We start from the raw sequence: 60,948 nt of genomic DNA, 5'->3' as shown, positions 1-60,948 counted from the left end.
TCGGTTCCACCCACACCGATTTTACAAGTAAAACGACATAAATCCTCAAACCAGTAAAAATTTGTCGTTCGACTTCAAACTTCACTAGATTCAACCATACAAGTTCTTATTAAACTGGATCAAATCGGTTTTAGATCATAAACCGGTGTTTTGTGTATCTCTAACATGGGCAATAATAAGTTGTTGTTAATAAGACCCTTCATGCAAAACAATTAATTGTAACTAGGACCCAATTATTCTACCGAAACACGATATAGTAACTTGAAGGTATCATCTTAGACATAATACCTTTGATAGGTTCTACCTTAAAATTGCAAATATGCTTCCAAATAGTTAACCAAAAGTTTAATGACTCGGATGTTTGGCTCTCCTATATGTTATTCAAAAGCTTATCATTGAAGGAGAGGTATAAGGATGGAAGGGTTGATATTTCAGGGACTTCTTGATTGAGCTAGTGGATCCAAGACATGTTGGTCGCAAAGAGATGTTGGGGTCGATAGTAATCCGAGAGTGTCATGGGATTACGCTCTAATGTTGAAGTTAAACCTACATACTCGATATATATATATATATATATATATATATATATATATATATATATATATATATATATATATATATATATATATATATATATATATATATATATATATATATATATATATATATATATATATATATATATATAAAGAGAGAGAGAGAGAGAGAGAGAGAGAGATCTACGTTCAAATATTCTAACTAATTATTATGCGGATATCGTATGCTATGAGAATGATAAAGAAAATATGTTGTTTGATAATATAAATACGTTCAATCTTAAATAATTATTGTCATTAATACACATTCTTACTAATTAAATCGGCTATAAGGTTATTATACACTTATTATTATTATTATTTTCATTTCTGTCAAAATGTTTATTTGGGTCGTATTCTGTCAGAATGAAAATAAATGAAAAACGATATGTGAGAACAAAAAGATATAATAATTTGCGAGAATGCATGAAAATGACGATACTTTTATAAGGTTGAACGTATTCACATTGTTAAACAACTTATTCTCTTAGTAATTCTAATAACATATGATATCCGCATAATAATTAGTTATAATAGAATAACCTAAGTATATATATATATATATATATATATATATATATATATATATATATATATATATATATATATATATATATAATTGTGTAGTATGTCGTGTATTATTAAGGCTAAGTGGATGGAGGGGGCAAGCCACATGTGGGTTCCTATGTGGCACACTAACCCACTAGTGAACACCACCCCAAAGGTTGGTGGGTTGGTTGTGGAATGAGGTTGAGTGGCAGAGGAAATGAACGCAGACACACAAAATGATTGGTTGAAGCTTTTGAGTTTTTCTTTGATTGGAGTTGGACAAAATAAAAATAAAAAAATTACTTTTTCCAAATTAAAAAAATTAAAAGATAAATAAAGTAGAGTGGCCACCATTTCCAAATGTTAGTGATTTGATAGTGAGCTTGTAGTGGAGCTGAGTTGGCAGCACTTTTTGAGTGGGTTGAGTGTGACCACTTCTCATAGCCTAATACCTATCACATATGAGGCGTTTATAGTGTTGGCGAGAGACGACCTCTCTCGCCAACATAGTACAATCTATTATGGTTGTTCGTACATAGTACAATCTATTTTTCAAATATATGACTAGGATGGAGTTGTAGGAGCTGCACGATCTGCTAGATGAGTTGTGGGCATCATGTATATGGTGGGATGTTTTGACATCATTGTCGAGTTTTGGGATTAACTATGTTATGTAGTTGTTCGACCTGGGTTACAAGTAGATTGTCGATGTTGAGGTGAGAGCTTGTCAGGATGGTACACTACTAAGTCCCCATTCCAGTGCGGATAAAAAGTTATTTCATAGATGCAAGTACCAGACTCATTCTATCAAGGTAGCGATTATTACTTTTCTCTAACATATTGCTTTATGTCTTGTCATCGTTATGTCACCCGTTCCAAGAGAGTGTGTCATTTATCATAAAGGAGCTTATCGCTGCCTCTTAGAAATTATTAAGAAGAGATTTTCATATACTTTCCCTTTATAATTGTCTTTTTCCCCATGCTTTCTTATTTACCTTACAAATGTTTCATCTTCCTTTGTTTTTGTGTTTTTGACAGTTTAATCATGGCCAACTATAAATATAGTTCGAACGTTGCTTCCATGATCCATGTTAAGAAGCTCTGTGGAAATTTCCATTATTATGTTTTTTTTTTTTTTTTTTTTTTGAAGATGGTAGGGTTGAGCTACCTAGAATGTATGATGATATCACCATGGAACCATCTTGCAATGTGAGTGTGTATGTGAAAGCTCTAGAAGTGGGACTCTGATTGCCTTTATCATCATTTATATGAAGAAATGTTAGGTTTTACAACATTCACTTTTGTTGGTTGCAGCTAAATGCTATCTAGCGAATGGTGGCATATGAGTTTATATGCTGTTAGGCGGTGTCCTATAGGTGGAGTGTAGCACCTGAGTCACCAGGTACGAGGCTTCTAACTTAGACTATTTTTTATTCAAGTTAAGGTGGTGGATGGATGGTGAGTACGTTGGGCATACATTATGTAGGCATGGCGTACTCGCTGCATGTGCACCATCGGGGGATCCTCAGCGTACGATGGGCGTACCCATGTATACGCTGGACGTAACCAAGCCATGGGAAAACCCTAATTTTTAGGATTTGCACCATATTTAAGGACCTTAAGTCCCACAAGTCCTTTACCTTTTGAGCCTCCATTGCCCTTGTAGTGCAAATCTCGAACCCTAAGCCACCTTGAGTACATTTGTGAGCTTTCTTGAGTGATTGTGGTGTTCTTTTGTGAGTTTGAAGGAGAAAGAAGCTTGGGAAGAAGCAAGGATGTGGGAAGAGCTTATAGATCCAGAAGTTTGCCACTATTTCTTACCCATTGAAGGTATGAAGTTTACACATTGATCATTGCAAGCTTAATGGTATCTTTTGATCTCATAGTTTGGATTCTTGGAGTATGAGCAACTTCAGACCATATAAGTTGTCCTTTTGGACTCTTGGAAGTGTTTTGAATCATAAAAATCGGATCTTGATGGTTAAGCCTCAACCATGCAAGTTTTAGGAACCATCCAAGTGTGTATATGGACTTGATTTATGATTTGAGTCCCATCCTTGCAAGCAAAAGCATAAAGTTTGCAACTTTATGGATTAAGACATTATTAAGGGTCTGGATCTAAGTTTTGGCCATTAGGTCTTAATGAATTAAGACATGGAGGTGAGTTTGGGTTGGCAGACCAGTACACCATGCGTACTCCAGTGTACGTTACACATATTTGGTTAGCGCCCCGACTCCTAGTCAACACCAGTGTACGTTGGACGTACAAGCCAAGTACACCGCGCATATGCAATAAGTGGGCCTAGAATATTTTTGGGCTCGACTGGTGTTGGACTTTGGACTTGAGTAAGTTGGGCCTCAGACTCACCTGATGGTAGCAGGTCATTTTTGAGCCTTAGGCCAAGTTAGGTGTTCTTGGGCCATATTGGACCTTAGAGGCCGTATAGTGGGCTTGGATGCCTTTTTGGGTTTTTCTTTTATGGATTTGGGCCTTGCAAGGAAATGAGGCCTAATAAGGCAAAGGTAAACAAGCCTTTTTGCCATAACTCAAGAGTTAGGGTTTTGGACTTTCATGTTAGAATGTAACCTAATTTCTAATTAGAGTTTTTTGTATGTGCGATAGGGAGAAGAGTTAGTGAGTCATCCATTGAGTGCGATTTGATACCTACAGTCTGGGGTGAGTCTTCCTTCGTAGTATATGTGGGTCGAAAGTGCCAAGGCCGACCCACTAGTTTATGATTGTAGTGTGATGATTGTCTTTGTGACAATTGTCATTCATGCTTGTATTTGCCATATGACTCTGTGATTTCTATTATGATATTATGTGGTAGTTGTAGCAGGTGAAATAGACTCGGTATCCGGTTGAAATAGGCCGAAGGGGATTGCAAGAACCCAGATATTATTGATAGTATCTAGTTGAAATAGACCGAAGGGGTAGACAAGTATCCGATTGAAATAGATCGAAGGGGTAGACCAACACCCATACATGCTTGGTAATATGTTTGTTTAGTATGTGGTATTTTGGGGAACTCACTAAGCTTTGTGCTTACATTTTTCAGTTTATATTCTAGGTACTTCCAGTTCGAAGGGGAAGTATCCGGCTTGATCGTACCGCATCACTCTATGTTTTTCCACATTTAGTAATTTTGGGAATTTGTACTCTAATAACACGATACAATTAAACTATTTTGACTATTTTGATATCAGTTTATTATGAATTGAATGGATTTGAAAACAAAATTTTATATGTATTTTTGGGATGTTACTTGTGAGATTGTTTGGTTGAGATGACTTCTTGCAAATATGGGCGTTCACATCTCTTAGCCTACTCCTTTATATTGTGACAACGAGAGTGCGATAATGATTGCCAATAATTCAGTGTTTCATGAGCGCACAAATCACATTTAGATTGACTATCATTTCACACGTCATCATCTCCATAAGTTCACTATCTCCCTTCCTTATGTTCCTTCCTCTTTACAGATTGTTGATATTCTTACGAAGCCGTTGACTACTCATCAATTCCATTTTCTGTCTGAAAAACTCTCAATACTTATTGTTGTTGCATTATGAGTTTGAGGGGGGATGTTAGCCTAATAAGATTTTGGGCTTTATCTTATATTGTGTTTTATGATTTGGTCTTTTAGCTAGGAAACCCTAATTAGTTACTCTATATATTATGTCTTTCTCTTTCATTGTATTTGTACTTCTCCTTGATAATAATACAAAATGCTAGCCGTTATATGTCTTTCACTTGTTAGTTTTCATATTCAAATTTCAATTGATATTCATGTTAATGTTCACAACGACCCTTCTGTAGCAATTCATATAAGTTTAGTTTTTTTGTAAAACCTTTCTAATATTTAAGACAAATCTAAGAGAAAATCAATCATAATCATCAATTACTTGATATATCAATCTTTTCTATTTACATTTCCTTGTCTATTCTTCTTGCAACATTACAATCGTTTCTCTCCCACAACCAATAATATGGCCCACCTACCTGATGCTTTCTTTGTCGATTACTCTACTAATGCCGAGTAATCTACATGTTTCATAGACTCAAGTGTGGGATAATCCAGAAACTGAGAAAGTTTTAGTCCCAAGGGTATTGTGGGAAAAACTTTTCAATTTTAATTTTCCTCCTTTGTTTCGTTCCTCCTCTATTCATCTGTTAATCTTTTCCGCACAACTAAGTTCTATTTCATAAAGAAGTCAAGTGAATTGATTCCTATTAGAGTCCTGCTATGCTTTCCATGTTCTGGTTTGCTTTGTTTGTGTGGGATTCATAGAAGCAAGTGAATTGATTCCTGCACACATCTTATTCTATCAGAATAAAACACATCACATCAGCACATATGACTTCGTCTGCCTCTACTTTGGACTCGACCACTCCATATTCTGGAAATGAGAATGTCATGGTTGCTAATAGTAAATAGTAATCTTCTTCCTATTTCACATATTGATACTATCCATTTAAGCTAAAATATCCAATTATTGGATGCTTTAGTCGTATATCAAATTCCAAGAAATTTACTCTGTATCAGTAAATTGAAATCTAACTTTCCTATCGCTATTTCATTTTGTAAACCATATTTTGTAATTCAAAATCGTCAATCAAAGGATGTGGTTGCTTGGTAAAAGACTAAAAATAGTCTATATCTTTTGGAACAGTCACACTCAACCTTTCATGTTGCTTTAAGCTCCAAACGGCTAAAGGCTTCATATGAGTTATCACACTCATGGCTTGAAGGCTGAAGCATGTTTCCGCATATATTATTTCTTTATATATTAAATTAGGAAAACTATTAATTTCTTAATGGAAATTTTTTATAAACACTAGTAAGGAGCTAGGAAAACGGAACTACATGGAAGTAATAGAAAATCTTCGATTTTGCAGTTGGTGCAACCGGTGATTATTCTTTGTGATTTAGAACGTTGGATGTGGGCAACAAGGTATAAAACCAAGTTTTGTCATCTCATATGCTACATAAGCAAGTAGTGTTATAACACCAAATGAGAAAATGGGCAGCAAGATGCAACATCAACTTTTTGAAAATAAATATATTTTATTTTTGATTTTTTTTTCGAAATTGGTTTTTTTTTTTTTTTTTTTTTTACTTTTTTGTTTTGTTTTTTTTTTTACTTTTTTTTTTTTTCGTTTTTGCATTTTTTTTAACACTAACATGAATATATTTTTTTTATAAAACATAAAATTAAAAAAAAGACATAATATTTAAAATCTGAAATTACGTTTACAATTAAAAAAAACATAATTTTAAACCTAATATTATAACTAAAATATCATTCAAATTACTACTAAAACCACATAACAATTCTAATTAACCCACATATTTCTTCAAAAAATTTTCCTTCATCGCTTGTAGCACCGGTAGATCAGCAGGCGGCAACCCTCCTCGCTCGTTCGAAGAATTGACAACTGATGTGTCATTAGTTCTCTTTCTTTTTGCTCCCGATTCTCCCGTGCCTGCCTTTCCAGGAACTCCAAATGACGACGTTTCAACTCATTTTTTTCTTTTATTAATAAATTGTTCTCGTCAAATTTCGCTCTCATTTCCGCCTCTTTTGCTCTCGTCTCCACCTCCTCCGCATGTCTTGCAGCGCGCCTCACTTTATCGTATCCGGGCGGTCTTCGTGGTGAGGATGTCTCTTGATATCATCCGGGATCTCATCGTCGTCGACATTTAGGTCGATGTTAATCCGTGCGTCCGACATGTCGACCGAGCTAAAATTGCGAGACCTTTTAGATTGAACCCCCGACGATGTAGGCGTTTTATTCCACTTTGGATTCGCTCGCAACAATTCTCATGATTTTTCAAAGTCGAAAGCATGACCCATTTCAATCCGATATTATTCCTTAGCAGATTTGAACAAATCGAAGTCGTTGGTTCCGTTTTGTTGTTGCGCCTCAAGCCGGTTGTAAATACCGTTGAATTTGCTGCATCGCTTAGTTATTTGACCCCATTTGCTGCTCAACATGTCATTGTTGTGATACAAATTTTTCTTTAAAATAGCGTGAAACTTGTCGAGCACCGCCCCCAATAAACTCCTTTTTCATTCCATTTCCGTGAAGTTCGTCTTTTGAAGTAGCACACCAAGCCTCCGTCAAAGCGTATTCCTCTTCCGGTGTCCATCATTGTGGAAAGTCTGCATTTTCTGTTTCTACCGCTATCGATTTCCCTTTCGATTATCTTTTCCCTTTCCCTCTCCTACTACCTCCCGCTTCCACTTCAACTGATTGTTGTGTAGTAGGCGATGGTTGGTTGGTTGTTTGTTGCATCGAAGCAAAAGAAGGGAAAATATTTTGTTGTAAATTTGGGTTTTGACCAAATTGATTTTGTTGAAGGTAAGGTGAGTTGGGAAACTATAGTGGCGGTGAAGCGGGATTGAAAGTTGCGCCTTGGTATGAGATTTGTGGTGAGCTTTGAGACGATAAAATGTTGAAATAATTTTTATAACCTGTAAATCCGAGAGGCGAGGTTGTGTTTGGGTTTGATGATGGAGGGGGGGGGGGGGGGTGTTTGGGTTTCACTCCATTTTATAAAATTTTAAGAAAATATGTGTACAAGATATAGAGAGAATGAGAGAAAGGTTTAAAAAAAATTGTTAAAAAGTAGTATTTATAGGTAAAAAGGTATTTTTTTTTTGTTTGAATACTGATCGTTGCAAACGGTCATAAGCTAACAACATTAACTTTTTTCCTGTTTTAATTCGTTTCAATGGCCACAAGATTTGAATGACGAGATGCAACGAGTAGGGGGCGGTGTTCCCCCCTGTTAATACGGCGTTGCGCCTTGTCACATAAGTCTCGTCTCTTCTCATTGAGGCCCATATCGGGCACTCTTAGGAATCCATTAGAGGAGTCTCTTACTATTGGAATTCTATATTTTGTCCTTATTTACCTATGTATATTCCCCATATATAGTTCCTGATTTGTAGGGCCCTTTTACTTTTAATTATTAGCTTTCCTATTATATTGTTTTGTATAAAATTCCTTCCCAGTAATTTTGTAATTTGCGATCAAATATTTAATAAAGAATAAAATTCTTTATGGTATCACAACAGGTTCTACTGCTCAATTTATCAACCCTAACAAATCGATTCTTGGGCTCGGTTGGTGTTGGGCTTTAGACTTGAGTAAGTTGGGCCTCAGACTCACCTGATGGTAGCACATCATTTTAGGCCTTAGGCCAAGTTAGGTGTTCTTGGGCCATATTGGGCCTTAGAGTCCCTATAGTTGGCTTGGATGCCTTTTTGGGTTTTTCTTTTATGGATTTGGGCCTTGAAAGGAAATGAGGCCTAATAAGGCAAAGGTAAAGGAGTCTTTTTGCCATAAGTCAAGAGTTAGGGTTTTGGACTTTCATGTTAGAATGAAACCTAATTTCTAATTAGAGTTTTATGTATATGCGATAGGGAGAAGAGTTCGCGAGTCATCCATTGAGTGCGATTTGATACCTACAGTCTGGGGTGAGTCTTCCTTCGTAGTATTTGTGGGTCGAAGGCACCAAGGCCGACCAACTAGTTTATGATTGTAGTGTGATGATTGTCTTTGTGACAATTGTCATTCATGCTTGTATTTGCCTGATGACTCTATGATTTCTGTTATGATATTATTGTAGCGGGTGAAATAGACTCGATATCCGGTTGAAATAGACCGAAAGGTATTGCAAGCACCCAGATATGCTTGATAGTATCTAGTTGAAATAGACCGAAGGGGTAGGCAAGCTCCTAGATATGCTTAGCAGTATCCATGTGAAACAGACCGAAGGGGTAGGCCAACACCTAAATATGCTTGGCAGTATTTTGTTTAGTATGTAGTATTTTGGGGGAACTCACTAAGCTTTGTGCTTACATTTTCCATTTTATGGTTCAGGTACTTCTAGTTCGAAGGGGAAGTGTCTGACTTGATCGTACCGCATCACTTTATGTTTTTCCGCACTTAGTAATTTTTGGAATTTGTACTCTGATAACATTATACAATTATATTGTTTTGACTATTTTTATATCAGTTTCTTATGAATTGAATGGATTTAAAAAACAAGATTTAATCTGCATTTTTGGGATGTTACATGGAGTGTTTTTTTTCTACTTATATTCTTTTAGGTTTGTTTTGGTGATCTACCGATTACCATAATGCTTCAGTGAGATGTAGAACCTAATCTTGCTCTAGTGTTATCTCCATCTGAACAAGTGGTTGTAAACTAGATAGCTTATTATCAAGTCTTTATAGAGGACATACCAAATAACCTTCTTAATGTTGTTGGTATGAGATCCTTATAGAGGATTTGAGGTGATGTGCCATGATTTTTCATAAAGAAGGAGGTAATATCATGTTGCCTTTATGTTTTTCTTGTTTTGTTGTTTCATATTTGAGATTGTTTTTTTACTATGCATCAATGTTGCAGAAATCAGGATTAACCGTTTGACGTTCTTCAACCAACTAGGATTAGGGATGCTTAACGGAAGTTAGGGATTAATCGGTATTGGCGAGATTAATCAGTCAACAAAAGTAAAAAAAAATAAAAAAAAATGTCAAATAAAGGTCAAAAAATTCAAAAAATCAACTTTTTTTTACTCTAAAATTTTCAAATTTTCAAAATTTCAAATATTATACCAAAAATTTCATATTTTTGTATTTTCAAAATTTCAAATTTCAAATTTTCTTATTTTCTAATTTTGAAGTACTTGTTTTTCTTAAGGTATATTAATCTTTGATTAATTTCAATATTTTATTAATAATCTATGGTCACGAATTAATCTGATTAATCATCGCTAAGACGGATTAATCCCTTAACCCCAGTCGACCATCGAGCTACCGTCGAATGATTTTTACAACCTTGATACGTAAGTATTAAGAAGAACTCTATAGATGACAAATTGTGGAGCTTTCATCCTTATTTTCCTTGAAGCTTAACCATGCTCTAGTAGTATAACTTGTTAGATGTAATTATAGTATGGTGTCATCCAGATTGAACCCTACCTGGTGTCATTGACTTTTACCTCATCTATGCTTCACCTTTTTAGCATTTCGACTAAGAGTTCTTATATCAAATGTTCGAATGAAAGAGTGATAAGGTAGACAAAAATTTTAGTTTCGGTTAAAAGGATTTGTTGTATCATAAATATCTTAAATCCCTCTCTGAGATGCTTTCCTACATTTAAGTATTATTAACCAAAGAACTTTTAGTCCAACGGTATCAGACGTTGTTCTTATTCTTTGAGGTTGATGGTTCAAATCTGATTCTGAATCTAATAATATTACGCGTTAGTTTAGGATAAGATTAGATTTGGTGGTTCAAAAAATTAGGTCTTATTACATTCAAGGTTTCTTAGCTTTATAGATTCCCAAAACATGGTAGTCGGCCTACATAAGGTCCTCGAATGTTGTTAAATATTGTGCACCTATTTCTATTTATAGGTCCAACAATGCTAGTAACGCCTCTTACTGAGCCTCATTGGTTGATGCAAAAAAATAAAATTTGTCGCCATATGTATTTTTTGTTCTTTCCGGAGTTTTAAGGACGAGGCCAACCCATAATCCAATCTTTTTTGGATGCTCCATACATGTGCAAGGTTTATATATCTTTATTTTCGGCGCATTATTTTCTAAGGTTTTGTTATGGATGGGTTGTCATATGGTGCAATCCTCCTTTCTTCTCATGAGATTTTCTCTATGAAATTAGTTGGGTAAATGGTACAAAAAATATTATTTTTACACAGAAATTCGATTTTAAAATCGTTTTTTTTTTTTTTTTGTCAATTTTGACAACGTGTTTTCCAATTTCTTACAATTCTAACCACTTGACCGGTTAACCAGGTTACACGCTGACGTGACATGATGACTTGTCAGTTTGATGACGTGGCATGTTGACATTATATGATGACATGTCAAAACTGAATTTTTTTTCTCACAAAAAACACTAAGTTTTCATTTTTTTTTCGATTTTGACACTAAGTTTAATTTTTTCTTTCAACTTTGACACTATGTTTTTTTGTTCCAAATCGAACATCATTTTTTCCAATTTTATTCAATGTTGATAATTTTCTATTTGAAACCGTATAAATATTTTTTAATACATTTAAACCGTATAAATATGTTTTTTTTTTCATTTAAAAACCATAGTTTTGTATAAATACATTTTTTACACTCAAACCATATTTTTATATATAAATATGTATTAGTTATATAAAAATTGTATTTTATATTAAATGTACAACTTTAAAATGTGTTTAGAGGTTTGGATGTGTGTAGTCGATCAAAACTCAGATATCAAGTTTGCAACCCATCAAATTTTTACATCTTATTAGAAGCTTATGGTTAGTTTGATTCTCATGATATAACTAATGATTTGAATGTAAGAAAAAAACATTTTGTATTTAAATAAAAATATGGTTTTTAAACGAAGAAAATATGTTTATACGGTTTAAAATGTAATAAAAAAAATATATTTATATAGTTTCAAATGGAAAATAGACAAAATTGAATAAAATTTGATAAATGATGTTTGATTGGAACAAAAAAAACACAGTGTCAAAATTGAAATAAAAAATTAAACTTAGTGTCAAAATCGAAAAAAGTAAAAACTTAGTGTTTTTGTGTGAAAAAAAAATCAATTTTAACACGTCAGCATATCATGTCAGCATGCCACGTCATCATGTCACGTCAGCATGTAACCTGGTTAACCGGTCAAGTGGTCAGAATTGTAACAAATTAGAAAACACAGTATCAAAATTGATACAAAAAATAACACGGTGTCAAAATCGAATTTCTATGTAAAAAAAAGTGTTTTTTGTACCATATACCCAAATTGGTTAGGCTTATCATTTTAGACTATTCTTAGGTAAGTAATCATTTCATGTTCTCCCATCTTGATTACCCATTTTGACAGTCACCCAGATTTCTATGGTCTTAATAAAATTTCTTGATAGGTTTGTCTATGAGCACTTTGATGTGGTGAGCATGAAAGTATCGTCATAGCCTTCTAACATCATAAATTAGTGTCAGGGCTAACATTTTTAAGTAGGGATAATTAAGCTTTGCTTCTTGTAGGTATATACTAATGAAGTAGATTGGGAGTTATTTCTTTTGTCTTTCGAACACCATAACGATGATGATGGCTTCTATGGGTTTATTCCATATATAGAGAAAAGGTTTCTTTCAGATTTGTGCTCGCTAATTTTAGGATTTCTAATCATTCTTTTAATGCTACGAGAGAAGCTTCTACATTTTGTATCCACATAAAGTGTTCCTTTTCCATTCACTATTTAAACATCATGTAGATGTAGAGAGATTTCTCTATCGACTTGGATATATACCGTCTTTAGTCATGAATCATTCTAGAAATTTTCCTCCTTTGCGATTGATGTGCATTTGGTCGGGTTGAGCTTCTTCTGAATATTAGACAGGGTGGTGAATGTTTCTTCGACGCACTTGAGGAGGATTAAGTCTTCTTGACTCTTAATACTATATCATCAACATAAATGATGTTTCATCTAATTTGATCCTTGAATACTCTATCGTTAATTATTGGTAGTAGGGATGAGTGTTAGACGGAACCATTACCGTTCCTATAACGAATTTGATCGAAAGTCAATCCCGAGTACCGTACCAAATTAACGTTACTGGTAGCGGGAATGATATCAGTTTTTGGTACTAGTACCGGTAGCGACGATACCAAATCTCGAATTTTGTGATTTTAGAGTATCGAGTATCGTCCCATATTTTAAAAGTAGGTATGGTTTGGTACTGGTTCCGGTATAGGAGTGGGATTTTGTATAAACTATTCATCCCTTATTGGTTGGTTGCTTCGACACTTTTTAGACCGAATGATATACTTAGGTAAAATAATGTACCGTGGTTAATATCAATGCTATTTTTTCTTCATCTTACCTTTTTATTTGAATGTATGATATCTCTTATATTCATTTAGGAAACATTTCCATCAAAAGCTATGTTAGGAATCAAACTTTTGGTTAATTTATAGAACATGGTAGCAATCTTTAGGGTTTGATTCATTTAGGTTAGTGAATTCAATACATATTCGCAAAGATACATTAGGTTTTTTAATGAGTACAAAGTTTGAAATGCGTACTAGGAATGTTTTTTTGCACGTGATTCCCTCTTTAACGAGTGTGTTGACTTTTGATTTAATTACTTTGTTTTGGTCATGTTAGATGATTTTTGTGATATCCGTAACATGTGTGAAGGTTCCCAAGGATAGACATATTGATATCTTCATAACAACTTTCATAATATTATTTTGTTAATTTAGATATGGTGTTAAATTCAAAACATAAATTAAATATACTTAATTTATTCAATATTTTAAACCATCACTTATAATTAATAGAGTAAATTATACGAATGGTCCCTATGGTTTGGAGTAATTTATGTGTTTGGTCCCTAATTTATTTTTTTAACTCGAGAGATCCCTACTATTTGTTTTTGTTACGTGCTTGGTCCCTAATATTTGTTTTCGTTACACGTTTGGTCCCTGTCTTACCTAAAAAGATTATTATTTAAAAAGAGAAAAATGTTGAGGTAGGTAAGGTAAGGTAAGGTGAGGGGTGTGAGATTGAGGGTGTGTTTATTTAAATAAATTAAAATATTAAGGGCAAAATAGTCTTTTTAGGTAATACAAGGACCAAGTACGTAATAAAAACAAACAATAGGAACCTTCCGAGTTAAAAAAATAAATTATGGACCAAACGCGCAAATTACCGTAAACCATAGGAACCATTCGTGTAATACTCTAATTAATAGCCTAACACAGTTAATATATTAATTTAAATATGGGATTAGATCAAAATACCAAATAAACTTCAAAAAATGTTCAAAAACTATATTTTTTTTAAAAGTTTAAAAGTTCAAATATAATGTTAATTATAAAACTTAAATAAAAATACCACAATTAACAAAAGAAAGTGATCAATTTTTTTAATAATTTTTTTGAATGCGATAGTGTTTTAGTTATTTAATAATAATAAAAGTTAAAATATAATGTTACATATAAATTGTAAATGAAAATGCCAAATTTACATACAATCTACAGATAGATTTCATTGAAGGAATACTAACATGGAAAACGTATATATTAATTCATTAATCATTGATAGTTAAAAAATAACAATAAATCAAAAAATAAATTTATTTTTATTTCCATACTAAACACATAGGTAATGGTTATTGAGACGATATGACTTGAATCTATTTATTGTATATTTAAAATAATTAGAATAGCTTTAAACAAATTTACAATGATATAGTATTATTAATACCATATACTCATCAATAGTTTAGTTACGTTATTATATTATGTGCAACAAGTGACAATTCACTTGGTATATTTTAAAAGAGACCAAATATAACTGCATCGTATTCATTTGACACTTCCGTAATTTTTGTAATTTCTATCTAATATACTTGATTTTTTAATTTAAATATGTTGTTAAATATAAAAGATTATCTTATTAATGGTCGGCCTTTTAAATTATCAATATAATATACTATCAAGTGCAAAACTTAACTTAATATAGCAAAAAAGTTAAAATTGTTCAAGGACTGTTTTTAAATAGTTTAGAAAACGTTTAAATGTAATGTAATACTTTTAAATTAAAATCATAAATAAATTTGAAAATATAAATAACCTAATTCTTCGAATTGTTTTAAAAAAGGTTAAATGTAAATAAAAACATAAACTAAAATGTAAAAATTAACAAAAAAAAATTAAAACTATTTTTTTAATAAAAAAAAATCTAAATAAGTAGTTTCTTAGTTAATTAAGAATACAATAAATCAAAATATCAAGTACAATTAAAATGTGTTAGAAGATTATTTTTCAAAATAGTTAAAAAATGGTTTAAATGTATTAAATATAAAACATAAATCAAATATCAAGAAAATTAAAAATATTAAAAGTCTATTTTCTAAAATAGTTAGAAAATATTAATTATAAAAAACTTAAATCAAAATATTAAACCAAATAAAAAAAACTTTCAAAAAGAATTTTGTATAATAGTTGAAAGATTATAAATAAATGGTTTCTAAGTTAATCATAATGATCGAAATTTAAAAAATAATCAAATAAAACTTTCTTTTAAGCTATTTAATAAAAATATTGAACATAGAATGAAAAATATATTTAATTCTATTCACGAACAAATAATCGATAAAGCCATTAAGTGATATGGTTATAATAAATATTCATCTTATTATGTCATTCAAACTAATTATAATTTTATATATTAACTTAGTATAAAATTATAAATTTATTGTCAATATCAACAACATAATTATTTCAATAGCACATATATATATATATATATATATATATATATATATATATATATATAGAGAGAGAGAGAGAGAGAGAGAGAGATGTTGACTCTCAAATCCATCTTACTTCAATAATGTGGTACTCCCAACCACTAGGAACCATCACGACCGTGTTATCGCCACCTGTCTCCCCCTTCCTGCAAATCATAATAGAAATCGTTCGTTCTAATACATTTTTCAGTATTGACTATATACCAATAGCTAATCAAATGAGTAAGTATGTTTAAAAGTATTAATTATAAATAATAGCTTATTTTTAACTACTAGATGAATATATGTGTACTCAAACTTTTGATATTCATCTAGTAGTTAAAAATAAGCTATTATTTATAATTAATACTTTTAAACATACTTACTCATTTGATTAGCTATTGGTATTCGTCTAGTAGTTAAAAATACGCTATTATTTATAATTAATACTTTTAAACATACTTACTCATTTGATTAGCTATTGGTATATAGTCAATACTGAAAAATGTATTAGAACGAACGGTTTCTATTATGATTTGCAGGAAGGGGGAGACAGGTGGCGATAACACGGTCGTGATGGTTCCTAGTGGTTGGGAGTACCACATTATTGAAGTAAGATGGGTTTGAGAGTCGACATCTCTCTCTCTCTCTATATATATATATATTCTCTTCCATGCCATGCTTAGTTGCTTACTTGTAATTCATGTTGTAAAACTTATATCAAATTGTGTTTGTATGTTTTTAATTAGCATGTAAATTAGTTTTGTATGTTTTAATGTTTTTGTTAATTAATTTGTATGATTTTAGTTATTTTGTATTTATTTTAAAATTAAAAATTGAATGGGTTGAAAAAAATAATTGCATGTTTTATGGGTTGGAAAAGATAAAAAATAAAGGAAAGATAAGGTTTTTTTTTTTTTTTTTTTTTTTTTTTTTTTTTTTTTTGATGTGGAAGAGACGGAACAAATAAGTTGGAAGGATGGATATAATTCATCTTAACAAGAAAATAATCTGTGAGGTCAAGAAAGAATTCTAGCGTTTGAGAGTGATCTCTTCCTCTATCTTGAAGCTAGCATAAAGTTTAAAGGTTAATCCTTTTTTTTTTGAACTTATTAAATTATTGGAGGATCAGGTATATAAAATTGAAGGGTAGGTGACCCCTATTTCAATTCCAATCCTTGTTTCTCTTTGCACATTGCAACACATTAAAGAATTAAAATTGATAAATTCATAACCACTGTAATACGAAGGTCGAGAATTTTTTAGATTTTTGTTTGTACGTAAAAGGTGTTCTAAGGGAAAAAGAGAGGGCATTGTGATATGTTTAATACACACGCTACAAGTATATGATATTGTTTAAGATTTAAAAATTACCACTTTAATAAAACGACTTATCCAAAAGAAAGTGTAGGACATACATATATACTTTAATGTCACATCTAGATCATTAAATATCAGGTATCAAAACACTTTCAACTTAAGCTCAACAAGTGATACCCACTCAAATTGTTCCAAAAGGATTAAAAGAAAAAGAGAAGGTTCTTAAACACTTTTTAAACTATAAAACACCAAACATTATCTTGAATATCTTGTCAAAATCTTGCATTTTCACACAAGATGCCTAATCCTAGAGGCCCATCACACGAACCTGTATTAGGGTCAAGAAGCTCGATGATGGTTAAGACCATTATTACAGGCTTGCTTGCATTAATAGTCATGATTGGTGTAACCATTCTAATCATCTGGCTAACCATCAAACCAAGAACACCAGCTTATTTCATCAACAACGGCTCAATCCACGACTACAACTTATCCAAAGACTACCATCTGAATGCATCTTACAACTTTGTTCTTAAGACATTCAATCCAAGCAAAAGAATGTCTGTTTATTATGACAAAATGGAACTCACGCTTTTGTTCAAGAACGAAACTATTGGTAGTGGTGTTATGCCCTCATGGCACCAACACAAAAGGAATCGTACGACATCTGAATTGGATCTTGAGTCACATAATGTGAAATTATCAGAGGCAATGTCACGAGACATAGAGATGGTGAAGTCGACGAATCAAGTTGTGGTAGATTTGAAGATGAAGGGTAGAATCCGATCTAAGTTAGGAATATGGAAATCAAGGTATTATCACATGACAGTTTCATGTGTAAATGTTGTGGCAGAAATTTCTAAATCCTTGAATGGATCTCGAGGTACTATATGTGATGTTGATCTTTGATTTATGTCTTTTGTTGTGTTCCAGTTGTATTCAATCTAAGTTTTCCCGTGTCCGCTCCTTTCATTATAACATTTGTTTGTTAATTGTACCAAATATATTCCTATTTTTCTTCTATTTGCGAGAAATACTTGATCACTTTGTGTATATATATTCATGTTAATGTTCACCAACGACCCTTTTGTAGTAATTCATATTGGGTTAGCTTTTTGTAGAACATTTCTAATATTTCGTACAAATATTCAAGGAGAAAATAAAGCATAATCTTTAATTACCTAATATAGTAACATTTCTAATATTGTTCTCCTACTCCAATCCTCCGTAACAGAAGAAGCCGTTTCCGTGTTCTTAGGTTGAAACATTGTTGGATTTGAAAGAGTTTGAAGCTTTCTCTAATCACAAAAATAATCCAAGAATAGGAGATGAAAGGAGGAAACGAACATAGGAGTAAAAACAGAAGAAAGAACAATTACTTGGAGTCTAAGTATATTATGTAAACTTACTTGTGAAATTAATAAACAAAACAAACAACTACAACTATTTATACTAATTAAGATAGTATCCTGTTCAAACTCTAAATCTGAAAAATAAACTCAGTAAAATAGAAACCTAATCAAACTCTAAAACAAAACAAAACTTAAATAGGTAACTTACCTAAAATGCTCCTAGATATAAAAACTAGTTTAGAACTCCTTTGGCGATGAACCGATTAACCCAACAATCACCTCCTTAATCGGTTTATCATAACACTTACTCATAGCAGTGCTGAATCATCGTCTTCCCAAACCATCATGATTTTTCCCGAACACCCGACCTCCACCTTGGTCACGTCTAAACTCCTTCATACCCTTTTGATTGTTCAGAACACATGTAACATGTAACATGTTGGACATGTTCTTTACCATCTCGATCTTTCTCAGATCGATCAACGACCTTTTCCTTGGCCACATCCATAGTTGTTATCAAAAACATTACTAAAACAACAGTCAACAACATGTTATCAAAAACTTACCTTTCTCAAATTATTTAGGATAAATGATCTCGTCCAAGTAGATTTATTCCACAACAAGAATACTAAAACCTACTGTGAATTAATTTTCTAATACACCTTTTTTATTTGGATTTCTTCTTTTTATTTCAAAGGAAATGGCAATGGAGTGTTTTGTGAAGCATGTTGGTAGCAAGAAAACTGAGACAACAGCTTAGAGGAGGTTATATGTATACCTCTTTACCCTTATTGCTTTCAATTGTTAATTATCTATGCTTTTATTTTATAATGTTTGTCTGTTAAGCGGTAATTAATTGTTTTTTCACCTACACGTAGTAACTCAAACAAAAATGAAATTATACTCTAATGAGTCAACTGATAAAATTAATTTAATATATTAACTAAGAATTTGATGACCCTTTTAATTGGGAAATGTTAAGTATATGTTACCTTCAAACAATGATTTACTACACAAATGTTGGTATATTATATTCACCATTAAAGTTAAAGAATAAAAATAAACTATATTCTAGCCCTCGTTAAACGCGAGAAACGCATAAAAAAACATATAATCGTTTATAGATATTGTATAATGATTTTTAAAAAAAAATATGGTTATTGGTATTATTGAAATATGTAGAAAATACATTGAAAACGATAAATATACATAATCATTGAAAGATCTCTTTGTAGACATTATTTTTTGTTTTATTAGTTGAACGATTTTCCTCATCTTATATAGTTATGATATTTATGTATTTATAACCATTTTAATTAGACGTTCATTGCATAATAATGTTACCTAATTTAAACATATATTGACAATCAATATACCGTTTTGTCTATTGCATTAAATATTAACAACTATTTCATTTATTCAAATAAAGTTATGTAATATAATTTATAAAATGTTAAATGTTATATAGATTTAATTTTACTATATCATCAAAGGAGATTATTTTCTAAATCATGATTGGTTTATTTTAAATTGATAATAAATATAAATGCTAGCTTTTATGTTTGTTCTTATTTATTTAGTGTTCGCAAAAATTTTGCATTAGTTTTGACGCAACTTTGAATAATTTTAGTATATCAATTTAATTTGATATATCTGTCAATTATATGAAATATCAAATAATAACATTTCATTACTATTGTGATAATTTAGTTTATATATTGTATTTTCACTAATCTTAACGGTCTTATTTTTTCTAATAACCGTAACGCTTTTATTAAATGTACTTTTTACAAATCTCCTAATATCTTATAATTTCAATCTTACTTTATAATTTTTCATAACTATGTTATTTTCAAGATTGACCGCTTTAATAGTGTTTTTTTTTCAGTCTATTCAATTTTATATTTCATTGTACAACATTATCGTTTGTATGTATTCTAAAATTTCACTTTAAAAATGTTTAATATTTACACCTTGATATTAATTTTTTTAATAAACTCATGTAATAATTATGGAATATATATATCATTTTAATTAACATTCACTTCCTTGATTATATAAAATTCCTCATTAAACGGATATACTTTTGGAAAATAATAATTATAATAGGAAAGCATTATCTAAAACGTAAATGTTTGATATACTTTTGGAGAAAAAAATCAGGATCATTAAAAAAAATTTATATAAAGAAAATACAAATTTAAATTTGCTGAAATTATGGATGAAATTACTGACGAAAATTTATTTTGGAAAGAGTTGTATTTTCTAAGGTATAATAATATTACAAAATTTGAAATATCTATAATTGTTGTGTAAATTAATAAATTTTATTGTTACAATACGAAGATAAAAAAAGTAGGTTGATATGATATATAAAAACATAATAATTTCAATGATATTTTAAAATCATTCCAAAATTAACCGGATTCTTATGACATAAAAATTAACAAAAAAAATCATAATCATCTCTAATATATAAAAGTAACATTTTCGTAATTAATGTTAGTTCCCAGGATAGTTAATTTTTGTTTTGTTAAAGGTACCTAATACATTTTCATGTTTATTTGAAAAGTTTCAGAAAAGTAGTTAACTGATTTTATGTAATATTTGAAAAAGAAAATCGAAATATATGAATACATACATTTGATATAGGAATAAAAAATGATCGAAAAAAATATAAAACGCGAAAGAAGGTACTGACCTTCTAGCGCACAAGAGCGAATGTTGATAGCAGAGAATGATGATGGAAGCTATAAGCAATATTAACGATGCTGTAGAAGAAAAGAAACGATTGAAAATAAATGTGAGTTGCGGATTCAATGATGAATCGTATATGTATGTGATAATTTGAATATGATTTTTCGGTATTAATGATTTCCTAATTAAAAAATTATATATTACTGGTTTACTAATATAAACGAATTTATATTAATGGTTGATATTAAGGCCTTGATTGAAATGATTTGTTAGTAATATATTTTTAAAATTGATCATATTAAAATCTTCATAACTGAAAATTCAAGATGTAAAATGTGGAAAGCTTTTATTGGAATTAAATACATTCAATTTCAACGAATGTAAGTTATTAATTGATGATTGGAAATCATTTATTGGAACTAAATACATTCCATATGGGGAAGATGATGTCAGTAATTTGATCTAAGGGTGGAAAAAATTAGATTGAAATACAATCAATGGTCCAGATTATTTAAGATGATGTCATAAAGTTTCTCTTTTAGTAATATTTAAGATATATAGAAAATACATTGAAAACGATAAATATATATAATCATTGAAAAATCTCTTTGTAGACATCATTTTTTGTTTTATTAATTAAACGATTTTCCTCGTCTTATATAGTTATGATATTTATATATTTATAAGCATTTTAATTAGACGTTCATTGCATAATAATGTTACCTAATTTAAACATATATTGACAATCAATATACCGTTTTTTCTATTGCATTAAATATTAACAACTATTTCATTTATTCAAATAAAGTTATGTAATATAATTTATAAAATGTTAAATGTTATATAGATTTAATTTTACTATATCATTAATGGAGATTCTTTTCTAAATCCTGATTGGTTTATTTTAAATTGATAATAAATATAAATGCTAGCTTTTATGTTTGTTCTTATTTATTTAGTGTTCGCAAAAATTTTGCATTAGTTTTGGCGCAACTTTGAATAATTTTAGTATATCAATTTAATTTGATATATCTGTCAATTATATGAAATATCAAATAATGACATTTCATTACTATTGTGATAATTTAGTTTATATATTGTATTTTCACTAATCTTAACGGTCTTATTTTTTCTAATAATCGTAACGCTTTTATTGAATGTACTTTTTACAAATCTCCTAATATCTTATAATTTCAATCTTACTTTATAATTTTTCATAACTATGTTATTTTCAAGATTGACTGCTTTAATAGTGTTTTTTTTTCTTCAGTCTATTCAATTTTCTATTTCATTGTACAACATTATCGTTTGTATGTATTCTAAAATTTCACTTTAAAAATGTTTAATATTTACACCTTGATATTAATTTTTTTTAATAAACTCATGTAATAACTATGGAATATATATCTCATTTTAATTAACATTCACTTCCTTTATTATATAAAATTCCTCATTAAACGGATATACTTTTGGAAAATAATAATTATAATAGGAAAGCATTATCTAAAACGTAAATGTTTGATATACTTTTGGAGAAAAAAAATCAGAATCATTAAAAAAAATTTATATAAAGAAAATACAAATTTAAATTTGTTGAAATTATGGATGAAATTACTGATGAAAATTTATTTTGGAATATCTATATTTGTTGTGTAAATTAATAAATTTTATTGTTACAATACGAAGATAAAAAAAGTAGGTTGATATGATATATAAAAACATAATAATTTCAATGATATTTTAAAATCATACCAAAATTAACCGGATTCTTATGACATAAAAATTAAAAAAAATCATAATCATCTCTAATATATAAAAGTAACACTTTCGTAATTAATGTCAGTTCCCAGGATAGTTAATTTTTGTTTTGTTAAAGGTACCTAATACATTTTCATGTTTATTTGAAAAGTTTCAGAAAAGTAGTTAACTGATTTTATGTAATTTGTGACAAAGAAAATCGAAATATATGAATACATACATTTGATATAGGAACAAAAAATGATCGAAAAAAATATAAAAAGCGAAAGAAGGTACTGACCTTTGAGCGCACAAGAGCGAATGTTGATAGCAGAGAATGATGATGGAAGCTATAAGCAATATTAACGATGTTGTAGAAGAAAAGAAACGATTGAAAATAAATGTGAGTCACGGATTCAATGATGAATCGTATATGTATGTGATAATTTGAATATGATTTTTCGGTATTAATGATTTCCTAATAAAAAAAATTTATATTACTGGTTTACTAATATAAACGAATTTATATTAATGGTTGATATTAAGGCCTTGATTGAAATGATTTGTTAGTAATATATTTTTAAAATTGATCATATTAAAATCTTCATAACTAAAAATTCAAGATGTAAAATATGGAAAACTTTTATTGGAATTAAATACACTCCATTTCAACGAATGTATGTTATTGATTGATGATTGGAAAACATTTATTGGAATTAAATACATTCCATATGGGGAAGATGATGTCAGCAATTTGATCTAACGGTGGAAAAAATAAGATTGAAATACAATCAATGGTCCAGATTATTTAAGATGATGTCATAAAGTTTCTCTTTTAGTAATATTTAAGATATAAACTAAAATGGAAGTATTAAAAAAGTTGGAAACTATTATAAGATTTTTATTAGTAGTTTTAATATATGTAACCAAACACCACTTCATCCATTAATCCACACTTTAGAGCAGGTATTAACACACTATTACTAACCTTTTGTGGGTAAATTAGCTTTTAAGGACAATTTTTTATTATTTCGACTCGAACAATCAACTGCATCTGTTGATTAATTTTGGATTGTTTTAGGAGGATGCTAAAGACCAGGAGCATAAACAAACGATGAGATTGAGCTTCTTAAGAAGCATTTGAGAGTATCTGGTAAGAAATAAAGAACTTATTTTGTAATGATTAAGAAGGAATTTCACTAAAACCTATAATATAATCTAAATAAATTAAAAAAAAACTAACCATAAAGAATAAGAATGTACCTACTATAGATTTCAAAACTAATAATGTTCATGCATGCTAAAATTTTTAAGTAATTTGTCAATTATAATCACTGATTGAATCTTTAAAGGGTAAATAATAAAAAAAAACACTCAGTTTACACCAAAATTTAATTTGACACTGTGTTTTTTTTTGTCTCAAATTTGACACTGTGTTTTCCAATTTGTTATAATTCTGACCACTTGACCGGTCAACCAGGTTAAATACTGACGTGGCATTATGACGTGACATGCATATATGATATGCTGGTGTATCAAAATTGAATTTTTTTTCCCACAAAAAACACTAAGTTTTCACTTTTTTATTTTATTTTATTTTATTTTATTTTGACACTAAGTTTAATTTTTCTTTCAATTTTGACACTATGTTCTTTTGTTCCAAATCGAAGATCATTTATCAAATTTTGTTTAATTTTAATAATTTTCCATTTGAAACCGTATAAATATATTTTTTTATTACATTCTAAACTGTATAAATATAATTTTTCGTTTAAAAACCACATTTTTATTTAAATACAATGTATTTTTTTTTCATTCAAAGCATAATGTATAAATATGTATTAGTTGTATCATGAGAATCACACTAAGCATAAAAATTTCATGGGTTGCAAACTTGACATCCATGTTTTGATCGGTTACACGTCCCAAACCTCCAAACTTATTTTAAAGTTGCTTATTTAATATAAAATACGTTTTAATATAACTAATACATATTTATACATAAAATTATGGTTTGAATGTAAACAAAAAAAAGCTTGTGTTTATACAAAACTATGATTTATAATTGAAAAAAACATTTCTACGGTTTAAATGTATTTAAAAAATATTTATACGGTTTTCAAATAGAAAATTGTCAACATTAAATAAAATTGGAAAAAATGATGTTCGATTTGGAACAAAAAAAACATAGTGTCAAAATTGAAAGAAAAATTAAACTTAGTGTCAAAATAAAAAAAACGTGAAAACTTAGTGTTTTTTTGAAAAAAAAATTCAATTTTGACACGTCAGCATATCATGTCAGCATGCCACGTCATCAAAACTAACACATCATCAGGCCACGTCAGCATGTAACCTGGTTGATCAGTCAAGTAGTCAGAATTATAACAAATTCAAAAACACAATATCAAATTTGAGATAAAAAAATACAGTGTCAAATTAGAATTTTGGTGTAAACAGAGTGTTTTTTTTTTTTTTTTTGCTATGTACCCATGTTTAAATCATAAAGAAAGACAAAAAAGTTACTTGATGGTTCACAATTGCAGCAATTAATTGCGGGAAGGAAAAAGGCACAATTGTGTTGAGAGTCATCGTAACAAGAAAGGGCATTAGATAAACCAAATTCTTGCGATTTTGAAGGTAAGGACATTTTGGTCAATTTTTTTTCAAAAATTTCAATTTAATTGATTTTGCTTTAAAAAAAATGATTGTATAATGTTGAAAAAAACTTTAAAAAATCAGATTTGATATATGTGATATTTTAATTGATTAAAAATGATAAATTTCATATGTCATTATTAGATCGAATAAATTATATATTTTGATCTTTAGTAAGGGCATATATGGAAATCATGCTGATGCTGTTTGACTTTCAACAAGACGAACTGTATAAAATTGAAAGCTATAATTTCCATATAATCTGAAAATAAATTAATTAGTTAATTAAAAACACTTTTGAAAAAAACATAAACATCACAGACACACTTTTTTGTTGTTTTCTCTCCTGATATGGTTATGTGTTGAGTGCAATGAACTTTTATTGTTTTTTAATAACAATGTACTTTTATTGCTTTTGAATGAAAAGAGAAAACTGTTCAAGAGCATCTTTAATGAGCTAAAATTCTTGAAAAGGAGATTGCCAAACATGATAAAGAGGTGCATCTTCTTCTGTCTATTCTTGTATCCGACTAAACCTAGTTTTAAATTTTCTAATTTAACCTATATTTTTATTATTTTTTTAACTTTTTCTCAGATTTTCCAACATAAATCTCACAAAAAAAAAAAAAAAAAAAAAATAAGAGCATATTGTTCCCATTTTAAATGACAGACAATCAGGCAGCAAAATGGAACAATTTTCAGTTTCAGTTCGTATTTTATGATTTCTATGATTAAGAATCAATATGAAAATTTGAAATAAGGACCAAAATTAAAAAAATGTTTCAATTATGTACTAAAAAAGTTAAACATAGAAATCATGAAAACTATTTTAACTTATGTGGTATGAAATCACATTTAGTGAAAACTTTTCCATGGAGGACATTGGCAACCAAGTTGTGATTCTAAATTTATGAGACGAAGAACAAGTCCTACCTAGCATCGCATCATCGATTCCAATCGTACATTCATTCTCTTCCATCTTCCACCCAACAAATACCATTTTAACTGCATGTATCACTTTTCATTTAATTCTTGTATTTTGCTACTGCTTTTTTGGCATCGTGTTGGATTCTTCTATGCCTTGGAAATTAGACCTTCTGTAATGTCAAATATTTCCTTTTGATATGATTCCTTCTCTAGTTATATTTAAAATTGAAAACTTAAAAGGTAATCATTTTGAATTATTCTCTAGTTATATTTAAAATTGAAAACTTAAAAGGTAATCATTTTGAATTAAATGAGATACCTAATCTTCTATCTTATTAATAAGGTTATCAATATTGGATAGTTCACTTTTTTATAACAATATACTTTATGTTTTTTAGTTTTTATAGCAAAGTATTTTTTTATTTTTATCTCAATTTCGACCATTATGATTAACCAATATTAACCATTAACCATAACTATTAGCCAACCAAAATCGTTAAACAAAACTAATATTAACTAATATCCAATGCCCAATGGCTACCAAAATATATTAACCACTTATAATGGTTATAACCGGTTTTAACTAAAAACCGAATCAAACCGTCTCATAAACACCCCTACTATAAAGTTACAATTTTACAAAGGTTGTTCAGAATTATATCTTGAATTTATTTGTAACATGTTGTACAATGTTTAGTTGTTGACCCCATATAATTATTGGGATTGGAAGATTCATCAAAGATTGGTCCGTTTGTCATAAGTGAACTCTTACTTGAATATAAATGATTAAATGATTATTGCTGTGAAAAGCATATTAAAGTGAGCGTAATGAAAAAAGTTATATTAAAGGTCTCATTAAATGAGCTTGTTTAATACATTTAAGATGTAAAGCAAATATCAAACTCGTAATTTCAATCATTTTTTTTTTTTTTGAAACGGCAACATACTCCTAAATTATCCTTAAATCCACCTATATCCACGGCGGGATTTGAATCCTCAATCTCAAGGAGAAAGGGCAACACCAGACCTGTAACATCCCCCTCTGGCACGTATCACAATATTGTCCGCTTAGGGCCACTCGGCACGAGGACTTCCCAGGGGGTCACCCATCCTAGTCCTACTCCCGCCCGAGCACGCTTAACTGCAGAGTTCTTATGGGATCTGCTGCCCGCACGGCTTTAAAACGCGTTGTGATAGGGAAGGTATCCACACCCCTTATAAGGAATGCTTAGTTCCCCTTCCCAGCCGATGTGGGATCAGATCTAACCCACTTTCAAGTGGGTTAGATCTGATCCCACATTGGCTGGGAAGGGGAACTAAGCATTCCTTATAAGGGGTGTGGATACCTTCCCTATCACAATGCGTTTTAAAGCCGTGCGGGCAGCAGATCCCATAAGAACTCTGCAGTTAAGCGTGCTCGGGTGGGAGTAGTACCGGGATGGGTGACCCCCTGGGAAGTCCTCGTGCCGAGTGGCCCAAAGCGGACAATATTGTGATACGTGCCAGAGGGGGGTGTTACAAATGGTATCAGAGCTAGGGCACGGGTCGATGTGTTCGACGGGGACGTCGAACCCTATAATGGGGGGTGAAAGTGGGTTAGATCTGATCCCACATCGGCTGGGAAGGATAACTAAACATTCCTTATAAGGGGTGTGGATACCTTCCCTATCACAATGCGTTTTAAAGCCGTGAGGGCAGCAGATCCCATAAGAACTATGCAGTTAAGCGTGCTCGGGCGGGAGTAGTACCGGGATGGGTGACCCCCTGGGAAGTCCTCGTGCCGAGTGGCCCAAAGTGGACAATATTGTGATACGTGCCAGAGGGGGGTGTTACAAGACCAGTTGAGTTTTTGGAAGTTGATATATGAGTATGACTGAGTTTTCCTGTTGATTTCATCATTTCTCTAAAATCCTTCGACAAACCTAAACTAATTTATATGTTTGTTTTCGTATATTTGATATACTTCTCATCACATGTTTATATAAATGGAGAAATAACCAAATGCAAGAAAATTTTGGGATTCAAAGGACCTAAGACCTAAGTCAACTGAAACTCAATCCTTAAAGTAAACTTTGATTAATGCTTATCTATTATTTAAAATCGGTCGATCAACACTATTAAATAGTTTGCATAATAGATATGAATTTAATAAAAACAATATATAAATTTAATTTAAATGGTCCCAAAAATACATAACAAAATATACATACATACATATCTTTATATACAACTAGGCGAATGCCTGCATGTTGCGCAGTGGGATAATTATATAGCTTAATATGGTTATATATGGTTTAATGTATTGTGAATAAGCCATACATAAAACTTGTATGCGATTAAATAGCATGTATATTTTTTGATTTACAGATTTTTTATCATAATAAATAATGAATTTTTTTTACTATTAGTTTAAAAATTAAATGTAATTTTTATGTACACATTAGTATCTAATGTAATTAGTTGATGATTGATTAGATATGGATTCTCATTTGTGGTTGTCTATTTATGCTGAACCTCATAAAAATACATATTTAACGACTTTTGTTAGTTTTACTATTGAATAGAAAATGGTGCCGTATTTTAACTAAATATAAAAAATCTCATTCTCAATCTATTTTAAGATAGTGACATATTTTAAGTTAATATAAAAAATCATATTCTAGAACTAATGAAAAGAAAAAACAGAGCCAAATTTTTTTTTAACTATAATAAAGTTTATTCAAATTAAAAAGTGCTCAATCGAAGATAATATCATTCAATAAACATCATAAGATATTACGTTATGTTCAAATTACAGACATCATTTTTGTAAGAGTTATTCAAAATATATGAGACTATAGTGCCGAATACAACAATGTAATAATCAAATGACCCTAACATATTTTAAATGCAATATAATTATAATATATTTATCTATGCAACTAAATTTATGCACAACATGTGGGATTCGTCTACTATATGGTATTCTTCTAATATATTATATTATAGTATAAACATTACATTTCGAAAACCACTTTGAGTTTTATTGTAGTTTATAACATTAAATTTGTGATGGGGTGTATTTCATACACATTTGTGTATTTATATCTATATTATATATTTAAAACAAATCTTATATAAACATCCAACTTAAATATTCATCTTCAAGTTTTCTTTCTTCGCCACGTAAACAAACTTGTGTTATAAAGCCAAAAATGGAATAAAAGACACTTAATTGTATGATCATGATATATTGTATTTTGATGGGGGCTTGTACAAAACATGCATGGATATATATTATTAATTTATCTCTTGTTTTGGGTTATTCGAATAAGACAGCTTCAAATCCAACGTATCAAACGGATTACCCATTTACTAAAGTCTAAAACCCAAAAACTCAAACATGTTCTAATACCATACAAATGCATGAAGTTTTAGCAAATTATTATCTCATATGAATTACCATTGATTATGTGTGATTAATTATTAAGAAGGTGAAAAGGTTTGGGGGTTTCAAATGCATGAGGCTTTAGCAAATTATTGTAGAGGGTTTCAAATGCATAACAATCAAAGGAAAATGCAAGCTTTATAAGTATGTAAGATGCTCGAAAATACCTAACAGTAAGAAATGATTCTATCATTTGAGAGATTGTGGGTTCAAGTATCGTTTATTATTTAAAAAATCATAGGTTCAAGTCTCATTTAAGACATAAGTGATGATAATTAGGAGTAGATTAGTTTGCCCTTAAAAAAATAATATTTTAAAATAACATAACAATAAACATGTCTTGTGAAGTGTCAAGTTTGATAAACGTCACACGAACATATGTGATGTCCGTGAAATTTAAGTAATAAAACAACGAGTTATGTTGCGGTCCTTGCGGATTAATGAAGTATTCATTTGAGTCGCTTCAGTGGAAGTTAGTTAATGTCTTGTTTGGACATTTATTTGGGTGGTATCGTGATATTGAAGTTAATAGAATAAATACCTGATTAATTTACTATTTTATAAATTTTGGATAGTAAATAGATAAATCATGACATATTAATAGGAGAAATTGGAAGATACCTTTTTAGATTTCTTTAGTAAAGAGAGAAATGAGAGTTCTAGCTGACAAAGACTTGAGATATTAGGAGGGTGTTTAGCAAAGCTTATTTAAATTAGTTTTGAAAATTTTAACTTATAATTTATTAACTTATAGTGGTATCAAAACGGAGTTTTAAAAAAATTATTTTATTAAACGTATCCGGTATCAAAACCTGATAAGCTTATTAATTTATAACTTATGTTTTTGTATTGATGTAGGTTGAGGTTAATAGGTATATTTGTCAATTTTTTTGAGTGGTGAAATAAGGAGGTGGGAGCCATAGCCTTAAGAGGTAGTAAAAGTGAGTGGTATAATATAGAGATGTTATTCGGGACGAAACTAGACCGGACCGAATCAGAGAAGACTGGAATAAATCAAAATTGAATAAGACTAATTGGTGGAACCAAAAACTGGATCGATTAAACCAATACATGTTCGGTTTGATTCGGTTCAGGTTCCGATTCATGTATTATGTACAAACGTTCATCTCGGTGTAGTATATCATAATTATCAATCAACACTAATCTCTTTGATAACATAAAAACGTGTAACTGCAAGATCATGATGGAACTCTTTTATTCTTATAAAATTATCATGAGAATGTTGTATTGGAATTCAAAATGATCCATAAGCCACCTAAACACTTCAATTTCACGTTTATAAATTATCATTCTTGCATAACACATTCAATGATAGTAATACTCAAAAACTCCTTCATGTTCCTAAAGAGAATGTAAGACTTCTAGCTTGATCACACCCTCGTGTGAAATGCTAACATTCTTGTTTTTTCTATCTTTTTTAAGACTATTAGCATAGGGCCTTGACTCGCCATTATGATCACTCAACCCTTCATGCTTACATCTACAAGGTCTTGCCTTTTCGTCGCATTTTTTTTTCTTCTTGTCAAACCTTGCAAATGTTGCAAAGAATTTATAGCTTCCAAATGTGAAGTGTGCATAAGTTTCATGTTTTCCATCCATAACCTCTTGCTTTATAAATATCAAATTATTATATGTACTACACAAACAAGATGTTGTGAGCAAATTGAGAGCATTTTATTTTTGTAGGATGTTTTTATTCCCACCAGATCTTAGGTTAACAACAATTTTACGGTGCATAAAAATATCATTGATAAGATTTAAATTTTGACAACCTTGGTTTTAGTAATACTGATTTCCATGATTTAATTGATAAAGTTATAAAATTTAATCAAAAATGAAAATAAATCAATTGAGTGAAAATGGTCCTTCAGAATGTATCCAAGGAAAAAAGGATTTATTACTTTTTTTTATTACTAGTAATTATAAATAATAGATTATTATTTAAGAGTGTTGCTTTTAAATATGTCATAACAACCAAGTTTCAATATATTTTTAAAAAATTTGGTACTCGGATTGTGCGTGTGTGTGTTTTTTATCATATCAAGTCACTCAACTGATTAAGGCTATGCGGTATACTGTGGTATGCGGTAAAAACTGTACCGAAGGGCAAAGAAGACATACATTAAAGGTGGTGTGGTATGGATTTGCCACACAGGAAAAAAGATGCATTTTTTCACATCTTGTACATCATGCATAAAAATATATACTGTGATGGGTGTAATAAGGTATAGTATGATACCCACAAGTTTTATAGGGTGTGGTAAAAAATGACAGTGATATTTAAAAAGTGCGATGAGTGTTATATGACACTCACCAGCTTAAAACTCTAAGTTTATGTACAAAAATACTAGTTTAAGGGGCAAAAGTAACTTTTTTTTATTAACATGATGATTAATGCGACAACTAATTCAGAAAAAAAATCGAGAGGAGATCCGTTGGTATTGATATATATGATACGGTTTAATTACTTGATGACTTCTCCTATCATCTCATTGGGTCTGGCCATATTTTCTAGAAAGTTTTTTCGATTATGAATCCATTTAGATCAATAAGAAATCCATCCTTTTTATTTTCAATCTAGGTGTCAAATTCGAGCTAAATTTAAAGAATAGACATCTTTTATCTTTAAAATGTTACTTTCAATTCATATAAGTGGCATAATGAATGTGATGATGCAGATGGCAGTTGACGATGTCAATGATTATTAAAATGAGAATTTTGGTATATTAAAAAAAAAAAAAAGGTTTCGGTATGAATGTCTTTTGTGTTTGGCATCATCGATAGAGCGGAAGGAAGTTGTTAGGGAAAAGGAGATGGGAAGTTGTTGGTGAATGAGAGTGTTATACCCAAGTGCACTACTTTGAATAAAGAATATCATTTTTTAATTTTAATTATTTCTTTTATGCTTTTTTACATTTTTATTAAAAAATGTAGGAGGATCATTTTGACTTTCCCTTATGGTGATAGGGATGAACCAAAACTTACATCATTTAGCTTGTCAAAACCAAAGCCTGAGTATTCTCCTATCCCCATGGTGATAAGGATGAGCCAAAAGTGTTCTTGATTATCATGCATCGCTACTGAAAGCTATCATGAAACACCACCTCATGTGGCCCGAGTATTCTCCTATCCCCTTCTCTCATGGGTCAAATCATACCGTTAGTAGCGATCAACATTGTCTACGATGGGGTGTTGGTGTTACAACTGCATTTCAAAAATAAAATTTATATATTAAACTTTACATATTAATTTTTTTAAATGTAAGCATGCTTAACTATCTTGTACGCCCAATTCAAAACATTAAACCATGTTACTTGCTTTTTTCTTCTCAATAATAAAAGGGATTGTTGCTGAGAGTCTAGAGACGAGAGCGAGATCGGTAGTCCAACATCAATTCGATAATTTTTGTTAAAAAATAGAATTTCAAGAGGCTTCATGTTTTCTTCAAGATTTTGATGGTTCGAATGTTATTTTAAATTCCGATTATGTTTGTACCTCATATTTAATTTATGGCTCGGTCACTATCTACATTATATACATTTCATATGATTATACAAAACCTAGAGACTAATTTGAGTTTGATTTTTGAATAGCACCCTCTCTTCCCCACTTTGTTTAGTTTGCTCACTAAAAACCAAAGTTGAGTAGACATCATTTTTCCTCTTCTTATCACTAAAGCCTAACATGAAATACCACTATGAAATACCACTATCAGCTACCCTTGAGTTCTCTCCTATTAAATCATTATTCAAAAGTAACATGCATTTCACATCATCTCTCACACACATTGTGATCACTACCTTTTAACAAAAGTAGATTATGTTAGAAATAAGGGTTTCAATCAAGAATTTGTATATTTTTGATTGAACGTGTGTATTCATTTTCTTTCATTAATATTCCAACACTATAATGTTTTGGGAGTACACAAAATTTAATCTTAAGATAATCAAGAACACTTTTAATCTTAGTAGAGAAAGAAAATAGAGATACTGCAAGTATGATATTTGTTTAAAATTAACCTGCGACAAAAAAACAGAAGTAAAGCTTTTAATTATACCAAAAATACGGACAAGAAAAACCGACTTAAGAAGTTATTAAAGTCTATATGGAAGTTATAACCATTTTTCAAAGTAGTCTGGAAAATCAATAGAAAAAGAGAATCACATCTAAAAGACTACAATGGCCTCTTTAATTGAATCATCTACAATGTTTTTTATTGTTGTCTCCATAGAGATCTCGGCTGCAACCTCTACAACTTTGGTTGTTGCATCTATAGAGGTTTGGTTGTGACCTTTATAGTTTGTTTGCGTCCTTTATAGAGGTTTTGGCCACATCATCTATATGATGTTTCGGTTACGTTTTTTACAGTCTTTTGCTTCTTCATATATATATATATATATATATATATATATATATATATATATATATATATATATATATATATATATATATATATATATATATATATATATATATATATATATATATATATATATATATATATATATATATCCAAGATCAAAACCTTACCATATATATAAGTATGCATTCTTCACCTACTAACTTGATATTAGATCATAGTTAATCCCTATTGGAGCTCGTGTTTATTCCATTTACATGAGATAAACGGTGCCACTAAAATCAACAATAATCCTCACTTATTTAGTGTAACCCACAAATTTACACAAACGAAAATAAATAAAACAAAACCTATATATAAATGAAAACGATGAATCGGGAGTTAATATCTTACAAATTCCAAATGTTCTAGTATTAGAGTGTCTTAAGAATTGAACTATTTAACCCATTTAAATACTTATATATTAAATATATAAGTTTCTATACTCAACTAGTAAATAAAATTAAATACAATTCTGAACTGCTTTATACGGTGCGATTTGATGTTGACGGTTTGTATGTTTTTAGTATGCTTTAGTGAGTTGTTTAACTACATGTTATTTGTAATCATTCAAATTAAGAGTGTTCAATTTTATAGAAGATGCAATACACTGTAATTTTCCTTTGACGCTTAACTATATATATATATATATATATATATATATATATATATATATATATATATATATATATATATATATATATATATATATATAGCATCAAATGAGAACATCAAAAAGGTTGAGAACGCGAGAACAAAATATATTCATTTGTGGAGAAATAATAAATTTTTATGTCTTTAATTTCAATTGAAGAGAAAAAAAATATTCATGTTGATTGTGCGTACAAATTTATCATTTCTCCACAAATGAATACATGCAATCACAAATGAATATACTTGTTCTCGTGTTCTCAACATTTTAAGTGTTCTCATTTGATCTTTTCATATATATATATATATATATATATATATATATATATATATATATATATATATATATATATATATATATATATATATATATATATATATATATATATATATATATGGATGTCGTTTATTGTGCAGACATATTTGGATAGTCATACTCTATGAGAGCAACTTGGAGAATAGGTTGTTTGGTAATGTGAATACGTTCAACCTCACATAAATATCGTAATTATCATGCATTCTCATAAATTCTTATTCCTTTTTGTTCTCACGTATCGTTTTTGACTCATTTTCATTCTTACATAATACGATTATCAAGAACACATTCTGACAAAATGAGAATTATAAAAAAGTTCATAATACCCTTATAGACGATTAAAGTAGTGAAAATATATGATAATGATCATGATTATGTGAGGTTGAACGTATTCACATTATCAAACAACATATTGTCTTAGTCATTCTCATAGAATAGCACTACCCACACATCCACACAATACATATCCATCCATATATGAAACTAACTCTATCTTTATGTTTGTCTCCGTCTCTCTCTCTCTGTCTGTCTGTCTGTCTCTCTTTCTTTCTCTCTCTCTCTCTCTCTCTCTCTATATATATATATATATATATATATATATATATATATATATATATATATATATATATATATATATATATATATATATATATATATAGGGGTGGGTTCAACATAAAACTAAAATAACTTATAGTACCATGGAACCATATAAAAATTTACCTGAGCTCCCACTGGCATCAGCCTAGTACCATAGAACCACGTTGTCTTAAAGCGGGACGTCGCCTGGTATGTAGAGAGATGCCCGAGTTGCAAGAAGGTCAAGGCAGAGCACCAGAGGCTGCATGACAAGATGCAACCATTAGATTTCCCTGTGTGGAAGTGCGAGGACATTACCATGGATTTTATCACTAAGCTTCCCAGGACCGCACATGGGGTCGATTTGATATGGGAAATCGTGGATCGGTTAACCAAGAGCGCCTACTTCATACCGATCTGAGAGATCATCTCGGCCGAGAAATTGGCCGAGATCTACGTGCAAGAGGTGGTGGCACGGCATGGAGTGCCTGTCTCAATAATATCATACCGAGATGTCCGTTTTACTTCCAGATTTTGGAAGCGGTTTCACGATGAGATGGGTACTCGTCTCCATTTCAGCACCACTTTCCACCCTCAGACGGACGGACAGAGCGAGAGGATGATTTAGACTCTCGAGGACATGCTTCGAGCATTCGTATTATATTTTGGTGGCAGTTGGGATACGTATCTTCCGTTAGCGGAATTTTTGTATAACTACAACTACCACTCCAGTATAGACCGGCCTCCCTTCGAGATGCTTTAAGGGAGGAAGTGTAGGATCCCAATATATTGGGGCGAGGTCAATCAAAGGGTCATGGGGAGTATAGAGGTAGTACTCAAGACCACGGAGCGGATCCACCAGGTCCGGAGCAGGCTCCAGACTGCTCAGAGTTAGTAGAAGAGTTACGCCGACAGATGGCATTCAGAGTTGGAGTTTCAGGAGGGCGACATGATCCTACTGAAAGTGTCACCCTAGAAGGGTGTTATTCGTTTTTGAAGGCAGGGCAAGCTAGGCCCCAGGTACATCAGCCCCTTCAGGGTTATATCCCGGGTGGGCAAGGTGGCATACTGATTCGATCTTCTAGCCAAGCTCAGCCAAATCCACAACAATTTCCATGTTTCTCAGCTATGGAAGTGCCTAGTAGATGAGACAACGGTTGTACCCTCGGTGGGAGTGATGACTTGAGAGTTGTAGGGTATAGTGATGCTAGCTTCCAGACTGATAGGGATAACTTCCGTTCTCAGTCGGGCTGGGTCTTTACCCTAAATGGAGGAGCAATTTCTTGGAAGAGTTCCAAGCAAGAGACAGTGGCAGATTCTACTTGTGAATCAGAGTATATTGCAGCTAGCGAAGCGGCAAAGGAGGCGTTATGGCTGAGGAACTTCATTGGAGACCTTAGAGTTGTACCAGCTATTAAAGAGCCGATGGAAATTTTCTGTGATAGTGAAAGTGCTGTTGCCTTAGCCAAGGAACCAAGGGATCACGGGAGATCCAGACACATCGACAGAAAATACCATTTCATCAGACATCGGATCGAAGAAGGACTCCTCGTGGCAAAGAGGGTATCATCGGATGAGAACCCAGCAGATCCCCTCACGAAGGGACTGACTCGGGTTAAGCATCTCCAGCATGCTCGGAGCATAGGGCTGAAGGATGATATTAGATTTAGTAGTTAGATAATCTCGAAATTTGTAAAGTGTAATTGACATTTGATTATGAATAAAAGTGTTTTATTTATGAGTAAAGTGTTGCTATCTCTTGTCGATCGTTTACTATATTTCTTTTGCATGTTTTGACTTCCAGAATAATTTTGTTTGGTATAACATATTATTCAAACCTCCACAGTCGGTCATATGTCGGAAGTAGGTATGAATCAAGACTGTCATGTTTGATTGTAGAGGTCTGGGACAAGGCTACAACAATCATGAGTGCTCATAAGTTCTGAGCATTGGACTCAACCCACGCTCACTGGAATCACTTCATGGAATTCTATCTCGAGTGATCGTGAGACGGTAATATCATATAAGTCTTTAAACCTAGAGATATGATTTGTTACTTACGAGTTGGTTATGCATTAATTGTACGAAAAACGCATTGGTAACTCGATGTTATAAAATCGTGCTCTTATGTGTAATTCAATGAGTAGTAGAACAAACATATGAGTCGAAGTTTATCTGTTCCTTCTTGGATTAGAAGCTGATATCTGGGCCCCTCGATGATTTTGTTTTGACCTATGTACCGGGCCCGGTCAGAACTAGATTGATGTGTTCAATAAAGTTCTTTGTCAAACAAATCGGAAATCGGGAAACAAATGTTGGACAATAAGTAAGACATTGTTCCATGTATTTGTCCGACTGATATCTAGAACAGAGGATTATATGATCACTTATCTTAAATGGCGTACCATCATCTTCTCAAGTTTCGAGAAACCTTGTAAAGAGCTACGATTGCCGATCGGTTCCTGAAGTCATACTTGCAGTAATAGTTACTAGACTTATCCAAGTGGGAGACTGTTGGATAAGGTGTCTAAGTCCATAACTATTTCTGGTATGTACTTGACCCGACCCGGCATGGTCCATTTGGGTTGCATGGCACCATGCAATTGGATAAACTAAATGAGAGAAATAACGCTTGGAGATTATTAATATATTATAAGTTCTAATATATTAATAATACTATTTGATTAGTTTGATCAAGAATTAATTTAGAATTAATTAAGTGATCAAAAGATAACTAATTAAATATATGGGTTGATTAAGTAAATCATCCACATCTTGTATAGTGGGCTAAAAGGCTCCATGGATCATCAAGTTGGGTTCCACCCATAGGATGCTCCATGGGAGTTACAAACCCATGGGTCATGGAAATGAAGAGTCATGACACATTAGGGTTTAACCCTAGATGTGTCAACACTATATAAGGAATATGATCTCCTCCCAAATCGGTTATACACACAAAGAAAAAAAAGGGCTTGGCCGATTTGAAGAAGTGAGTATACTCTCATAAGTTCTTCCAAGAGCATTTGGTGTTGTGTGAAGCATTTGAGGCATCACCACTTGAGGTGCTAGGCTCACAAGGTTTCAAGGAACACAAGCAACAACAAGGTAAGTTATTCTATCTATACTTTATGTTTAAATTGTTCCCCATGTATGCTAGATAGGAATATAACCTTGGAAATCAACTTTGCATGACAAATTAGACAAACATAGATCCAAGGTTATTAGGGTTGCATGTACACTTAGGAAGTGTTAGAATGCTCAAAACCCATCAGTGGTATCAGAGCCTAGGCTTGTTTGTTCTTATTTGTTCTTAAAAGTTGAAAACAGAATCGGAAATTTGCTGTCTGCGATCGGACTCGCCGAGTCCATAGGGGGGACTCGCCGAGTCCATGTGTATCTTCAACCAACTCGGCGAGTCATGTTCATGCACTCGGCGAGTAGGGTCGAATGAGTGCAGAATTTCGATTCAGTTGCTGGAAAATGAATTAGAAACATTACCCTAAACTGTTTTAGTAAATATAAACTTGTTTTTGGTGGTGTAATGTTTTGCTAATTCATTTACAACAACTAGTTATCAAAATTACAAAGTTTTATGTAATTTTTGATTATGTTCATATTCATGTTCTTGTTCTTATGATGTTTTAGATGATCATAGGAATTATTTGTAACCTATTTGGTAGTTTAATTCTTGATCATAATGTGTTTTAATGGAGTCCATAACTTATCCTTAAGTTATGGAAAACCAAGAGTCACACTTGAGTTAAAAACCATTAAGAAAACACAAGAGTTATAAAAATGAAGAGTCTTCATTTTATGACTCTATTAAACTCATAAGTTACAAGAAATGAAAAGTTTTGAAAGTTACAAAACTTGCCCTCAAGTTTTGGAACAAGTAAAGTTAAGTTAAAACTTTAGTTCCAACCCCTAGAATTTTAAAAGTTAAAATTCAACCCTTATACTTATATTATGATAATTTAATAATTATATATATATGTATAAGAACAAGTCGTCTTACCGCTAGTACGCCTCATTCACGAAGCCGGTCTATAAGGTGGGTATAAGGTTGTTGCCTATAAAATGGTGACTTAATGGGTGTATATTCTCACCCACCGCTTGCTTGACTGGTGGAGGGTCGTTAGCCGAACGGGTAAGACAAGGACTTATAAATTCTCATTCAAAGTATGATGAATATATAAAGTAACTAAATGTTTATTAAATTCCCAATCTTAGTTACTTTAGGAAAAATGTGAATAAGGTGCTAATCCATGAAATTACACTTTACACTTTGTCTGAGTCGTTGGTGGAGCGTGTGTGGTTAACCGGCACACTAACTTGGACTTAACAAGGTAGGTAAAGGGTGACTTAAAGGTTTATTATAGTATCGGTGGAGCGTGTGTGGTTTACCGGCACATCGATTGAGTGATAAACTTTAAAGGTACCAAGTGATTTGCATGGTTACTTCACACCTTGTTTTGTGATCCTCGGCATCCCAGTCACAAAACCTGGAGGGCACTCCCGAGATCGAAACATGCCTTTGAAAAGTTCATTGGATCTCAAAGAATCTAGGAATTTCTAAAACCAATAAAAACTAAATATTTATTATTTCGGTTTTCGTGGTGGAAATTGGTGAATCGTCATTCACCTACCTTTCAAATATGGTATAGCTTAGATTACGGCATACCTCTTCTAAGTTATACTATATTGTGATTGGATCCTAGCCTTAATATTACATTTGGGTGTTTTATTAAGGACTCTCTTAAATCTAAACTAAACTTGTTCTTCTTCTTCAGATGTCTTCAACTAATGCTTCTGGCTCGAATCCTAATGGCACCTTTACTCTTATGAGTCTATGTGGGAAAGTCACCTTTGATGGATCCAACTTCAATAAGTGGATCAGAAACATCAGGATGATTACCCGCTACGAGGACAAAGAATATGTCCTTGACAAGGAGCTTAAGGAAATTGACGAGTCTACTGCAACTCCTCAGGAGATCGCTGACTTTCATACTCATGAAAGAGATGCAACCAAGGTGGCTTGCATCATGTTAGCCACCATGACAGCTGAACTCCAAAAGTCTTACGAAGACTTCTACCCTTATGAAATGCACCAAGATTTGATGGAAAGATACCATCAAAGTGCACGACAAGAGAGGTACGAAGTCATCTGCTCCATGATAACAACCATGATGAAGGACGGAGAGTCCGTCACGAGCCACATGCAGAAAATGCAAAGGTATGTGGATCGGTTGCTGAAGCTCAATGTGAACTTCCCTGAGGAGCTTGCAATAGATATCATTTTGCACTCCTTACCATCGTGCTATGATCAATTCCGCATGACATATCACATGAACAAGGAAGAGGTCACCCTCAGCAAACTTCAGGGACTTCTCAAGACCGCAGAAACAGGTCTTAAGGGGAAGTCGGTTGCTATCACTCCTACTCCAGAAACAAATCCGGTCTTGGCAATCAGGCAGAGTCGAGGGAGGAAAAGAAAGAGATCTTCAAAGGGTACCAAGGCTCGGACCCTTGATGGCTCTTCTTCAAGTGGAACCAAGAAAGGTTTCATTACTCCTTCTTCTGACCCAAAAGAGGCGGAATGCTTCTATTGCCACGAAAAAGCTCATTGGAAGCAAAACTGCCCAAAGTACCAGCAAGATGTAAAGGATGGGAAAGTCAAACCCAACCATGCAGGTATTTACGCTATCATTTCTAATAACTCACCCCATTCGAAATCTTGGGTCCTTGATACAGGTTGCGGAATTCATATTTGCTGTGACTTGCAGGGACTAGGAAGAAGTGAGAATGTGGAGCAAGGAAGAATAAACTTAATCATGGGGAATAGGAAAGTTACACCTGTCACCAAGATTGGAGTTTATACTTTATCGCTAAGTAGTGGGTTAAATTTAGATTTGAATAAGTGTTGTTATTCGCCAGAAATGGCAAGAAATATTATTTCCTTTCATGCATTGTACAAACAAGGTTTCACCTTTTCGTTTGATAATGAAGTTGGTTCGATTAATGCTTTCTTTAATAATGTACTTTATTTTAAAGCATTACCTTGTGATGGTGTGTATGAAGCTGTATCTATTGTAGATAACTTAGGAAATAATGTTTTGTGTATTGATTCTAATAATAATAACTTGGATAAAGCATCATTATGGCATTGTCGTCTTGGACATATAAGCAAGAAACGCATAGGCCAACTCCAAAAGGATGGAGTCTTGGAGTCGTTTGACCTAAAGTCAAATGATAGTTGCGAATCATGCTTACTTGGAAAAATGACAAAGTCACCCTTCACAGGCTCATGTGAAAGGGGTGAAGGTTTGTTGGACCTTATACACACGGATGTGTGTGGACCATTCAAACATGCCACTAGAGATGCTAATCGTTATTATTTGACTTTTACCGATGATTACAGTAGATATGGATATGTCTACTTAATCAAGCATAAGTCAGAGACTTTCGAGAAGTTTAAGGAATTTAAACAGGAAGTCGAGGATCAATTGGGCAGGAACATTAAGATGCTTCGATCCGATCGAGGTGGTGAGTATCTTAGTTCAGAGTTCCTCGACTATCTAAAGGAATGTGGGATTGTCTCACAATTGACACCTCCCAGGACACCGCAGTTGAATGGTGTGGCTGAGAGGCGTAATCGAACCTTGTTGGACATGGTTCGTTCCATGATGAGTCGAGCTTCGCTATCAATCTCATTTTGGGGGTATGCCTTAGAGACTGCCGCCCATATCCTTAATCTAGTCCCTACAAAGAAAGTTGCCAAAACTCCTCACGAGATGTGGACTGGTAAAGTACCTAAACTAGACCACATCAAGATTTGGGGCTGCGAGGCTTTCGTGAGACGCGAGACTCATGATAAGCTCGAACCCCGAAGCGAGAGGTGTATTTTCATCGGCTACCCACAGCAATCCTTTGGTTACCTCTTCTACAGACCTAGTGACAACGTGGTCTTCGTAGCAAGAAGAGGAGTCTTTCGAGAAAGAGAGTTTATAAGCCAAGGAGACAGTGGGAGGCAAGTTGATCTTGAAGAAATTCAAGAGTCAAGTGGTGAAGGAACTTCAAACTCTAGCCCTCAACTTGAGGAGGAAACTCCTGTTGAGCCAATTGACGAATCTGTACCTCTGAGGCGTTCCGCGAGAGTTAGGAGTGCACCTGAGCATTACTATGGATTCCATATTACTGCAGAAGGTGAGACACTTATTAGTGATGAGACACTAGTAAGTCAAGATGACCCTAACAGCTACGAGGAAGCCATGGCAGGCCCCGAGTCTGCTAAATGGAAAGAGGCTATGGATAGCGAGATACAATCCATGTATGACAATCAAGTTTGGAACTTGGTTGAGAATGTACCAGGTCGAAAGACTGTAGGGTGCAAATGGGTCTTCAAAAAGAAGACCGACATGGATGGTAAAGTACACACTTATAAGGCTAGACTGGTTGCAAAGGGCTTCTCTCAAATTCCTGGAGTGGACTATGATGAGACCTTTTCTCCGGTAGCCAAGATTAAGTCTATTCGGGTTCTGTTAGCCATAGCCGCATTTCATGACTATGAAATTTGGCAAATGGATGTCAAAACCGCTCTCCTTAATGGAAAGTTGGCTGAAGATGTTTACATGAGTCAGCCAGAAGGTTTTGTCAGTAACGAGTACCCTAATAGAGTGTGTAAGCTTGAGAAATCCATTTATGGATTAAAGCAAGCACCTCGCAGATGGAATCTTTGCTTTGATGAAAAGGTCAAGGAATTTGGCTTTTCTAGGAGTGAAGATGAATCTTGTGTATATGTCAAGGCTAGTGGGAGTATAGTTAGCTTTCTGGTATTGTATGTGGATGACATACTACTCATAGGAAACGACATTCCAACCTTGCAGGAAGTAAAGTCCTGGCTTGGAAAGTGTTTCGCTATGAAGGACCTTGGTGAAGCTGCCTATATTTTGGGGATAAGAATCTTGAGAGATCGGAGTAAAAGACTAATTGGACTTAGTCAAAGTACCTACTTGGAGAAGATTCTGAAGAGATTCAGAATGCAAAACTCCAAGAAAGGAGAGTTGCCCATCCAGAGTAGCGCCAAGCTGAGTAAGACACAAAGCCCTAGCACTGAGGCTGAGATAGCAGAAATGAGTCGATTACCTTATGCTTCGGCTGTAGGTTCGATCATGTATGCTATGACGTGTACTCGACCTGATGTAGCCTTTGCCTTGAGCATGGTTAGCAGGTTTCAGGGGAACCCTGGCAAGGCACACTGGATTGCGGTAAAGAATATTCTCAAGTACCTACGAAGGACTAAGGACTGGGTCCTTACCCTCGGTGGGAGTGATGACTTGAGAGTTGTAGGGTATAGTGATGCTAGCTTCCAGACTGATAGGGATAACTTCCGTTCTCAGTCGGGCTGGGTCTTTACCCTAAATGGAGGAGCAATTTCTTGGAAGAGTTCCAAGCAAGAGACAGTGGCAGATTCTACTTGTGAATCAGAGTATATTGCAGCTAGCGAAGCGGCAAAGGAGGCGTTATGGCTGAGGAACTTCATTGGAGACCTTGGAGTTGTACCAGCTATTAAAGAGCCGATGGAAATTTTCTGTGATAGTGAAAGTGCTGTTGCCTTAGCCAAGGAACCAAGGGATCACGGGAGATCCAGACACATCGACAGAAAATACCATTTCATCAGACATCGGATCGAAGAAGGACTCCTCGTGGCAAAGAGGGTATCATCGGATGAGAACCCAGCAGATCCCCTCACGAAGGGACTGACTCGGGTTAAGCATCTCCAGCATGCTCGGAGCATAGGGCTGAAGGATGATATTAGATTTAGTAGTTAGATAATCTCGAAATTTGTAAAGTGTAATTGACATTTGATTATGAATAAAAGTGTTTTATTTATGAGTAAAGTGTTGCTATCTCTTGTCGATCGTTTACTATATTTCTTTTGCATGTTTTGACTTCCAGAATAATTTTGTTTGGTATAACATATTATTCAAACCTCCACAGTCGGTCATATGTCGGAAGTAGGTATGAATCAAGACTGTCATGTTTGATTGTAGAGGTATGGGACAAGGCTACAACAATCATGAGTGCTCATAAGTTCTGAGCATTGGACTCAACCCACGCTCACTGGAATCACTTCATGGAATTCTATCTCGAGTGATCGTGAGACGGTAATATCATATAAGTCTTTAAACCTAGAGATATGATTTGTTACTTACGAGTTGGTTATGCATTAATTGTACGAAAAACGCATTGGTAACTCGATGTTATAAAATCGTGCTCTTATGTGTAATTCAATGAGTAGTAGAACAAACATATGAGTCGAAGTTTATCTGTTCCTTCTTGGATTAGAAGCTGATATCTGGGCCCCTCGATGATTTTGTTTTGACCTATGTACCGGGCCCGGTCAGAACTAGATTGATGTGTTCAATAAAGTTCTTTGTCAAACAAATCGGAAATCGGGAAACAAATGTTGGACAATAAGTAAGACATTGTTCCATGTATTTGTCCGACTGATATCTAGAACAGAGGATTATATGATCACTTATCTTAAATGGCGTACCATCATCTTCTCAAGTTTCGAGAAACCTTGTAAAGAGCTACGATTGCCGATCGGTTCCTGAAGTCATACTTGCAGTAATAGTTACTAGACTTATCCAAGTGGGAGACTGTTGGATAAGGTGTCTAAGTCCATAACTATTTCTGGTATGTACTTGACCCGACCCGGCATGGTCCATTTGGGTTGCATGGCACCATGCAATTGGATAAACTAAATGAGAGAAATAACGCTTGGAGATTATTAATATATTATAAGTTCTAATATATTAATAATACTATTTGATTAGTTTGATCAAGAATTAATTTAGAATTAATTAAGTGATCAAAAGATAACTAATTAAATATATGGGTTGATTAAGTAAATCATCCACATCTTGTATAGTGGGCTAAAAGGCTCCATGGATCATCAAGTTGGGTTCCACCCATAGGATGCTCCATGGATGCTCCATGGGAGTTACAAACCCATGGGTCATGGAAATGAAGAGTCATGACACATTAGGGTTTAACCCTAGATGTGTCAACACTATATAAGGAATATGATCTCCTCCCAAATCGGTTATACACACAAAGAAAAAAAAGGGCTTGGCCGATTTGAAGAAGTGAGTATACTCTCATAAGTTCTTCCAAGAGCATTTGGTGTTGTGTGAAGCATTTGAGGCATCACCACTTGAGGTGCTAGGCTCACAAGGTTTCAAGGAACACAAGCAACAACAAGGTAAGTTATTCTATCTATACTTTATGTTTAAATTGTTCCCCATGTATGCTAGATAGGAATATAACCTTGGAAATCAACTTTGCATGACAAATTAGACAAACATAGATCCAAGGTTATTAGGGTTGCATGTACACTTAGGAAGTGTTAGAATGCTCAAAACCCATCAGTGGTATCAGAGCCTAGGCTTGTTTGTTCTTATTTGTTCTTAAAAGTTGAAAACAGAATCGGAAATTTGCTGTCTGCGATCGGACTCGCCGAGTCCATAGGGGGGACTCGCCGAGTCCATGTGTATCTTCAACCAACTCGGCGAGTCATGTTCATGCACTCGGCGAGTAGGGTCGAATGAGTGCAGAATTTCGATTCAGTTGCTGGAAAATGAATTAGAAACATTACCCTAAACTGTTTTAGTAAATATAAACTTGTTTTTGGTGGTGTAATGTTTTGCTAATTCATTTACAACAACTAGTTATCAAAATTACAAAGTTTTATGTAATTTTTGATTATGTTCATATTCATGTTCTTGTTCTTATGATGTTTTAGATGATCATAGGAATTATTTGTAACCTATTTGGTAGTTTAATTCTTGATCATAATGTGTTTTAATGGAGTCCATAACTTATCCTTAAGTTATGGAAAACCAAGAGTCACACTTGAGTTAAAAACCATTAAGAAAACACAAGAGTTATAAAAATGAAGAGTCTTCATTTTATGACTCTATTAAACTCATAAGTTACAAGAAATGAAAAGTTTTGAAAGTTACAAAACTTGCCCTCAAGTTTTGGAACAAGTAAAGTTAAGTTAAAACTTTAGTTCCAACCCCTAGAATTTTAAAAGTTAAAATTCAACCCTTATACTTATATTATGATAATTTAATAATTATATATATATGTATAAGAACAAGTCGTCTTACCGCTAGTACGCCTCATTCACGAAGCCGGTCTATAAGGTGGGTATAAGGTTGTTGCCTATAAAATGGTGACTTAATGGGTGTATATTCTCACCCACCGCTTGCTTGACTGGTGGAGGGTCGTTAGCCGAACGGGTAAGACAAGGACTTATAAATTCTCATTCAAAGTATGATGAATATATAAAGTAACTAAATGTTTATTAAATTCCCAATCTTAGTTACTTTAGGAAAAATGTGAATAAGGTGCTAATCCATGAAATTACACTTTACACTTTGTCTGAGTCGTTGGTGGAGCGTGTGTGGTTAACCGGCACACTAACTTGGACTTAACAAGGTAGGTAAAGGGTGACTTAAAGGTTTATTATAGTATCGGTGGAGCGTGTGTGGTTTACCGGCACATCGATTGAGTGATAAACTTTAAAGGTACCAAGTGATTTGCATGGTTACTTCACACCTCGTTTTGTGATCCTCGGCATCCCAGTCACAAAACCTGGAGGGCACTCCCGAGATCGAAACATGCCTTTGAAAAGTTCATTGGATCTCAAAGAATCTAGGAATTTCTAAAACCAATAAAAACTAAATATTTATTATTTCGGTTTTCGTGGTGGAAATTGGTGAATCGTCATTCACCTACCTTTCAAATATGGTATAGCTTAGATTACGGCATACCTCTTCTAAGTTATACTATATTGTGATTGGATCCTAGCCTTAATATTACATTTGGGTGTTTTATTAAGGACTCTCTTAAATCTAAACTAAACTTGTTCTTCTTCTTCAGATGTCTTCAACTAATGCTTCTGGCTCGAATCCTAATGGCACCTTTACTCTTATGAGTCTATGTGGGAAAGTCACCTTTGATGGATCCAACTTCAATAAGTGGATCAGAAACATCAGGATGATTACCCGCTACGAGGACAAAGAATATGTCCTTGACAAGGAGCTTAAGGAAATTGACGAGTCTACTGCAACTCCTCAGGAGATCGCTGACTTTCATACTCATGAAAGAGATGCAACCAAGGTGGCTTGCATCATGTTAGCCACCATGACAGCTGAACTCCAAAAGTCTTACGAAGACTTCTACCCTTATGAAATGCACCAAGATTTGATGGAAAGATACCATCAAAGTGCACGACAAGAGAGGTACGAAGTCATCTGCTCCATGATAACAACCATGATGAAGGACGGAGAGTCCGTCACGAGCCACATGCAGAAAATAGTGGGACGTGTTGGACCTTCAGAAGTCAGTTAAGGGCCTAAGGACTAGTTGGGCTTGAAAGGAAATCCGAATTGAAGAGTCGGTCCCAATTTAGAAAATCATACCATTTAGGGACTTAATGAGTCTGAATGAGTTTAGAAGGACTAGAAAGGATTAGGCCTAGGTCATGGCCCAAATTAGATCAAAGGGGTCAAATAGTCATTTTACCCATAGAAGAATCCTCAGTTTTTGACTAAGTGTTTATTTTGTCATAATAGCCGGATGGTAGTTGGAGTACCAGACGGAGTTACTTTGCATGAGTTTTCAATAGCCAGATTGAGAGGTGAGTTTTGCTCTAGTAGGAACAGGTCTAAGGCACCAATGTTGGCCCGTTTATGTAGTTGTAGCATGTCGGGGTTAGCCCGATGCAGTTTACATGTTTCCGGATTTCAGACCGATTTCGGGGCAGTCCCGAGAAGTAGTTATGTATGCTTGATGTCTTTGTGATTCATGCATGTTTATGTTATGTGTTATTTGTTTCGGGTTTCGGTACAATGTCGGGCAAGCCTAATGCAGGATATGTGATTACATTATATGTTTATGATTATGTTCTGTTCAGTTTATTTATACCGGACTCTATTCCAATGTCGGGTGGGGCCCAATGCAGGGGAGGGGCCTAAGTTATGCCAAACCTCAGTCCGATGTTGGGCGGGGCCTGATGCCAGATTCGTCCGATGCCGGGCGGGGCCCAATATGTGTTATGTGTTGTTGTATGGTATGTGGTTGTTTGGGGGAACTCACTAAGTTTCGTGCTTACAGTTTTTAGTTTTGGTTTTAGGTACTTCCACTAGAAAAAGGAAGGGCTCGGAATGATCGTATGGCACACACCACAACTTTCAGCCTAGGATTGATTGAGACTGTGATATTTTTATCATATGTTTCTTACAGTATTTGATATGACATTTTGAGATTCATGACACTTGGTCTTCTTTATGATTATGGATGATTATGGTTTTTATATGAATTTTTAAAACGAAGTTTTTGGCTTGGCATGTTTCAGTTGGTATCAGAGCCTTGGTTTGAGGGATTCGGGCACACTTTTGGGGTGTCTGGACTCAAACTAAGGAAGTGGTATAAAATTTTCAAAAGATAATCATTTTTACAAAAAGGATTTTGAAAATAGAAAAGGAATTTGAAAAGAGAAAAAGGTTGTGGTGCAAGCGATCAGTCGAGCTCATGTAAGTACTCCCAAATTACCCACACAAGTTTATGTTATGATATGTTTCTAGCTTCATGAGAACAACATGCTTGATTAGGACTAAGGATCTAATAGGGATGCCTTATATGCATGTTATATGTGTATCAACTTTATGAATTGCATGCTAGTACATATTAGATAGTATAATAGCCAGAGTAGTATATGCTTGATTACGTGTACTCAATGCCCGAATGCTGCTTGCTTTGTGCTTTTAGGAGTTCTAGTTGTCTTTAACTAACTAGTAAACGAGTATGTTAAGTTACATCTTGCAAGGACTAAATAATTTTAGAAGGTTAGGTCTAGCTCTATATCGCAGTTCTCATTTGAGTCTAACCGTTGTAGGGTAGGATCTCTCATTCGAAGAATTATCTAGTCTAAGTAATATGTAATGGTATTCGCAAGCTAGTTAGGGGAAGAAAGCAGGGACTTCTTATGCAGCTGATGGCGGAGAGTGTGATGGTGATTACCCTAGGGCGAGCCTAGGAAGAGAGTAGAAGAGAGCAGTAGCAGTAGAAGGGACTGGGTGGAGTCAAGGCAGTTCTTGAGGAAAGTACAGATAGATGTGGAAGGTAGTATGGGCCCGTACTACTGAAAGCAGAGGATCCGTACTCGAATCAAGGAAGGTTGAGATAAGACTAGGGAACTTGTAGTGTAGGTGATCCGTCAAGTTATGATAGTATTCTGAAGTTTGTTAAGATGTGTTTTCAGAATGGTGGTTTCACGCCCTAGACCAGCGGATGCCAGTTCAGGTGCCGGTGAGGGATCGGGCTCAGGTTCTGGATTCGGGTAGTTAGATAAGCAGACCATGGAGGTCATCTCCTTGGAGATTATGCACAGCATACTTGAGCAGACTCCTATGATCTTCGGTATGGTCAAGGAGGGTATTCTGGAGCTTATGGAAGAGAGGTTTAGTGATTTCCATACTGAGATTGCGGCCATGATGGGGTCGCGCACACTCACTTTCCAGGAGTTCATGGCATGTGGAGCTCCCGACTATCATGGCGCTCGAGACCCCATTGCTAGTACTAGATGGTTAGCAGATGTTGCTAACGCTTTCCACACCAGTAGATGTCCCGAGAGGGACAAGGTTAGGCTTGCATCCTGTGTTTTGAAGGACAAGACATGTGATTGGTGGGAAGAGGTTGGGAGAGCCATTGGTGATGATATTGTGTTAGATGTGATGACCTGGAGCGAATTCACGACCAGGTTCAGGGATGAGTTCGCACCGGTTATTGAGGTGTAGCAGCTTGCTAGAGAGTTTTAGGACCTCCAGCAGACTACAGAGATAGTGGTGGAGATCACCGCCAAATGTAGGGAGAGAGCCCTTCTTGTTCCGCAGTATGTGGCGGACGAGGAGATGAAGAAGGCTCGGTATCATGAGATATTGAGGAGTGATATTAGACAGTTTGTGAACCGCTGGAGGACATGATAGCTAGGGCTCGTGAGAGAGAGAGAGAGAGATAGAGAGAGAGATTGATCTAGAGATGAAGAGAAAAAGGAAGCCAGAGGTGGCGTATGGCACAGAGGGTTCAAGCAAAAAACCCAGGGTGTCTGATCACAGGTCTAGGGGACAGTAGAGCCACAGTCGTTGTATACAGTAGGTTGCACGATGGGATGTGCAAGGCAGGGAGTTTCAGTTGTTTCAAGTGCGGTCGAATTGGACATATGAGCAGGGATTGCATAACTACTACCACCACCACTACAACATTTGGTCTGATTTGATTTCATTACAATCAGAGGGGAAACAAGAAATCCCAGTGTCCGAGTCTAGCATCGGCAGGACAAGTGGTGGCACCTGCTCCTACCACTTTGAGGATTACAGACGGCCGACAGGGTCGGGCTGAGGCTCCAGTGGCGAAGAGTAGAGCCTTCTAGTTGACAGCAGAGGAGGCACGAGCGGCTTCTGATGTGGTTACTGGTATGTATCTTCTCCATTATCTCTTTATTATTTTTTTTATTATTACTTATGTTTATGTATTTGTTTATCGGATCGTTCCTAGTGAAAGACATATCAGCTATGGTATTGTTTGATTTGGAGGCTACCCGATCTTTTGTGTCACTTGCACTTAGCAAGTGATTTAGTAGAGCTCCGGGGGAGCTGGATTGCCCACTCGACATAGAGATAGCCGATGACAGGACCTTCAGGGTCGTGAGGGGTCATAGACGATGTACGCTACGATTATTCGACGAGCAGTTCTCAGTGGATTTGATTCCTATTCCCCTGCGAGGGAATAAGGTTATAATTGGTATGGACTGGTTGAGCCCCAATGGGGAAGTGATCGACTGCCAGTAGCAGTTAGTGAGGGTTCGCACTCCTAGCGGGAGAGAGTTAGTGATCCAGGGAGAGAGGCCATAGAGAGGTCCAGTATTCTGTTTAGCAGCTAGAGCGAGGTGCCACTTTCAGCAGAGTGATGCAGGATACGTCGCCTACGTCATGGATACCAGGGATAAGGGTAAGGCGACAGTTGATGATGTACCAGTAGTAAGAGAGTACCTGGATGTGTTCCCAAAGGATTTACCTGGGATACCTCCGAAGAGACAGGTTGAGTTCCGAATTAACCTGGGCTCCGTTGCAACTCCGATAGCGAAGGCACCATATCGGTTGGTTCCTCCCGAGATGCAGGAGTTGTCTACACAGCTGCAAAAGCTGCTAGAAAAGGGTTTTATTAGGCTAAGAAGTTCACCATTAGGAGCCCCGATCCTGTTTGTGAAGAAGAAGGATGCATCGAATCGTATGTGCATAGATTACTGGGAGTTGAACAAGGTAACAGTGAAGAACCGTTACCCACTCCCAAAGATAGATGATTTGTTCGACCAACTTCAAGGAGCATTTTGTTTCTCCAACATTGATCTACGGTCCAGATATCACAAGATGCGGGTCAGAGATGATGATGTGCAGAAGAGCACCTTTAGGACCCGCTATGGTCATTATGAGTTTGTGGTGATGACGTTTGGGTTCACCAATGTTCCAACCACGTTCATGGACCTCATGAACCGCGTGTTCAGACCGATATTGGATCGGTCTATAATAGTATTCATTGATGACATCTTGGTTTACTCCAAGAATCAGGAGCAACATGAGGAACACCTGAGGGGGGAGTTGGAGACACTTAGGAAGGAGAGACTTTATGAGAAGTTCTCCAAGTGTGACTTCTGGTTGCACGAGGTGTAGTTCCTTGGGCACCTTATCAACCAAAAGGGTATTTTGGTATATCCGGGCAAGATAGAGGTTGTGATGTAGTAGGAGACTCTAAGGTATCCAACTGAGATTCGGAGCTTCCTAGGTCTGGCAGGGTATTACAGGAGATTTATCCAGGACTTCTCCAAGATAGAAGTTCCGTTGACCTGATTGGCCAAGAAGTTGGTGGTTTTCGCTGGGGTCCTGAGCAGCAGACAACGTTCGTGACACTCAGGCAATGATTGTGCGAGGCGCCGATTCTCACCCTGCCAGAGGGAGTAGATGACTTCGTAGTCTATTGTGACGCTTCGATCACAGGTATGAGAGTAGTGTTGATGCAGCGAGTGTTGGGTTTTGAGCATTCTAACACTCCTAAGTGTACATACAACCTTAAATACCTTGGATCTATGTTTTATCTATTATACATGCAAATATGATATTTCCAAGGTATTCATCCTAACTAACATAATAACATAGATTCATATGAATATATCAAGTTAGAATTACATACCTCTTTGATGTAGAATGTATTCATGAAGCTTGAGTGCCTAGTGCCCCAAGTGTGACACCTCAAATGGTTCACACAACATCATGTGCACTTAGAATGAATTGAGAGAAATTGGAACACTTCATAAATCGGCTAACCCTTCATTCTCACACATAGTGGCTGATTTCTTGAGCCATGGGATTCTTTATATGGTGGCTATTAGGGTTACACCATGTAACTCATAAATTTACCCATTCCTTATGCTCCATGGATTTTAACCTCCATGGAGTATCCATGGGTCACCCCATGGACTTAGTCCAACATAAGGAATCTTGGATCACAAGCCACATATATAAGAATGAATGATTTACACAATCAAACAATATATTTAATTAGTCTCCTTTTGATCACTTAATTAATTCCAAATTAATTATTGATCAATACTAATTAAATAACCTTATTAATATATTAGAACTTATAATATATTAACAAACCTTAAGTGTTATTTCTCTCATTATAGTATATCCAAATGCATGATGCCATGCAACCCAAATGGACCATGTCGGGTCGGGTCAAGTCTTACCGATTATAGTTATGGACTTAAACATTAATCCAATAGTCTCCCACTTGGATAAGTCTAAAACTATTATTACGTATGACTTCAAGAACCGACTGGCAATTGTAGCTCTCAAAAGCTTCTGTCGAACTCTGACCTTTGTCAATGACTTTTCCATTAGATAAGGGATCATATATTCCTCCATTCTAGATATCATATGGACTGAGACATGGATTATAATCATTATCTCTGTCCATTTGTTGCTTCCCGATTTCCGATTTATGATGACTGGCTAATTGAACAAATCAAATAAGTCCTGGCCCGACCGAGCACTTCCATTTGTCATCATCAAATCATTGAGGGGCCCACAGATATCGCTTTTATCCTGAAGGTAAAAGGAATGGATAAACTTCAACTCATATGGCTTGTTCTACTACTTGTTGAATCATACACAAAGGCACGTTTTATAACATCGAGTTAGCGAATCCGTTTTCATGCAATCAATGTACAACCAACTCATAGTAACAACTCATATCTCTAGGGTTGAAGAATATAAGATATTATCGTTTCATGATCACTTGTGATAAAATCCATGAAGTGATTCCAATGAGCACGGGTTGAATCCAATACTCAGAACTTACAAGCACTCATGAGTATTGTATCCCTTTGTCTAACATCTTAGACCTCTACAAGCCAACCCATGACAGTCTTAATTCATATCTACTTCCAGCGTATGACCGACTGTGGATGGTTTGAATAAATTAGTCATCCAGAACAATGACCTAGTTATTCTGGAAGTTAAAACATGCAAAGTGAAACACAATAATAATTGAATCCAATATGGTATCAAAACCTATGAACATAAATAAAACACCTTTTATTTATCATCATATGATTACACATTATTCATTGTATACTGTTTTAGCTATCAACTTTATTCTTGAATTTAAAGCAATAGTTGTCCCATGCTCCAAGCATGTACACTATGTTTTCTAAACACTAGTCATGCCATACACCAAGTAGGCATACTATGTTTGTCTATGATCTTTACTTTGTGAAATAGATCAATTGAACATAACTCCAATGATCCTCTTTTCATAGTCCCAAATCCTTACTGCAAATGCAAGAATTCCAAATTCATGCCATTTACTGAAATATGTTAGATTCTAAACTTATATGCATTGATCCTCTTGTAATGATTATGCAAAAAGTCAGAAAGACTTGACAACAACCATTACAGAGCATTCCAAAGGAGATCAGCTCCTTGGAAACATCCTTCTTGCATTAAGTTTCCTAATCTTACACAGATTGAATAATTTCTAACTTTGAAACATTTACATATTCCATTTTGACTATCACTTCTGAACAAGAGTTGCCTCCTTACAGATTATGTCAATATGGTCCTTCCAGAATTATCACTATACTTCCAACTGTCCTTAAGCAACCAATCTTAGGTAAACCTTAGATTTTCCTCGAAAATTGCTTAATGATTTTAGTCATATCCAATTCTAGACCTTTTCCCTTCTTAATGCCCCAGGAATTTGGAAAATTTTAGAAAGGGTGAATATAGCACACGTAATCGATCCTATATCCGAAGCATATGGGACACGATTCATGATGTCTCACATAAAGACTAAACCAGTCTTTTGCTATAACATTTCCATTTCTATTTGCCAAGTTCTCATAATTCAGATTATGAAAAGGGATGTCGTAATCATAATCGAATTTTAGAATGCAAATAATGGACCCGTATATAGAATTTCCTTATGTTGAGTCATTCCAACATGAAATTCATATATATATATATATATATATATATATATATATATATATATATATATATATCCTTGACTAAATACGATTAAAATCTCAATCTAAGCTTTTAGATTTGAGATGAAGTATAATTTTCTCTCACTTAATTATAGCAAAACAACTTTTTCCTAATTGAGACCTTTTGTTTTCTATAATTAACATTGCTAACTTGCAATACTTATCATAATTATCATGATCCCACTAACATGATGATTACTAGCATAACACTTATGCTCCCACTAGCTTTGACATGTACTCGGAAATCAGCTGGACTTCTAGAAATCAATACTTTATTGACTTTCTTACCAAAGTTCAGATTTCTGATACTAGATTACTTTGATAAAACTTTGTCAATATCATACACCTTATCTTAGATAGATCACAGGTGTGTCTAAACAATTTAAGAACTATGAAAATGGATGTCGTAATCATAGTCTCGATTGTTTAGACCTTTACCACTTCTCACAAGTCCATGTTAGTGTGCTGGTAAACCACACACGTTCCACTAACGACTTTGAGAATGCAAATATCACAATTGCTATCTAGCTAAAATCTACTTAGTGAAAATGTTTCCTCACTATCATTTTCATGAATCGGAGAGAAACCTTATGACACTTAGATTTAATGGTGTATGTGTTCTTATCCATGTGAATTGTCAAAACCATAGTCACAAGACAAGGATAATGACAAATCCAAACTCATATGGACTGAACTGAATCTTAATTTCTTGCCACCTAGCAGCTCTAGGGCCTGCCATTGCTTCCATTTTGCTGTGCAACCAATTGAGAACTCTAAGAACTCATATGCAAAGCCAACTTTAATTGGAATGGACACAAAATATGTCAACACGATAGGTTATGAACCTCAAGTCGTGCGCTAGTGAAGAACTTCAGGTTTTATTCTTGATTAGTTCTTGAGACTTTCAAGACCTTTAAGACTCCTACTATCCTCTTAACATATAATACTTTCTTGTCAGATATTCAAAATGTAGTGTGGATTCTAATCAAGACAAACACTTCACACAATTGGCCTTAGTTGGTCTTTGTTTTATCCAAAACATCACAACTTACCAATTTCAAATGTACAAGAGTAGAAAACTTTTACTCTTACATTTGACTAGTGTTTTAAACCTTCCTTTAAGACATGTCACTCAACTTACAGTCTTGGAGTATGACTCTAAGACTTGTTTTGGAACAAAGTATGACTCATCTTCTTGATTTGACCACTTCAACAATTCATAGCTCCTCTTCTTAGCTATTAGAATGCACTTAGAGGATGAATTGTGATAAGGTCTCTTAATTATTAAGATGATTATATAACATGATACTAAAGTACTTTCCTATCTTTTTAGATTTGAGAAACTTTTATCTTTCTGCCTAAGTTGATTCTTCTTATTCACTCTGTCATACATTGGAACCTTTTCCAATGTCTCAGAATTACACTTAAGCTTGTAAGTATAGCCATATTTACTGAGCTGTAGTAAATTATGACGAATAATCTTATCGATATTTTTGGTGGACTTGACCAGTGCACAAGAATGTGTACTCGATCCCTTAGTCCTTCACTTGACTCACATATACATGTGAACAAGGAACTAGTTTTAATTTTCCAAAGATGAAGAATTCTCATTCATCATGCTATACAACTTGCATGATTCCAAGTTCCGATCCAATTGAAACTTGGGTGATGAGGATCTTTCCTTATTTGGTAAATTTAGACATTACCACAATTGAAAGAATCAATTTCATATTTCCACTCTTGCTATTAATGGAATCTTAACAAATGCCATTGTAAGGATACATAAAATAAATAAAATCAAAAATTTACTTTTATTTTAAAACATTGCGGAAAAACTTATCCTTAAAATCCATATGAAAACTTGTTGTTATCTATTCCTAAGCAATATCTCATAAGTCCTAAGAAGTAGCTCAAGAATGCGATCTTCAAACTATGCGATAGAAATCCATCTACGCGATCAGATTCAGCATATTCTTTCTTTAAGTTTCTTCACTTTTTATTTGATTCTTAAAACATCACCATGTGACGCAGTCACATCATGTATCAAGAATCTCATAATAGAAACTTAGCAGAGTTAGATAGTGGACTTTACCTGAAGTGGAGTCAAACTTATTGACTTTAAAACCCTAGGTAAATTGGCAGCTTCACAACCAATGCCCCCTTCCTTTTGGCAATTTAACATATGGACGCTTTGGTAATGGAACATGGGACTATCACGGACTTAGCCTTTCTCTTTACAATTTGGTCAACCGAGTTGACTATAGCCGATCCTTTTCCATTAGGAAGAGAGAGCTTTACTGGATATCCAATGTAATTATTGTCAATGTCCACAAGTTTTAGGAAGTTGATCTTAGATAATAGTTAAGATCATTAAGGTTCTTGTGATAGTCTATTTCATAGGAGTCCCAAAGGAGCTCACTATGTGACTTAGAAAGTAGTTGAGCCACCAACTTTCTCAAGACTTTGACACCCAACTCTCCCGGCTTGTCAATATGTGACTTCATCTTCAAGATGTGATCACACCTAGACCGTGCCTTGCCAATAGGGCTTGAGTGACCTTGAACTTGTGGGTTAGGGAGAATAATTGGAGGAGGTGAAAGAAGTATGATTTCCATGGGACATCATCTTCATTTAGGAAAGCTTGTCTCAAGAGATTTGGGAAGATCATAAATGTCTAAATCAGACATCTTTTTGGGAGATATTCAAGATAGTTGATTTAAAGTCCTTAATATAACACCCAATATGAAATATTAAGGCTAGGACCCAACACAATACTTTTATAACTTGGAAGAGGGATGCTGTAACCCAAGCTATAAAATATTTGAAGGTAGGTGAATGGCGATTCACCAATTTCCACCAAGATTAACGAAATGTATTATTAGGTTTTTTTAATTGGTTTTGAAACTCCTAGATCTTTGAGATTCATTGAACTTGTCAATGGCATGTTTCAATCTCCAGTGTGCCCTTCAGGTTTTGTGACGGGGATGCCGAGGATCACAAAACAAGGTGTGAATAACCATGCAAATATACTTGGTACCCTTAATTGTTTACCCTTTAATCGATGTGCCGGTTAACCAGACGTCCACCGATACTATAACAAACATTAAGTTACCCTTTGCCTACCTTGTTAAATCCAGGTTAGTGTGTCGGTTAACCACACATGCCCCACTAATGACTTAAGCAAAGTGCAAAGTGTAATTTCATGGGTTAGCACCAAATTCACATTTTTCCTAAGTAACTAAGATTGGGTATTTATAAAATATTTAGTTACTTAGTATTTATCATTAATACTTTTAATGAAGGGAGAATTATAGTCCTTGTCCTACCCGTTCGGCTAACGACCCTCCACCAGTCAAGGAAGCGGTGGGTGAGAGTGGACACCCATTAAAGTGCCATTTTATAGGCAGTTACCTTATACCCCCCTTATAGACTGACTTCGTGAATGAGGCCTACTAACGGTAAGACTGACTTTACTCTTATACATATATATAAATATTATTAACTTATAATATTATAAGGTTTAAGGGTTGAATTTTAACTTTTAAAATTCTAAGGGCTAACTTGGAATTAAATTATTCATAAGTGAAACTTTTCAAATTCCAAAATTTGAGGGCAAGTTTTGAAACTATTCAAAACTAATTAATTCCATAACTTATGTTTTTAAAGTAGTTTTGATTAAAAGACTCTTCAAGTTCCATAACTTGAGGACAAGTTATGGAAGACTTTAAACTAATAAAAGAATGTAACTTTTCTTTATTTTGTAACTTATGGAATTAATTAAGGTTACACATTTTATTACTTAACGAAGTGAGTCTTGAACCTCCATAACTTGAGGACAAGACTCTTCATTTTTGTAACCATTGCCAACTTTTATGAGTTTTATGAAACTTAAATGTGACTTTTCATATAACTTGACGACAAGTTATAAAAACACATTTTAGAATCAACTCTTAGATTAAAATGGATTGAAAACACATAATCAATTAACTTATCTATTAATCTAAGCAACTCATATGAACAAAGATAATTCACATCAAACTTTTTCATGTAATTAGCATAACTTTTAAACTAATACAAAACATGAATCTATTGACAATTATCTTTAATATTGGATTAACATGAACATTACCACATTAAAAAACAAGTTTATAAGTCCAAAAACAGCTTATGGTAATGTTCCTAGTCCAATTCCCACCAAAAAGCACGAAGACAAGCTGTCAGGGGCCAAAACTCGTCGAGTTCTATGGAGAACTTGTCGAGTTCATGCATTAAACAATGAAATCGTCGAGTTTATTGAGAAAACTCGTCGAGTTTACAGTCTGGACAGCTTCTTGGCTTCGAAAAATGTATTTGCATCAAGTATAAGAGAAAGAAAGCCTAGGCTCTGATACCACTGTTGGGTTTTGAGCATTCTAACACTCCTAAGTGTACATGCAACCTTAAATACCTTGAATCGATGTTTTCTCTATTATACATGCAAATATGATCTTTAAAAGGTATTCATCCTAACTAGCATAATAACATAGGTTCAAATGAATATATCAAGCTAGAATTACATACCTCTTTGATGTAGAATGTCTTCATGAAGCTTGAGTGCCTGGTGCCCCAAGTGTGACACCTCAAATGGTTCACACAACATCATGTGCACTTGGAATGACTTGAGAGAAATTGGAACACTTCATAAAATCGGCTAGCCCTTCATTCTCACACATAGTGGCTGATTTCTTGAGCCATGGGATTCTTTTATATGGTGGCTATTAGGGTTACACCATGTAACTCATAAATTTACCCATTCCTTATGCTCCATGGATTTTAACCTCCATGGAGTATCCATGGGTCACCCCATGGACTTAGTCCAACATAAGGAATCTTGGATCACAAGCTACATATATAAGAATGAATGATTTACACAATCAAACCATATATTTAGTTAGTCTCCTTTTGATCACTTAATTAATTCCAAATTAATTCTTGATCAATACTAATTAAATAACCTTATTAATATATTAGAACTTATAATATATTAACAAACCTTAAGTGTTATTTCTCTCATTATAGTCTATCCAAATGCATGATGCCATGCAACCCAAATGGACCATGCTGGGTCGGGTCAAGTCTTACCAATTATAGTTATGGACTTAGACATTAATCCAATAGCAAGGTCATGTGATAGCTTTTGCTTTGAGGCGGTTGAAGCCTCACGAGGCTAACTATCTGACGCATGATTTAGAGCTGGGGGTTGTAGTGTTCGCCCTCAAGATTTGGCGGCGTTAACTCTACGGGGTCCGATGTACCATTTACACGGACCACAAGAGTTTGAGGTACCTCATGGATCAGCCGAATCTGAACATGAGGTAGCATCGGTGGTTAGACGTGGTGAAGGACTACGATTGTGAGATCCTTTACCACCAGGGCAAGGCCAACATATTGGTCGATTCTCTGAGATGCAAGGCGGCAGCGGCCTCGATCCGAGATATCCGTGTGAGGATGTTAGTAATTACTCCACTGCTGGAGCAGATCCGAGATGCACGGGTCGAGGGCCTAAAGGAGGAGTGTCGGAAGTGCGAGAGGATCATAGGCTAGGTGGCCTCTTTTGACAATGATAGCCACAAATTATTGACCCTTCATAGGAGGGTTTGGGTACTGTACTGGGGCGGAGTACGACAGATATTGATGGATGAGGCCCACAAATCTAGGTTCTCCATCCATCCAGCGGCGACGAAGATGTACAGAGACCTTCGA

The 60,948-nt window shown here is 33.9% G+C and overlaps 1 protein-coding gene and 1 long non-coding RNA gene across 2 annotated transcripts; both read left to right on the top strand.

Moving 5' to 3' along the window:
• The first annotated feature begins 17,067 nt into the window (after positions 1-17,067).
• Positions 17,068-17,679, top strand: LOC145006539 (uncharacterized protein At1g08160-like). The gene has a single exon (XM_078965619.1). The coding sequence runs from the start codon at positions 17,068-17,070 to the stop codon at positions 17,677-17,679; it is 612 nt and encodes a 203-aa protein (XP_078821745.1).
• A 1,138-nt stretch (positions 17,680-18,817) lies between these two features.
• On the top strand, positions 18,818-25,221 carry LOC144998310 (uncharacterized). Its single transcript, XR_013660247.1, has 3 exons — positions 18,818-18,894; positions 23,638-23,709; positions 25,100-25,221. It is a non-coding gene; the product is annotated as an uncharacterized LOC144998310 (long non-coding RNA).
• The last annotated feature ends 35,727 nt before the right edge of the window (positions 25,222-60,948 follow it).

Source organism: Lactuca saligna, chromosome 1 (genome assembly GCF_052625555.1).
Source record: "Lactuca saligna cultivar CGN05327 chromosome 1, ASM5262555v1, whole genome shotgun sequence".
Classification (NCBI taxonomy): Eukaryota; Viridiplantae; Streptophyta; class Magnoliopsida; order Asterales; family Asteraceae; genus Lactuca; species Lactuca saligna.
The sequence above is the reverse complement of the archived record's forward strand: the minus strand, read 5'-3'. Positions and strand labels throughout refer to the sequence as shown.

What these genes read in the sequence shown, in the direction of transcription:
- LOC145006539 (XM_078965619.1), top strand. Translation starts at nt 17,068, where the DNA reads ATGCCTAATCCTAGAGGCCCATCACACGAACCTGTATTAGGGTCAAGA.